Source organism: Apodemus sylvaticus, chromosome 6 (assembly GCF_947179515.1).
Source record: "Apodemus sylvaticus chromosome 6, mApoSyl1.1, whole genome shotgun sequence".
Taxonomy (NCBI): Eukaryota; Metazoa; Chordata; class Mammalia; order Rodentia; family Muridae; genus Apodemus; species Apodemus sylvaticus.
The window spans coordinates 90,901,030-90,973,118 of record NC_067477.1 but is presented as its reverse complement, the minus strand read 5'-3'; the positions used below and the strand labels follow the sequence as shown (position 1 = coordinate 90,973,118).

The following is a 72,089-nucleotide window of genomic DNA, read 5'->3' as shown; positions in this document are numbered from 1 at the left end:
CCTTCTGGCTGCCTTTGGATCAAGATGTAGAACTCTTGGCTCCTCCAGCACCAAGTCCGCCTGCATGGCGACATGATTCCCGCCATGATGATAACGGACTGAACATCTGAAACTGTAAGCCAGCACCAATTAATGTTTGCCTTTGTAAGAGTTGTCTTGGTCATAGTATCTCTTCACAGCAATAAAACCCTAACAAAGACACATGCTAATCAGAAATCAGTCTTCTAAAGTTCTGAAGAAGACTTGACAATACATGTGCTCTTGGAGTAGCGGTATATGCCCTTTGCCACTCCGGGTTGGTCTGAGCTGTGCGTGTCTACCAGGAACTCTCCCACAAAGAAAGCAGGGGCCCCACCTCCTGACAGGTAGCTTGCTCTGAGGCTTGCCCTGAGGCTTGGAGTCCTGGACTCACCATTCTGTTATCAGTGTGACCAATAGTTTCAGCTACTGGTCAGAATCCACCCAAGAGAGGATGCACACACACACACACACACACACACACACACACACTGAACAGGCTGTGTTCCTTTTACCTGCTTCTCAGTTCAAGCCTGTGGTGTCGGTGGACAAGCATCACTTGAACCCTCAGAGCTGCTGACTAGAAAGATGACAGGTTTATGGTTCAAACACGATTGGCACATTATGAATGACAGGTTCAGTGTCTTGAAGGAGTGCCTTTTTATTTCCACAAAGGGATGTAGAGGATTGTAGTATAACCGATGCATACTCTTCTGGGGCAGGGATGTCTTGTGAGTACTGTGTGCTTCGCAGAGGTGGTGGGGTGGGGGTGGCAGGGGAGGGGGCTTGGGGGAATTTTTCAGAGCCGCCGTAAATAAACCATGCTGAGTGATCAGCATAGGCCTCTCAGAGAAAGGGCTGGGAGGTGGCAGTGTGACCTCAGGTACTGAGATGAACAGAAGAAACAGCAGAAAGTATCTTTTCACTCCTGGCTACGGCCTTTCCTAGAGAGGAAATGGGTGGTAAAGCAAGGCAGAACGCTGTGTCTTGACAATTCACACAAAGGCACGCTAGGGTATTTTTGGATACCATTACATTTTAGTCAGGGCCTGGAGAGATGGCTCAATGGTCATGAACATTCCTAACCATTTTTGCTCTGGGTTCAGTTCCTGGTATCCATAGGTGGCTACAGCCATCTACCACTCCACTTATACGGGCCCCACCACCCTTTGATGACCTCTGCGGGTCGGCAATATACATACATACCTGCAGAACACACACATACTCAAGCTCACACAAAAATAATTTTAAAAAAATTTAAGAGCTTGTACTGCTCTTCCAGAGGACACCAGTTTGATCCCCAGAATCCACTCCAGCTGGCTCACAATCACTTGCAAATCCAGTTCCAGGGAATCAGTTAATTCCAGACTCTGCAGGCACCCACACACTGATGCACATGCCCATGCACACATAGAAGTAACTTAAAGAAAAAAATTATCCTCTTAATCCATTTAACTGCTGCTGAAATAGAACAGAGAGAATACTCCTCTCCCAAACAAAAAATAATTCATCTGATATAGCATGTAAACCACGCCATCATCATGGTTTTGACTGACAACACTGGTTCTCCACGGGCCTCCAACCTGACAGCCACTGACTACCCACAAGACGGAACATGCAGTTCCTAATCACGCAGCCATTCCCATATATCTGCTATTTCTTTATGGAATGCTACTGTATCCATTCTCCCTTTTTTCTCATGCCCAGGATTCCGAAGCCTGAGTATGACAAAGAACACTCCAAAACCAGAAGCGCACCCCCCTTCCAGCAGTGGGAGCTACTGCCTTTAGGGACCAACCTCCCACAACCCAGGCCTCCCCTCCTTTCTCCTTCTCAGCCTGTCCTGAGGACATTCTCAGTTTCTGACAGCTTCTTGAATGGCCCTGTGCCCCCTGTCAGTCCACATTTACTTACTACCCTGCTAGCTTCCTCCACAGGAACTTGATCCACAAGCTAGGAGGTGTTGGGGGCTGATGCCTTCAGAAAAGGCACAGAAGGACCTTTCATCCGTTCTGTCACGTGAGGACACCCTCAGGTCTGTGAGAACAGGCTCTCGTTGGATACTGACACCTACATTAGACCTCCTTCCTCCGAGGCTCTGGAGCACATTTTGTTTATAAATTGCCCAGTGAAGAGGATTTTCTTGCAGCACCTGAATGGCCTGAGACTCTCGGGTGCCTCCTCTCTGTGGTCCTGCTCAGTTTGAGGAGATAGCGGGAACGAAGTGAACCAAGTTGCCCTGACCCACAGGGAACTTACCTCTTAAAATGTCACCCCTGCTCGAGTAGATTAACGTTTTGTTTCTTCAAGTAGGGCCTTATAATATATAGCCCAGGCTAGTTTCAGATTCACTATGTAGCCTGGGCTAGCCTCAAATCCTCAACTTCCTGAGAGCTGAGATTACAGGCACATACCCAGCTTCAAGAACCGTAACTCCTATCTAAAGTTCCTTCCTCTTTTTGCCACCAGAGAACTTGACAAATGCTTGTTCTCCCTGCAGCCCTTCTATGATTTTCTTAAACAATCCAGATGCTGATCCCCAGGAGGCACTGGCGGAGAGCCATGGCTCAGGGGACTCTTGACAGTCACTGTTGCGCGGCCACACCAAGGGAAACTCTGGGACCCCCATGAAGGCCTGTGCAAAGTACTTGCTTTAGTGAATGGCTCTACAGAATGTCAACTCAGAAAAGTTCCTCCGTGGGGTACCCCCAGTCTGAGCAGCGCATCATTTGTGCCTCATTGAGACTTGTTTTGTGTTTAACATCCTTCACTGAAGCCTTGTTAATGTCTTCCCAAAGCCCAGAGGATTTATTCTGGGTTAGTCAGGAGTGGTGCGCTGAGGCGCCTCTGAGTGGCCAGGCATGCTTTCTCACCAGGCAGCACAGTTGGCTAACACACTGCCAGGCAGCGTGGTTAACACAAACTATCCTGCAGTAAGCAAGCATGCCATTGGCTTCACTGCAGGGGGTTTCAATGACGATGGCTGGGAATTGTCACAGTTTAGTTTAGCGCTCCTGGCAAACTTTGGAGCCAGTTTGCATAATGCAGTGTCTAAAGAACATGATTCCAGCAGAACAGAGCATGTTTCCGTTAAAAATAGAACACCGGCACAGCGCTGCTCATCTATAAACCATGAGGCTGGGGGGTGGGGAGGATCAAAATTAAATAATAGTCCCTGGGGGTGCATGAACACCTGCCCCTGTCGCTCGAATCCTGCAATAGCTGGGGACTGCCAGCACATTGAAGCAGGCCCTGCCTGCTCTGAGACCAAATGGCAAAAATAAACCAAACTGACCCAGTTAAACCAGGAAACAAGAATGCACCTTTAAGCAGGCCACGGTTCAGGTAGCCTCTCTAGTTCAGGCCTCCTTGGGGAGTTAGCTTTGTGTTAGATCAGTCTAAACTGCCTTAGCTCCCACAGCAAACAAGGTGGGCATACAGCTGGTGGGAAGCCGAGGCAGAGCTGGACGGGAGTCCACGCTCCTGCGTTCTCCCTGGATGTGCACCTGTTATGTTTGGTATGCAAGACCGAAAATACAGTCCTCAGCTGCTTCTAAGCAGTCAGGAGTCGAAATGACCTACTCGACAGACTTGCAAAATGCTAAGAATCAGAAATATTTTGAGTTTCCATACTAGGAAATAATTTTTGACAGGTAGTATAATCTATTTTGTGTCAGTAAAGAAATAGATATTTGCTGTTTGGGTATCTAAAAAGCTAAGCTGTCAAAACAATATTGTAAATATGCTTCCACTAGAATATGGGAAACTAAAGAGAAAGGGAAGCTGCTCGACTGCTTGCTCTCCCGTGCTGTCACTCACCGGCACCCGACTGGCAGACGGCCTCGCTTCTGTGTGACTCACCTCCATTTCCATCCCATCCAAACCGATAGTGGGAAGATGCGCCCGATTCTCCTGTCAATTATTTGTTTCTGACTCTGAAACTCTACAGTAGTAACATTCTCCATGTTTTACAGCCACCTGGCTATATTTTTAAAAGTTGCAGTGCCAGGGCTGGAGAGATGGCTCAGCATTTAAAAACACTGGCTGCTCTTCCAGAGGACCTGATTTGATTCCCACAACTCACAAGGCAGCGTATAACTGTTTGCAACTCCGTTCCCAGAGAATCCAACGCCCTCTTCTGGCCGCAATGAGCACTGCACACATATGCACACACCTGTAGTGAGTCTAGGGTGAGGCCCCCATTAGATGTGAAGAGCTCTCCCACCTGATTCACATGTATACCTAGGATTAAGAATTATGAACCCTGACAGGGGGAAAACCCACCACTGCTTTGTCAGGTGGCGATGATAAGACATGGACAAGGGTTTCCTTCTGTTCTGTTCTGTTCTACTCTGTTCTGGTTCAGAACTCGGTCTTAGTTTCTGGCACAGGCTGGCCTTGAACTTCAGATTTTTGCCTCTGCCCCCCAGGTTTTGAGTTCATGATCATCGGTGGCCTCAATGTATCAACATACCTATGGAGGATTCCCTCTTCTGTCTGTCTGCCTATCTCTCCCTCCCCCTCCTACCCCCCCCATACACACATACACACACACACACACACACACACACACACACACACACACACAGAGAGAGAGAGGGGGGGGCAGAGAAAAAGGTTTTATTATTCCTTTTTAGGACAAACAAACCAAAGCCGTAACTTACAGACATAAGCCAAAGAGGCCACAGATAGTTCACGACAAGTAGGGGTATACTGTGCCCAGAAAGCTCACGCTGGCCACTGGTGTGGCTGGGACACTGGGCTCCCTGGTGTCCTGGGCTGGGTAGGAGCCTTGGGACTGCAGAATTGCAGGTAACGTCTGTAGTTCTAAGTGCTAAGCTGCAGACTGAAGGCAGGGCTGTGTGGGCCTGCCCAGGGCAGGAGCAGCTAGCTTTCTCCCCCAGAACTTGGGCTGCTTTGCAGAGTGTTACTACAGAGAAGGCCCTCTCCCTGCTCCCATTTTCTGAATTGGCGCCTTGGTTCACTTGACAGGACATTCGCTATCAAATTCACAGATGCGGCTGTCCACATCACTGACCAGGATGAAATGAAAACTCAGTCTGTAATCTACCAACACCAGCCCTCGTGGGCCACAGAGGCAGCCCTGGGCTGCCTGATGGCCTCGTTGTTTTCCAAGCACTAGACCAGGGGACACCTTCTCTCTCAGGACTGTTGATCGCCCCTCAAAGCCCAGCTTGTCGTCATTACTGGCTCCCGCTGGCTCAGCCCAAAGAGCCTGACGCTCTGCTTCAGGAGGTAACCTTGAGGCCTCTGTTTTGCTGTTGTTTCCTACAGACATTTCTTTTTTAAAACAAAAATATAAGACTTTAATTTGCATTTAATACATTTCCAATGGGTGAGGGCATCCTTGGCTGGAACCTAATAGGGTAAGAATAGCACGAACCTTCCTAGTTATAGCACCAGGCTCCGCCAATGCCACCAGCCTGAAGCGTATATCAGGATTTGAGAAACTGAGGCCACGAACTTTGGCATATTTGAAGGAGAACAGTACCATGTCACTTGCAAATCATTCCATATTGACCTTGGCAAGGTTTTATGCCCCTCTCCTTTGTGTTCCTATATCTCCTTTGAAAGCCACTAAACCATGTGGCACATACAAACTGTGCCCTCCACAAAGTCCATGACACATGTCCAGGGAAAAGCAATTCCGCATGCCATGGCTATATGCCACACTCCAGCAGCATTGTGGCGTGACACAGCCAGTGGCCACTGCCCTCAGGAGCTGTCTGCAAGATTCTTCTCTCCTTCCAACGGAGTCTATTCACTGGCAGGTAGACGGCCAACACTGGATGAAGCCTCAGATGATTAAATCACTGATGCAGATGACAAGGACAACCGCGACGTCACTGCAAGGATGATATTGGGCAGACAGCACATGCACATCCATCCAGTTCTTCCCGCCCACTCGTCAGCTCACACTAGAAGCCTGTGGTCCTCCTGTTGAATATCCTGTTGGGGTGTGGCCCCCACAAATTGACCTCCCTGCTCTAGACTGAACTGCTGCGCCTGGCCAGGCTCAGCACTAATGTCCCACACCATCAGTCTCAGCTCTTTAGGGATTTTTTTCCCCAAACATTGGCTCTGGTGTAATCTCTGAATGACTTTATGCACAGTCAGGTTTTGAGCAGGTTAGAGGTGTTGGACTGTAGTATCAGCGAGCTGAGCGGCCCAGTTGGGTACATCCGCTCCACCGAGCCTGCGGAGCAGAGCAGACTCATGCTCCACTTCCTTGCTGTGTTGTGTGCCTGCCTCCTGGCTCGGCCCACTCCCCTTCCAGATGCAGCAGTCTCTGAAGTAGTGAGCACTAGTGTTGCCCAGCAGCATTCTCCAGCCATGCCTGTGTCCAGCGCATGCCTGCACCACACCGAGTGGGGCCAGCTGACCTGTTCCAGATCATTCCTGGCAGCCCTGAGCTGGGCAATTCAACGTGATTCAGAGTCACAGAGAAGCAGGATAGGCTGCAAGCACAGGTGATCCAGCCACCGCAGAGCCAGGAAAGGGTGGAAGAGACACAAACAGAACTCCTGGAGATGCCGGACAAGGAAGGAAGGAAGGAAGGAAGGAAGGAAGGAAGGAAGGAAGGAAGGAAGGAAGGAAGGCAGGCAATTGGGAGGCTGGGCAAGTCCTGCAGACACTGTACACACAAGAGAAAGATACTCTTAGTGACTCTGTGCAAGAGGCCAAAGTCCCGCTGCAGAACACCTGTGCAATGCTGGCCTCACCCAGGGAGGCCGTCAGAGCCAAGATCCTGTCTTACCCAACTCCATTAGAACCACAGCCAGGATCACTGCTGTCCCAGCCTGTCCTGGGAGCCAGAGCTGCAGAGTTTGCACCATGCCATTGACATGAAGAATGAGGTAGTTCATGAGCTAGAAAAGCAACTCCTCCTTTGGGAAATTTGGAAAGAGAAAAAAATCTGATCTTATCACTGGAAACCAACACCCTACTGCAGGAGGCTGAGGAGCTACAATTGCAAACGAACGAACAGGTTGGCCGTGCCAAGGCAGGTGTGAAAAGATTCACTCCAGGACCTCACAAAGGAGTCACAGAGCAGCCACTGCTACAGCAACTGAGGAGCCACTGAACCGTCTGAGTTTGGGACCAGCACCTCCTCCGTCTGTCTACCTACCTCCACCGCCACCACCTACCCCGCCCTAGGCCACATCTCAGAGGGCCGTGCAAGAAAACAGAATACAGTAGTACTGGTTTGGGGTAGATGGAGTCTCACATAGCCTAACCTTGAACTAAAACTCACCATGAGTCAGCCTCCTGAGTGCTGGGAACCTGGACAAGTGACATCACACCAACTGGATAAAGGATTACATGTGCTGTAGAGATGAGCACTGGTAATTGTTTGAAGCATATTTACCTAAGGTCTTCATGTGAAAATTAAGACCTCTTGTTAAAAATAAAATAGAACATGTTAATATATATGTATACATAAATTTATAATATATAATATATATAATTATATATGTATATATATACATATGTATGTGTATATATATCTTTTAGAGAGACTCAACAGACCTCCAGCTACTGTCACAAATACAAAGGGTTTGGCATCCAGAGTATATCAGTAGTCCACCTACATATATCCTTCTCCGTAAAAAATTCACTGTGTGGAAGGAAACACCACAGTGCCTCTGAGCTGGTTCTCGAAGGTCTGCAGGTGGACCTCGACTCCAGCTACAGGGCGGGGTGGGGCGGGGCGGGGTGGGGCGGGGCGGGGTGGGGTGGGAGGGCTGCTTTAAAGTACTTACAACCACTTCATGCTCCATTGAAGACTAGGGAAGAACACGGATGCTGGAGGTGGCATAGCAGATTGTGGGATGTGGGCAATAATTTTTTACAGAAACAAGTCTTACATTAACTTTGCAGACTTTGCCCACCTTAGCCAGGCCGTGTTAATCAGCATCACGAGTTTCTAGAAAAATGGCTCAAGTCATTTCAGACTGTTGGTTGCCCAGCCTCTTCCAAAATACCAGTGATATTTTCATAGGACTCAGCTGCAAGTTGTGAAAACTACTTCATTTTCAAAAAACAAAGGTCAAAAACTAATTTTAAAATTAAAGTATATATTTTCTTAAAAAAAAAAAAAACCAAAACACTCCTTGGCCTGGGGTGGCTTCTGTGGCCAGCTTTTCCTGGTCGCAGATGCTCTCTTGGTTTCGCGTCTCACTTCCATGCTGGGCCGCTGGTTTCCAGAGTGGAAACCTCTCCGCCTCAGCAGCCTGCTCCTCCACCTGTTGGCAAGGTTGCCTGCAGCAGCAGCCTGTCCTGCGGCTTCTGGAGGTCTCAGCCTGTGACAGCTACCTTTCTAGATCCGGGTAGTTGCGCACCAGCCCCTGCTTGCTGTGACGGTGAAGACACTCAGTATGGTAACCGCTCATATGGCACAGAGAAGTCCTTTGCTGGAACTCCCCTGCCCATCACAGTGCCCTGCTCTATTCTCTCCACTGGAGCCTGGGTGAGGGTCCACGGAGCACGGACAGGTTAGACTCTTCCAGGTCACAGTGAGGAACTGGTCTTGTCGTAGGGCGACAGGGGCTGGCCTTTGGCGACCATTTCCAGGACGGCTCTGCTACTCATCTTGCTGCTTCTAAGCACAGCTCAGCCCCAAGTAGGGCCAGCAGTGCCACTTGAGCTTAGATGACTGCACCATCTCCACAAACAGACCTGGGATCTGGGTCCGAAAACCCCTGTTGTTATAAATTGAGCCACCACCAGGTGAGGCAATCCTTTCATCCTCTGAGTAGATCTCCTTTCTTGGTGGCAGAAACAAGGAAGCACCAAAGTCATGAGGTTCAGCAGCTATCTGGGAGCTCTGCAGACTGCCCAGAGGTCTTACCTCTTCTGGGGCTGCCGGTGACCCCGTATTATATAGATGGTGCAGTTCAGAGTGGGTTTAGTACATGCCTTTGACTAGTATCACCTATTGCTATAGAAGCAGCAGATCTAAGCAAGCTGCTTAGGCATTAAGATTGGGAGCCAGTACTATATTGAAAAGATATGGAGAGAGAGGAAAGCCTTGTCTAGTCCCTAATTTTAGTGGGATTGCTTCAAGTTTCTCTCCATTTAGTTTGATGTTGGCTACCGGTTTGCTGTATATTGCTTTAACGATGTTTAGGTATGGGCCTTGAATTCCTGTTCTTTCCAATACTTTTAGCATGAAAGGATGCTGGATTTTGTCAAATGCTTTTTCTGCTTCTAATGAGATGATCATATGGTTTTTTTCTTTGAGTTTGTTTATGTAGTGGATAGCATTGATGGATTTCCGTATATTGAACCATCCCTGCATCCCTGGGATGAAGTCTACTTGATCCTGGTGGATGATCGTTTTGATGTGTTCTTGGATTCGGTTGGCAAGAATTTTATTAAGTAATTTTGCATCAATATTCATAAGAGAAATTGGCCTGAAGTTCTCTTTCTTTGTTGGATCTTTGTGTGGTTTTGGTATCAGCGTAATTGTGGCTTCATAGAACGAGTTGGGTAGAGTTCCTTCTGTTTCTATTTTGTGGAATAGTTTGAAGAGTATTGGTGTTAGGTCTTCTATGAAGGTCTGATAGAACTCTGCACTGAAGCCATCTGGTCCCGTGCTTTTTTTGGTTGGGAGACTTTCTATGACCCTTTTTATTTCTTCAGGTGTTATGGGACTGTTTAGTTGATCTATTTGATCCTGATTTAGTTTTGGTGTCGGCTATCTGTCTAGGAAACTGTCCATTTCCTCCAGATTCTCCAGTTGTGTTGAGTATAGGCTTTTGTAGTAGGATCTAATGATTTTTTTGAATTTCCTCAGTTTCTGTTGTTATATCTCCCTTTTCATTTCTAAGTTTGTTAATCTGGATACTGTCTCTGTGCCCTTTGGTTAGTCTGGCTAAGGGTTTATCTATCTTGTTGATTTTCTCGAAGAACCAGCTGGAAAGTATCCTCCTAAGTGAGGTAACCCAATCACAAAAGAATACACATGGAATGCAATCTCTGATAAGTGGATATTAATTAGCCCAGAAGCCCTGAATACCCAAGGCACAAATTGCATAACAAATGACTCCCATGAAGAAGTATGGAGAGGGTCCTGATCCTGGAAAGGATTGATCTAGCATGGGAAGGGAATATAAGGACAGAGAAAAAGGAGGGAGGTGATTGAAGAAGGGATGGAGAGAAGAAGGTTTATGGGACATATGGGCAGGGGGGATCCGGGAAAGGGGAAATCATTTGGAATGTAAACAAAGAATATAGAAAATAAAAATATTAAAAAAAAAAAACTGGGAGCCAGGCAGGGAGGAGGCACTGGGAGGGGGCGGGACAGAGAGGAGGACAGCCTGGCAGAGCAGTGCCTGCTAGGTCTTGTAGTTGTAATTATCTTTCAAAGATGGCTTTTTTTTTAAATAATAAAAATCATTTAATTTATATGACAACTTAAGTAAAATGGTTATTACATAAAAGCTAACTGGTACATGTAATGATTCCATTAAAGACCACTGTTAAAAATATAGAGGGTCTGCACACAATGATCTGATAAAATTAAAGAAATATAGAAAACTGTTAAAATAGGAGAATTTTATGGCAAATAATAATGATAAATTGGTAAACATAAAAATACATATATACTAATTGACCAAACTCATAAAAATTTTTCTGATAAAACTGAAGATTTTCAAGGAAAATAAGTCTGATAAAATCAAAGAAATATATATAGAAAAGTTTAAAAATTGAAGATTTCATGAAAAATAATAAAGATAATAAGGTAGACATAGAAAACATTTCTAAACTAATTGAAGAGGTAAACAGAAATATTTTCTGAAATTGGGAAAAGATCTTCACCAACCCTACATCCAACAGAGGGCTAATATCCAATATATACAAAGAACTTAAGAAGTTAGACCCCAGAAAACCAAATAACCCTATTAAAAAATAGGGTACAGAGCTAAACAAAGAATTTTCACCCGAAGAACTTCGGATGGCTGAGAAGCATCTTTAAAAATGTTCAACATCATTAGTCATTAGGGAAAATGCAAATCAAAACAACCCTGAGATTTCACTTTACACCAGTCAGAATGGCTAAGATTAAAAACTCAGGAGACAGCAGGTGTTGGTGAGGGTGTGGAGAAAGAGGAACACTCTCCTTCACTGCTAGTGGGGTTGCAAATTGGTACAACCACTCTGGAAGTCAGTCTGGTGGTTCCTCAGAAAACTGGGCACGTCACTTCTGAAGGATCCTGCTATACCACTCCTGGGTATATACCCAGAGGATTTCCCAGCATGTAATAAGGATACATGCTCCACTATGTTCATAGCAGCCCTATTTATAATAGCCAGAAGCTGGAAAGAACCCAGGTATCCCTCAATGGAGGAATGGATGCAAAAAATGTGGTATATATACACAATGGAGTACTATTCAGTCATTAGAAACAATGAATTCATGAAATTCTTAGACAAATGGATGGAGCTGGAGAACATCATACTAAGTGAGGTAACCCAGACTCAAAAGATCAGTCATGGTATGCACTCACTGATAAGTGGATATTAGCTTAGAAAATTGGAATACCCAAAACATAATCCATACATCAAATGATGTCCAAGAAGAATGGAGGAGTGGCCCCTGGTTCTGGAAAGGCTCAGTGTAGCAGTATAGGGCAAAACCAGAACAGGGAAGTGGGAAGAGGTGGATGGGGGCGCAGGGGGAGGGAAGAGGGCTTATGGGACTTTCGGGGAGTGGGAAGCCAGAAAAGGGGAAATCATTTGAAATGTAAATAAAAAATATACTGAATAAAAAAAAGAAATCCAGAGTCCAAAAAAAGAAATATTTTCTGATAAAATTGAAGATTTACATAGAAAATATTTCTGATAAAATTGAATAAATACATAGAAAGAGTGTTGAAATTGAAATATTCCATGGAAATTACTACAGATAAAGGGGGAGACATGGAAAACATTTCTAAATTAATTGACAAAGCATGTTGAAAATTTTTCTGATCAAATTGAAGAATTTCATGAAAAATATTTCTGATAAAATTGAAGAAACAGAGAAAAAGTTAAAATTGGGAGAATTTGTTGGAAAATAATAATAGTCAAAAGGTAAACAGAAAATTTATCTTTACAAAATGACCAAGCACATAAAAAATTTCCTCATAAATTTGAAGATTTTGATCAATATATTTCTGATAAAGTTGAAGAAATGTATATAAAATGTGTTAAAAATGAAGATTTTCATGGAAAAATATTAGAGATAAAATGTTAAACAGAAAAAATTTCTAAATTAATTGAAGATTTCAGTAGAAACATTTTCTGATAAAATTGAAGATTTTCATGGAAAATAATACAGAATTGTATTATTAATGCAAATAATAAAAGTGAAGAAACAAGAAAAATGTGGAAATTGAACATTTTCATGGAAAAAATGGTAAAAATGGTAGAGATAGAAAAAATATCTAAACTTATTAAAGAGGTAAGTAGAAATAGTTTCTGATAAATTTGAATATATACACAAAAATATATCTGAAAATATTGAAGAAATTTATAGAAAAATGTGCTAAAATTGAAAGTTTTCCTAGAAAATTGTAGATAAAATGGTAGAAACAGAACATTTCTAAACTAATTGAAGAGCGAAGTAGAAGCATTTTGTGAAAAAAAACGAAGAATTAATGTGAAATATTTCTGAAAAAATTGAATATAAAGAAGTGTCAAAGTTTCAATTTTAAAATTGAAGATTTTCATACAAATAGCTATAATATTGTATAGCTTTAAAAAGTAGTAATAGAGAACATTTCTCAACTAAGTGCAGAGGAAAGTATAAATATTTTGTGAAAAAATCTAAAGAATTACATGGAAAATATTTCTGATGAAATTAAATTAAAATATAGAAAAAGCCTTAAATTTGAAGATTGTCGTGGAAAAATATTACAGATAAAATGGTAGACACAGAAAACATTGCTAAAATAATTGAAGAAGGAAGTGGAAATATTTTCTGATAAAATTACAGATTTTCATGAAAAACATTTCTGATAAAATTAAAGGAATATATAGAAAAAAGTGTTAGAATTGAAGATTTTCATGAAAAATTATAGATAAAACTATAGAAATAGACAATGTTTCTAAACTAATTGATGAGGGAAGTGGAAACATTTCGTGAAAAAACTGAAGTATTACATGTAAAATATTTCTGATAAAATTGAAGAAATATATAAAAAGAAAGTGTTAAAATTAAAAATTCAACAGAAAAGTAATGCAGATAAAATTGTAGGCATGGAAAAAACTTCTGTTGATGAGTATGAAGTGTCCTTCCATGTCTTTTTTGATGACTTTGGTTGAAAGTCAATTTTATCTGATATTAGAATGGCTACTCCAGCTTGTTTACTGGGACCATTTGCTTGGAAAACTGTTTTCCAGCCTTTTAAAAACTCAGAGAAAGTGTTTGTCTTTGACACTGAGGTGCATTTCTTGTATGCAGCAAAATCCTGGGTCCTGTTTATGTATCCAGTCTGTAAGTCTATGACTTTTTATTGGGGAACTGAGTTCATTGATATTAAGAGATATTAAGGAAAAGTGATTGCTGTTTCCTGTTATTTTTGATGTTATTTTTATATTTGTGTAGTTACCTTCTTTGGGGTTTGTTGGAAGAAGATGCTTTCTTGCTTTTCTAGGGTGTAGTTTCCCTCCTTGTGTTGGCATTTTCCATCTATTATCCTTTGTAAGGCTGGATTTGTAAAAAGATGCTGTGTAAATTTGGTTTCATCATGGAATATCTTGATTTCTCCATCTATGGTGATTGAGAGTTTTGCTGGGTATAATAGCTTGAGCTGGCATTTGTGTTCTCTTAGGGTCTGTATGGTATCTGCCCAGGATCTTCTAGCTTTCATTATCTCTGGTGAGAAATCTGGTGTAATTCTGATAGGCCTGCCTTTATAAGTTACTTGACCTTTTCCCCTTACTGCTTTTAATATTCTTTCTTTGTTTTGTGCATTTTGTGTTTTGATAATTATGTGCCAGGAGGACTTTCTGTTCTGGTTCAGTCTTTTTGGAGTTCTGTAGGCTTCTTGTATGTTCATGGGCATCTCTTTCTTTACGTTGGGGAGGTTTTCTTCTATAATTTTGTTGAAGATATTTACTGGTCCTTTAAGTTGTAAATCCTTTCTCTCTCTCTCTCTCTCTCTCTCTCTCTCTCTCTCTCTCTCTCTCTCATTGTTAAGTATATACACTTTATTTGGGGGCAACTCCAATTTTCACTTCTCAGTATTTTTCAGAAGTCCAAATCGTGAAAGAAAATGACAATTATTGGAAATACTAGAAAGAAGAAGCCTATTATGCTCTTCCACCCATGAACCCTGAAAGGAATGACTGAAGACAATAATTCCACAGGAGGGCAACTATTAAAGAAAAAATCAGTACTTTTGTTTTTATATGTTAGAATTTTAAAGATCCCTATAAATTCCTGGAAATAAAATTCCTAGAAATAGCTATTTTGAGAGCTTATTTGGAGGCTTCTAGCAGGGGAGCACAGCTGCTGTATATCCTAGAGTAAACAATGACTTGTCCTCGTCATCTTCAGTCATCCAAGCATAAAGCTTCATGAGGGACAAACATGGCCCAGTGAGAGAGGACTGTCGCCTGCCTAGCGATCTAGATCAGCTAAGTCAACCCCGAGGATCAATGGGATAGCAGACATTACAGTCAGATGGCCCTCATGTCCAAGAAATACCTTTCTGAGGTTTGCCCAAGGGGTCTTAGGATGGGAAGATCTGTGCACGTGAAGATGATTAACTGGGAGGAGGCACTCAGATTTTGGCCAACCAATGGGGATTCTTTTGGACCAAGTCAGAATTCTATAGTTTATGTAAGAAAACAAAACTAAGAAACTCAGATTTTTAGAAAGTGAAATTTCTTCCAGCAAATAATAAAATGCATACAATTTTATTACAATGTATGCTGATAAAGAAATTTAGAATAGCAGTGGAAACCAGCAAGAGTGGGGATAAACTAGCACTTAATATTGCATGAATTTAGAGGCTGGCCATTTTGTACCTGTAAAAAACTAACAGGAATTAATACTTCCTGAGTGTCAGCTGAGTTAGGTTCTGAAATCAAGTGGGAGAAGAACCTAGAAGTTACAGTGAAGAGATGAAAAAGCATCATCTAAGATGTGGGTCCCAATTGTGCTTTAATGTCTAAGTGGAACAAAATTTAGATACAAAGCTTGGGAACCTCTCCTGAGGATCCTGTTATCTATTGCCCCAGGATATGCTGCAGTCAGGAAGTGGAGCAAGGGAGAAGTGGGCCTCTGGTCACTGAGCTGCAGACTTCTGTGTGAATACACCACAGTGACAGGCAGCAGGAGCTAAGCTTATTCAATGCTGTGCTAAGATTTGTTCATGCCATGAGGTAGACACAAGAGGGTAACACACACACTCCAAGATGTACAGCTAGAATTAAGCAGAGCTGGCTTTAACTACAGGACCCCAGATCGATGCCCTAAGAAGAGGCTGACAAAAAAAAAAAAAAAAAAAAAAAAAAAAACAAGAACAAAAACAAACAAAAAACTACTACTGTTTGTAGCAGTGACCAGCCAAGACCCTTATAAGAGAATCCTAGTTCTTTTTTATATATATAATAAAAATCATTTTATTTATATGACAATTTAAGAAAATAATTATTACATAAAAGCTAACTGGTACATGTAATTATTAAAGACCGCTGTTAGAAAATATAGAGGGTCTACACACAATGATCTGGTAAAATTGAAGAAATATATACAAAACAGTGTTAAAATAGGAGAATAATAATGATAAATTGGTAAACATAGAAAATATATCTATACTAATTGACCAAGCTCATAGAAAAATTTTCTGATAAAATTGAAGATTTTCAAGGAAAATAAGTCTGATAAAATAGAATATATATATATATATATATATATATATATATACATATACATATACATATACATATACATAAAAAAGTTTGAAAATTGAAGATTTCATGAAAAATAATACAGATAAAATGGTAGATATAGAAAACATTTCTAAACTAATTGAAGAGGTAAGTAGAAATGTTTTCTGATAAAATTGAAGATTTACATAGAAAATATTTCTGAAAAACCTGAGTAAAGACATAGAAAAATGTGTCAAAATATTTGATGGAAATTACTACAGATAAAAAGGGAGACATGAAAACATTTCTAAACTAATTGACAAAGCATGTTGAATTTTTTTCTGATCAAGTTGAAGAATTTCATGAAAAATAATTCTGATAAAATTGAAGAAACATAGGGGAAAAGTGTTAAAATTGGAGAATTTGTTGGAAAATAATAATAGCCAAAAGGTAAACTTAGAAAATTTATCTTTACAAAATGACCAAACACATAAAAAATTTCCTCATAAATTTGAAGATTTTTAATAAAAATTGAAATTTCTGAGAAAATTGAAGAAATATATAGAAAAATGTGTTAAAATGAAATTTTTCATGGAAAATAACAGATAAAATGGTAGACAGAAAAAAATTTAAACAAATTAAAAAGTTAAGTAGAAACATTTTCTGATAAAATTGAAGATTTTCATGGAAAATTATACAGATAAACATAAAGAAACATATATGAACAAGTGTGAATATTGAACATTTTCTATTTAATTGAAAAAGGAATAGCCGGAAGCTAGAAAGAACCCAGATGTCCCTCAACGGAGGAACGGATGCAAAAAATGTGGTATATATACACAATGGAGTACTATTCAGCCATTAGAAACAATGAATTCATAAAATTCTTAGACAAATGGATGGAGCTGGAGAACATCATCTTAAGTGAGGTAACCCAGTCTCAAAAGAACATTCATGGTATATACTCACTGATAAGCGGATATTACCCTAGAAGCTTGGAATACCCAAGACACAATTCACATATCAAATGATGCCCAAGAAGAAGAAAGGAGTGGCCCCTGGTCCTGGAAAGGTTCAGTGCAGCAATGTAGAAGAATACCAGGACAAGGAAGTGGGAAGGGGTGGATTGGGGAACAGAGGGTGGGAAGAGGGCTTATGGGACTTTCGGGGAGAGGGGATCCAGGAAAGGGGAAATCCCTTGAAATGTAAATAAAGAATATATCAAATAAAAAATATAATAAAAATCAATACAAAAAAGAAAAAATGAAGTAAAAACATTTTATGATAAAATTAAAGATTTACATGGAATATTGTACTGATAAAATTGAAGAAATATATAGAAAAGAACGTTAAAATTGACAATTTTCATGGAAAATTAAAGAATAAAATGGCAGAGATAAAAAACTGCTAAAGTAATTGAAAAAGGAAGTAGAAACATTTTATGATAGAATTGAAGATTTACGTGGAAAATATTTGATAAAATTGTAGAAAAATATAGAGTAACATGTTAAAATTGAAGATTATAATGGAAAATTATACAGATAAAATGGGAGGCATAAAATATTTCTAAGTTGATTGAAAGTGAAATTATAAACACTTTCTACACTTGATCACAGCCAAAAGGCAGAGAAGATATAAACACTTTCTGATAAAATTGAAGATTTACATGAAAAATATTTCTGATATAATTCAAGAAATATATAGAAAAATATGGTTAAATTGACTATTTTATGGAAAATTATACAGATAAAATTATAGGCATAAATATATTTCTAAGTTGATTCAAAGTCGAATTATAGACATTTTCTGACAAAATTGAAGATATACATAGAACATATTTCTGATAAAATTGAATATATAGAAAAATGTTAAAATTGAAGACTGTCATGGAAAATAATACAGATAAAATGGTAGACATAAAGACATTACTAAATTAATTGAAAGAGGAATTATAAACATTTTCTGATAAAAATGAAGATTTACATGAAAAAATATTTCATAATTTATGTCTTTGTATTGGAAAATTGAGTTCATTGATGTTAAGAGATACTAGGGAATAGTGATTATTGTGTCCTGTTATTATTGATGCTATTTTTATGTTTGTGTGGGTTAACTTCTTTTGGGTTTGTTGGAAGATTACTTTTTTGCTTTTTCTAGGGTGTAGTTCCCCTCCTTGTATTGGCATTTTCAATCAATTATCCTTGGTAGGGCTGAATTTGTGGAAAGATATTGTGTAAATTTGGTTTTATCATGGATTTTCTTGGTTTTTCCATCTATGGTTGTTGAGAGTTTAGCTGGGTATAGTAGTCTGGGCTGGCACTTGTGTTCTCTTAGGGTCTGCCCAGGATCTTCTAGCTTTCATTGTCTCTGGTGAGAAGTCTGGTGTAATTCTGATAGGCCTGCCTTTCTAAGTTACTTGACCTTTTTCCCTTACTGCTTTTAATATTCTTTCTTTGTTTAGTGCATTTTGTGTTTTGATAATTATGTGCCGGGAGGACTTTCTGTTCTGGTCCAGTCTGGTTGGAGTTCTGTAGGTTTCTTGTATATTCATGGGCATCTCTTTCTTTAGGTTAGGGAGGTTTTCTTCTATAATTTTGTTGAAGATATTTACTGGCCATTTAAGTTATAAATCTTCACTCTCTTCTATACCTACAATCCTTAGGTTTGGTCTTCTCATTGTGTCCTGGATTTCCTGGATGTTTTGGATTGCATTTTGCATTTTGCATTTTCTTTAACTGTTGAGTCACTGTTTTCTATGGTATCTTCACCATCTGAGATTCTTTCTTCTGTCTCTTGTATTCTGTTCTTGATGCTTGCATCTATGACTCCTGACTCTTTTCCCAAGGTTTTCTATCTCCAGATTTTCTTTCTAATCCAGGTTTTATTTCTTCATTTTTTTTCTCCTTCCATTTTTAGATCCTGGATAGTTTTGTTCAGTTCCTTCACTTGTTTGTGTTTTCCTGTAATTCTTTAAGTGATTTTTGGGATTCCTCTTTAAGGGCTTCTACCTGTTGACTCATATTCTCCTGTATTTCTTTAAGGAAGTGTTGGGTGTCCAGGACTTGTTATAGTGGAAGAACTGGGTTCTGGTTTTGCCAAGTAACCTTGGTTTCTGGTGGTAGGGTTCTTGTGCTTGCCTTTTGCCATCTGGTTGTCTGTGGTGTTAGTTGGTCTTGCTGTCTCTGGCTGGAGCTTGTCCCTCCTGTGGGCCTGTAAGCCTGTGTCAGTACTCCTGGGGGACCAACTCCCTTCTGGCAGGGTCTGTGCACAGAAGGCTGTGGAGCTGCCTGGCTCCCTGGAACAAATGGAGGCTGGAAGACTCTTGTCCCAGTTGTTCTTCCTGTGCTCCTAGTTGTTCCCCTACAGAGAGAAGGTGGAGATCTCACCTCTTTGCTAGCAGTGAAAGCAATGCTGGGAGATCACTCTCTCCTGACAGGCTGAGCACCTGAACATCTTCATGGAAAAATTAACGGTAAAATTGTAGAAATAGAAAAAAAAACTAAATTTATTAAAGAGGTTAAGTAGAAATATTTTCTGATAAAATTGAATATATACATGAAAAATATTTCTGAAACTATTGAAGAAATATATAGAAAAATGTGCTAAATTTGAAAGTTTTCATGGAAAATTATAGATAAAATAGTAGAAACAGAATATTTCTAAACTAATTGAAGAGGGAAATAGAAGCATTTTATGAAAAAACTGAAGAATTAATGTAAAATATTTTTGAAAAATTGAAGACATATAAATAAATGTTAAAATTGAAGATTTTCATACAACATTATAGATAAAAAGACAGTAATAGAGAACATTTTTCAACTAAGTGAAGAGGGAAGTATAAATATTTTGTGAAAAAAACAAAGAATTATATGGAAAATATTTGTGATGAAATTGAGTTAAAATATAGAAAAAAGTCTTAAATTTGAAGATTTTCATGGAAAGTATTACAAATGGTAGATATAGAAATCATTACTAAAATAATTGAAGAAGGAAGTGGAAATATTTTCTGATCAAATTACAGATTTTCATGAAAAATATTTCTGATAAAATTGAAGGAATATATAGAAAAAGTGTTAGAATTGAAGATTTTCATGGAAAATTATAGATAAAACTGTAGAAATAGAGAATGTTTCTAAACTAATTGATGAGGGAAGTGGAAACATTTCATGAGAAAACTGAAGAATTACATGTAAAATATTTCTGATAAAATTGAAGAAATATAAAGAAAAAGTATAAAAATTAAAAATTCGACAGAAAAGTAATGAAGATGAAATTGTAGACATAGAAAAATTTCTATTGATGAGTATGAAGTCTTTTTTGATGACTTTTGGTTGAAAGTTGATTTTATCCAATATTTTAAGTTATTTGACCTTTTTCCCTTATTGCTTTTAATATTCTTTGTTTAGTTCATTTGGTGTTTTGATTATTATGTGCCAGAAGGACTTTCTGTTCTGGTCCAGTCTGTTTGAAGTTCTATAGGCTTCCTGTATGTTCATAGGCATCTCTTTCTTTAGGTTAAGGAAGTTTTCTTCTATAATTTTGTTGAAGATATTTACTGGCCATTTAAGTTGTAAATCTTCACTCTCTTCTATATCTATAATCCTTAGGTTTGGTCTTCTCATTGTGTCCTGGATTTCCTGGATGTTTTGGATTACAATCTTTTTGCATTTTGCATTTTGCATTTTGCATTTTGCATTTTGCATTTTCTTTGACTGTTGAGTCAATGTTTTCTATGGTATCTTCAGCTCCTGAGATTCTTCTATCTCTTGTATACTGTTGTTGATGCTTGCAATTACGGCTCCTGATTTCTGGGTATAGTAGTTTTGGCTGGCAGTTGTGTTCTCTTAGAGTCTACATGAGATCTACCCAGGATCTCTGGTGAGAAGTCTGATGTGATTCTGATAGGTCTTCATTGATATGTTGCTTGGCCTTTTTCTCTTACTGTCTTTAATATTCTTTATTTAGCACATTTGGGGTTTTGATTATTATGTGACAGGAGGTATTTCTGCTCTGGTCAGTCTGTTTGGAGTTCTGTAGGCTTCTTATATATTCATGGGCAACTCTCTCTTTAGGTTAGGGAAGTTTTCTTCCATAATTTTGCTGATGATATTTGATGGCCCTTTAAGTTGTGGATCTTCACTCTCATCTATGCCTATAATCCTTAGGTTTGGCCTTCTCATTGTGTCCTGGATTTCCTGGATGTTTTGGGTTACAAGCTTTTTACATTTTGTATTATCTTTGACTGTTGAGTCCATGGTTTCTACAGTATCTTTGGCATCTGAGATTCTTTCTTCCATCTCTTGTATTCTGCTGTTGATATTTGCATCTATGGCCTCTGATTTCTTCCCAAGGTTTTCTATCTCCAAAGTTGTCTCCCTTTGTGATTTCTTAGTTGTTTCTACTTCTGTTTTTAGATCCTGGATGGTTTTGCTCAGTTGCTTCACTTGCTTGTCTGTATTTTCCTGTAATTCTTTTTTTTCTTTCATTTTTTATTCGATATATTTTTTATTTACATTTCAAATGATTTCCCCTTTTCAGGCTCCCCACTCCCTGAAAGTCCCATAAGTCCTCTTCCCTCCCCCTATTCCCCCATCCACCCCTTCCTGTCACTCCTCCGTTCTTCTTGGACATCATTTAATATGTGGATTATGTCTTGGGTATTCCAAGTTTCTAGGCTAATATCCACTTATTAGTTGAGTGTATACCATGATTGATCTTTTGAGACTGGGTTACCTCACTTAGTATGATGTTCTCCAGCTCCATCCATTTGTCTAAGAATTTCATGAATTCATTGTTTCTAATGGCTGAATAGTACTCCATTGTGTATATATACCACATTTTTTGCATCCATTCCTCCGTTGAGGGACACCTGGGTTCTTTCCAGCTTCTGGCTACTACAAATAGGGCTGCTATTAACATGGTGGAGCATGTGTCCTTATTGCATGCCGGGGAATCCTCTGGGTATATGCCCAGGAGTGGTATAGCAGGGTCCTCCAGAAGTGTCATGCCCATATTTCTGAGGAACCGCCAGACTCATTTCCAAAGTGGTTGTACCATCTTGCAATCCCACCAGCAGTGGAGGAGTGTTCCTCTTTCTCCACATCCTCGCCAACACCTGCTGTCTCCTGAGTTTTTGACCTTAGGCATTCTGACTGGTGTAAGGTGAAATCTCAGGGTTGTTTTGATTTGCATTTCCCTAATGACTAATGATGTTGAACATTTCTTAAGGTGCTTCTCAGCCATTTGAAGTTCTTCATGTGAAAATTCTTTGTTTAGCTCTGTACCCCCACTTTTTAATAGGGTTATTTGGTTCTCTGGGGTCGATTTTCTTGAGTTCTTTGTATATATTAGATATTAGCCTTCTATCGAATTTAGGGTTGGTGAAGATCCTTTCCCAATCTGTTGGTTGATGTTTTGTTCTTTTGACAGTGTCCTTTGCCTTACAGAAACTTTGTAATGTTTTGGGTTACAAGCTTTTTACATTTTGTATTATCTTTGACTGTTGAGTCCATGGTTTCTATAGTATCTTTGGCATCTGAGATTCTTTCTTCTATCTCTTGTATTCTGTTGTTGATATTTGCATCTATGGCCCCTGATTTCTTCCCAAGGTTTTCTATCTCCAAAGTTGTCCCTCTTTGTGATTTCTTAGTTGTTTCTACTTCTGTTTTTAGTTCCTGGATGGTTTTTCTCAGTTCCTTCACTTGCTTGTCTGTATTTTCCTGTAATTCTTCAAGAGATTTTTGAGTTTCCTTTCATGACCTCTGCCTGTTGACCCAAGTTCTCCTGTATTTCTTTAAGTGATTTTTGCATTTCCTCCTTATTGGTTTCTATCTTTTCACTCATATTCTCCTGGATTTCTTTAAATGATTTTTGTGTTTCCCTTGTAAGGTCTTCTAACTTTTTGATCCATTTTCTCCTGTATTTCTTTAAGAGATTTATTTATGTCCTTCTTGTGTTCCTCTAACAGCATCATGACCAGTGATTTAAAATCCAAATCTTGTTTTTCTGGTGTGTTGGGGGTATCCCAGACTTGCTGTTGTTGGAGAACTGGGTTTAGATGCTGCCATATTGTCTTGATTTCTGTTGGTAAGGTTCCTATATTTGCCCTTTGCCATCTGGTTATCTCTGGTGTTAGTTTGTCCTGTTGTCACTGGCTGGTGCTTGAACCTCCTGTGAGCCTGTAAAGCTATTTCCGCAACACTGGATGACTGGGTTTCCCCTGGCACAGATTGCTGATGTGCTGCCCTCCTCTTGGGTGCTGTTGGAGCCCTGGTGTGTCCTGCCCCAAGCAATGTTATACTTGGGTTGTCTCTGTGGACTGAACCTGGTGCTGCCCGTCTGCTCTGTCAGGGAGTGAAGATGGCAGCAGAGATCCCGCAGGGCACAGGACCCACACCTGGCTGGCACACAGAGGAACCGCTGCTCTGCCCAAGTCCTGGGCGTAGATGGTGGGCGTAGATGGCAGCCAGCAGCTCGGCGGTCTGCGTCCCCAGAGGATCTAGACTAGGGATATCTCAGTACCTGGGGTCGCCTGTCCCGTCCAACTGGGGGCCAAGATGGCGGCTGCCAACTTCTCCGTGGGGCACAGGACCTGCACCTGGCTGGCACACAGATGTTCCACAGCTCTGCTCAGGTCCTGGGCGCAAGTGGCAGCCAGCAGCTCGGTGGTCTGCATCCCCAGAGGTCTTAGATTCTGGATATCTCTGTACCTGGGGTCACCTGTCCTGTCCTACTGGTAGCTAGGATGGCCGACTCCTGATTTCTTTCCAATGTTTTCTACCTCCAGAGTTGTCTCCCGTTGTGATTTCTTCATTGTTTCTACTTCCATTTTTAGTTCCTTCACTTGTGTTTTCCTGAAATTCCTTAGAGATTTTTGAGTTTCCTCTTTAAGGGCTTTTACCTGTTGACCCATGTTCTCCTGTATTTCTTTAAGGGAGTTATTTATATCCTTCTTGAAGTTCTCTATCAGCATTATGAGATGTCCCGCGCTACCATCTCGCCAGCAAAAACGACGCAGCACACTCAGGATCCTTCTGCAGAAAGCTTTAATGCATCTTGAGAGGAGATCATAAGCTTACAGAGCGGAGACTCTAACGGTCTGAAAACCCATCCCTTATATAGGCTGGTAGGCCCGCCTAGGACGTGGCACTTCCTAACTGGTTGCAGCTCATCTGCCACGAGGTAGGCAGAGACCGAAGGACGGAAAATCACTTCAGGCATGCGCACTGACTCGTTCGCCGCTCAGCACAAGCCAAATGCGAGCGCCATCTTGTAATGGAGTTTGCAGGAGCAGCGGGCGGCTCCCCACAATGAGATGTGATTTTAAATTCAACTCTTGCTTTTCCAGTGTGTTGTGGTATCTGGGACTTGCTGTGGTGGGAGAACTGGGTTCTGATGTTGCCAAGTAGCCTTGGTTTCTGGTGGTAGGGTTGTTGTGCTTGCCTTTCACCATCTGGTTATCTGTGGTGTTAGTTGGTCTTGCTGTCTCTGGCTGGAGCTTGTCCCTCCTGTGGGCCTATAAGCCTATATCTGTACTCCTGGGAGACCAAATCTCTTCTGGCAGGGTCTGTGCACCGAAGGCTGTGGAGCTGCCTGGCTCCCTGGTGTAAATCATCCTGGAAAGCTCCTGTCCCAGCTGTTCCACTGATCATATGCCCTGTGTACTCCTAGTTGTTCCCCTTCAGAGAGATACTGGAGAGAATGTGGAGATCTCACCTTCATGCTCAGAAGTGGAGAGACTGCTGGGAGATCACTGTCTCCTAGTGGGCTGTGCACAGAAGGCTGTGGAGCTGCCTGGCTCCCTGGTGCAAATGGTGACCGGAAAACTCCTGTCCTGGCTGCTCCACTGATAATATGCCCTGTGTGCTCCATAGATGGCTTTTTTATTTTTTTATTTTTTTGCTTTTTTTTTTAAGTGCCTTTTTTGTTTGGTTGGTTAGTTGGGGGCAGTTTTTGTTTTTGTTTTTGTTTTTCGAAACAGGGTTTTTCTGTGTAGCCCTGGATGTCCTGGTACTCACTCTGTTGCCCAAGCTGGCTTCAAACTCAGAGATTCCTCTGCCTCCCAAGTGCTGGGATTAAAGACTTACCACCACCCCCACCATCACCCAGTTTATTATTATTATTATCATTATTATTACTATTATTATTTTGCTTTTAGTGGAGGCAAAACCCTAAGCAGTACTATGCACATGTGCACAAGGCACATATATGTACTTTGTCTTAGGGTGTCTATTACTGTGAATTGACACTGTGATCACTGCAATACTTACAAAGGAAAACATTTCATTGGGGCTGGCCTACAGTTTAAGAGGTTTCAGTCCATCATCAACTTTGTGGGAAGCATCATAGTGTGTAGGCAGACATGGTGCTGGAGAAAGAGCAGAGAGTTCTGCATCTGGATCAGCTGGTAGCAAGGAGAGAAGAAAGACACTGGATCTGGCTTAAGCATTTGAAACCTCAAAGCCCACCCCTAGTGACAAGCTTGCTCCAAGAAGGCCACACCTACTCCAAAAAAGCCACACATCCAAAGAGTGCCTGGTGACCAAGCATTCAAATCCACGAGCCTGTGGCACCATTCCTATTCAGATCACTGTCATACTGTAGGCCTTTACCTCAGACTTTTATCCTTTAGGTTTCACTTAGTGCAGGAACTTTTGTAAGCAGCCTGAGGAGCTCACCAGTTCTGATCCAGGCTGCTATGGTTAGTACAGACTTCACAGAAGGAAGGCTTCAATAAGGCTTCATCTGAGCAGTGAAGATACTGAGCCATTGCTCTCTGAGTCATTACTAGTTAGGCACACAGTGTTAGTCATCTTTTTTCTCAATCACTACAACAAATACTTGAAATTCTCAACTTAAAAAGGAGAGGACCACTTTGGCTCACAGTATTCTGGCCAGGATTGGCTCCATTGCTTACACCTGAGGTGAAGCAGCACACTCTGGGGGAGGACGTGGCAGAGTCAAGCCGTTCACTTTGTGACCAGCAAGAAAGGAGGAGATCAAGGGTTTGCAATGCCATCATCCCCTCTAAGGACATTCCTCAATGCTGCAAAGATACCTGTAGGTGCAGCCTCTTAAAGATTCCACTCCTCCTTGCCACCCCCAAAGGGGGGACAGGCCTAACACACAAGTCTTTGGAAAGCATTTAGGATACAGACTCTGATATCTTAATGTCTTTGGATTTTACTTGTTCCCCCCCATCTTTAGGCTCTATGTCCCTATTGTAGTAAATATTTAATCTCAATCAGGGGTTTCTACTCCGGCCTTTGATCATTCAGTTACCAGATAAAAGATGCAAAATGTTTGTATTTATAATAAGCCTTAATCAGCATCAGAGTAGGCAGATATCTACTCTCTAAGCTATTAGTATCTACTTCCCTATCAATAACCCCAAGACATGACTTGTCGTGTTCCTCCTGGGCTGCTCTTACTCTAGCTGGCCAACCCTCGTAGCCAGTTCCTATGATCCCTTACCTCATGGCACCTTCCTCTCTCTCCATTCTCTTCTCTTCTCTTCCTCCTCCTCCTCTCCTCAGACACCAAGCCCCAGGAGCTGAAGCCCACCTACCTCTCTTCTGCCCAGCTGTAGACTGTGGGCATCTTTATTCAACCAACAGTTTTAAATTAAGGAGCAAGGTCACATAGCATCACTTGGTGTGCATGAGGATTCTCTCATCCCCGAGGCAACCAGATCTTGGAAACCAATATTCAGCATTACGATCCATAACAAAAGACCAATCAATCCTCAACATGTCCCTTCTGACTAATTCAGGGTTTATGGCAGAGAAAAAAACAGGTTATTTGCTCCTAAGTTTTAAGCTTATGGCCCGTAAAACAAAAGATGGGTGAACAAGGAGGGAGAAACACACTTTATTTAATGTGGATTTTTTTTTTTTTTGAGACAGGTTTTTTCTGTGTAGCCTGGAGCTCTCTGTAGACCAGACTAGCTTTGAATTAGATCCACCGGCCCCTGCCTCTTGAGTAATGGGATTAAAGGTATGCGCTACAACCACCTGTCTGATGCCCATCCATGGTTTGAGAATATTCTGTGTGCTTCTCTGCGTGAATCTCCCATTTGGGAGGAATGAAAACCTTGGGAGAGACACCAAGGGGCCTGCTAAGGTCATGAAGATGGGTATGTTCACATACAGGAGCCACATAGTGGCAGGCTTGAGTATTGACTATGCAACCTTAAACAGCTTAACCTCTCTGAAACTTGGCAAACCTGAGACTCAGTTTACTCAACCACAGATGATGTTCGTTATAAAGTCTGACTCGATAAATGATTGGCAAGAGAGCTGGGTGTATGCCTGGCATCTTGTTAATATGTTATTGGTTGCTGTTAGCATTGTTGTTTGTAGGGGCGTGAGGAGGGTGGTAGGCAGATGTCGCCTCTTCAGGAATGACGGGAACTGTAGAGCAGCAGGATTTCCACAGACCCATTCCCTCTCTGTGTGTGAACTTAGCTAAGTCCCATCATCTCTCTGACTGGTTTCTGCAAGTTTTAAAACTGTGGTTTAAAAAAAAAAGTACAAATAATGCTGCCTTGTGGGTTATGGGGAAGGCTCTGTGCAGGACAGATGCACCATTGCTCTCCAGACTGAAGAGAACCACAGTATATACTCAACATGCAATCCTTGCTAACTTGGTTCTGAACAAATCGAATGGGGATAAATGGATTCTCCAAAACTAGAAAGGGAAGAAAACATGGTTCAACTCTCAGGCCTTTAACCTGCAGCTCAGAAGAAGCCTGGGCTGCCTGAGGGGCCCACAGGGAGTGAGGAGTCTGACTGGAGGAGCCACACAATTACTTGATTTGGAAACTGTTTATTATATCTTCTCACATTCTCTTGGAGATACCTGAACTTGAAAGGCTGACTTTCATAAATGATGACCTTCATGAAGGTAGACTGATGTCACAGGGAAGAACATTTTGTAGGGATTTCTTCTCTTGGGGAGCCCTGATTCTGGGCTCACAGTAGTTTTTAGTACTTAACTGAAATATCAGCTTTTGTGGGATACTTTTCTGGTATTTTATTTTTTGCTGGTGTCTGACCTCTGCTTACTTCCCTGTCATACAGAAACAAACATTGCTAATTTGATTGGAGACCAGCAACTACTTCTACAAGAAAGTAGTGTGGGATTCAATATCAATAATGTCACTAATCACTTGTACAAAGACCCAGGATAACTCCTACCTAGTGAGCACTCTCTCTCTAGGTCCTGGGCCAGAGGCCCACACAATCTCTCAGTTGTCATTACAGCTACTACCGTTTCAAGCTGCTGAACATTTATATTTAAAACATCCATGATGGGGCTGGAGAGATGGCTTGGTGGTGAAGAGCACCTGGTGCCCTGGCAAAGGACTCAGCTTCCCCTCCCAGCACCCACATGGCAGCACACAACCATTTGTAATTCCCATCCCAGGAAATCCAATGCCCTTCTTTTGCTTCCGGGGACACATGGAAGAAAACACTCATACCCTAAAAATTTTTAAACAACTAATAAACTTTAACCCAGACAAAAATCCTATACAACTTAGGACAGTTTAAAATACTGGCCACTGTTCTGCAGGTCCGGAGACAGCTCAATCTGTCAAGTGTTCAAACATAAGGGCCTGGCCTTTATCTAGGGGGCCATTTCCTAGTCCTTGAACCAACAAAGAAAAACAAGTCTGAATTAAAGTAAATCCCACAAGTTAACAGGGTGTCTGGCTGGCCTGGGCTCCCTCTGTGACACTCTAGACACATAAAGAAATGACATGTGAACAGGTGGCCCTGATAGCAAGTCTTAAGGGAGCAAACATATCTTCGAAACAAATTGGAAGCCTGTCATCAAGGCCTTACATTTAACATAAGGGCAAAGGTACATACCTACGTCCTGCGGGCGAGCCCCGCCCCAAGGCAGAATAAATATTTGACAGATACTTGAAGAGCTAAATCACCCGCAGGCTTCTGGTACCTGGCTGCATTTGGAATGTCATTCATACCAACAGCAGAGACAATAGCCTGCTTAGGTTAAGAAGGGAGAACATTTATCTTTCTCTCCTTTGTCCTGTAGCATGAGGTCAGTTTCCTGGGTTTACTCTGGGTGAGGAAAAGAGGGTGAAGGGATGAGAAGAAGAAGGAGTGAGTAGGGCCCTGCTCAACCCACTCTCCAACAATGTCTCAGAGGTCACCATGGCAGGGTGGAGGATGGAGGAGGAGTAAAGGTTTCCTCCCAGAATTTAGTAGGCACCAAAGATTTGCTGGTTGTGTTATGTGATTCTCGCTTTCCTCGGTCTCCAAACAACTTTTTAGTAGTTACTGCTATTTCCATAACTATATGAATCTTGAGAGAAATTAAGGAATTTTTCTGAGTTCACCAGGAATTTAAACCTGGCTCTGCTGTCCCAACCCCTCCTCATAAATGGTGTGTCTTGTCCCTGATGCTATTCTGGCTTGGATGCTCTGCTCAGTGCTGGCTCAGCTGCTGCCACAGTATGAACTAAGTCTGCCTGGGATCAGCAGAGTCTTGCTGGGAAGGCCAAGACTTTTCCCTGCTATAGCTGGGTAATCGGGTAAGACGAAGGCTATGCAGGCCTAACATCTTCCAACAGTTCCAGACTCAGTAGAAACAGAACACACAAACTTTGATTCCTCAGCTGCCGTTCAGGGCAGGCCGACACGCACCCAGAAGCGCCTCTTATGGGACTTTATCTTCCTGTTAGATACAGCCTGACAATTTCCTCCTCTCCCAAAGACTCTCAAACAGCCGGAGAAGTGTCATGTGGCCAGGCAGACACTGCCCACTTAGCAGCCCTATCTCTTTTGTGTTCTCTGTGAAGTAAGCAGCCCTGGACACAGCTTTCTGCCTCCCACCTCACTCTCCATGTCCTTCACTGTCTCTGCTCTGAGTTTTCAGTCCCAATGAAGCATCGGCCTCAGTTTCCCCCAGAATCCAGGCTGTTTATGCTTGAATCTAGGAGTTTTACATAATTATTCTTAATATTTTCTGAGTGCCTATGAGCCTAGCTTACAGAAGCAAAGTTATATTCTTGACATACTCTCCATTATCTACATCTGACCCGACATCTTATTCCCCACCCAAGGAAAACATTCAGAATTCCTTTACTTTAAAAATATATAGTATTGTATTTATATGCATTTCTATAATATGTTTTTATATTCATTGTTTTAAATCTATAAACTCTGTGTATACATTTGGGATAATTACTTTTCCATTTACTGATTATTGCTTAATTGCCAGGCTCAGCCACACTCTTGTGAATTAGTGCAATTCATTTATTTTTATTACCATGTAATATTCAGTTGTAAAAATGTGTCACAATGTATCTATCCTCTCTCCTGCTCACTGGCATTCTCTGTCTTTAGGATTTGTGTCAGGGATGATGGTGTAGCTGTTGCCATTATTTTACACCTCTCCATCTTCACGCCTGTAGTTTCCTTTTGGCCCACCCTCCCCTCCTTGGGTTATGTGTAAAGGAATGCTCAGCTTTAGGAGACTAAGGCTTTGATGGATTAGGTCTCTGTTCCTGGTTTTGCAGGTGCTGGGGCCTGGCTTTAAGGTCAGAATGGTTCCTCTAACATGGTGTTGGTTCTGCTAAGGCCTGGGGACCTGTGTCAGTGTTTTGCCTGCATATCATACATGGGGTATGTACCACATACATGGGGTTACAGATGATTGAGTCACCACGTGGACGCTGGGAACTAAACCCAGATCCTCTGCAAGAACAACAAAGACTCATAACCACTGAGCCAGCTCTCCAGTTCTGATTCCCAATTCTTAAAAATATGTACCTTCTTCCAGGTGAACTAGGCAATGCAGGCTAACATCAGAAAACCTAAGCCGGCTTCAGAGAGAGGGACAGCACACGGCAGTCTTGCGCTCACTCGGGGAAATGAATCTCAGGTCCCAGCAGGTCTTGGCTAGCATCATTCCTATCCCATCGCTGCGAATATCCTGAGGAAGCTCAGCCTCCCCTGACAAGAGCAACTCATTCTTTGGTGAGGCACAGCATATTCACTTCTTCAAAGGCTGATACCCCGCCCTTCTACCCAGTTTCATCCACACAGAGATCTCTTACAATAGGGAGAAGTGTCTATAGGGCCTTTCCTTTCCTCAGTTACCTCACCCTTTCTAGTACTGCTTGCCTCTACTTGGCTTTATCTCCAAGCTGGCTCTCTCTCTCTCTCTCTCTCTCTCTCTCTCTCTCTCTCTCTCTCTCCATTAATTTATCCACTTTACATCCTGATCGAAGCCCCACTTCCTCCTTTCCTCCCTGTCCCATCCTTACACCCTGTCACTCCATTTCCCCTCCTCTTCCCCTTAGAGAAGGGAAGGCCACCAATGGGTATCCACCACCCATCCTGGTACATCAAGTTGCAGCAGGACTAAATACATCCTCTCCTACTAAGGCCAGACAAAGCAGCTTGGTTATGGGAAAGAGATCCAAAGGCCCACAACAACGTGAGAGACCGTTCTCACTCCAATTGTTATGGGACCCACATGAAGAACAAGCTACACATCTACTACTTATGTGTAATGGGCCTAGGTGCAGCCCCTATGTGCTCTTTGGTTGGTGGTTCAGTCTTTCAAAGACCCCCATGGGCATACGTCAGTTGACTCTCTAAATCTTCTTGTGGTGGCCTTGACCCATCTGGCTCCCTCATTTCTTCCTCCCATTCTTCCACAAGATTCCCCAAGCTCTGCCATTGCTTGGCTGTGGGTTTCTACATGTTTCCATCAGCTGCTTATGAAGCCTCTCAGAAGACAGCTATACTAGGCTCCTGTCTGCAAGCATAGCAGAGTTCCATTAATAGTGTCATGGGCTCTTTCCCGTGGGATGGACCTCAAGTTGGGCCAGTTATTGGTTGGCCATTTCCTCAATCTCTGTTCCATCTTTATCCCTGAATTTCTTGTAGGCAGGATAAAGTTTGGTTAGAGGTTTTGTGGGTGGGTTGGTATCTCTCTCCCTCCAATGGAAGTCCTGCCAGATGGTTTCTAGCTTCTTTGCACCTCTAGAGAATAGAGTAGGAACTGACAGAAAGGGGGGTACTTTTCTGAAGAGCTGATAAAATGCCCACTATTTCTGCCTGCTCAACTCGTATTATATGTTCTTCCATAAACCAGTCACTGCTCCCAGTGAAATAAAATGTGCAGATTAACTAGGTCAAGGCCACATACTCAAACCTAAGTCAGATCACAGAAGTAGGAATACTTTGGGATGTGGGAGAGGAAATATGTTGTCCTCAAAGGGATGCTGGACATACATAAAAGCTAAGCTACTAAAAGATGGGAGAATACAATTTTATCTTTTTTTATGTCCCATTTTCACTAGTAGGCAGGTGAGAATAATCCAAAACTTATTTTATATTGATTGTCAGTTTGTCAGTGTTCTGTTAATGCTAGTATAATTATCTTTATATATATAATAAATATATATGTGTGTGTGTGTGTGTGTGTGTGTGTGTGTGTGTATGTATATATGAAGAAATCAAGTGTAGTGTTATTTGCCTGTAATCCTAGTACAAGGGAATCTAAGACAAGAAGATTCAAGGTCATCCTGGGCTATATAAAGAGACAAATAACCAATAATTGGACCCAAATTCCAATAAAACAAGCAAAAAGTTGGCAAGATGTCTACTGACTTTGACGTGCAAGGTTTAGTTAATCATACGCTTTCATAAAGGAATGTCTGGGACTGTGCTTTTAGCCTATCACAGACATTTTACTGGTCCTTAACACTAAGTAGCATCACACCTTAAGGACATGGGTTGCAGTATTGTACTCAAGGTTCCCAAACTGTAGCCATGCTGGCAAGAGAGAATGATTCCAAAGAGATACATTCATGCTATCAAGACTTCAAAGAACTAAACATTTCTAGGAAACTTATCGTAGACTGAAGCCCTTGTACCAGCATGAGGACACACTTGTCTCCCCATATAAGATTTTAGATAGATCTGATAACAAACCAGATGCCACCAGGATAGAAGCAATCAAAGGGGGATCAGTAATGGGAGGAATCATACTGTGACCAGGACCACTTGGGTAGCATAGCTCTTGCCCTTATATAAATCTAAACCTTAGATCAAGTAAGTGTGTAGGGAACACATCAGTGGGGCTCGCTCCTCTTCTCAGTGTGGCCACACCAAATAACCCCTTTCTACGCTCTCCCAAATTACTTGTCTTTTTAATTAGCACATTGAAGACAAGTGGTGGCCAAGTCTCCACAGCCCAGGCGTTGACCTGAAAACCTCAGCTAACAACACTTCACTCTTAGTTCAGGAGTCACTCTGGACTGTTCTCCTCATCTGAGAACCAGCTGATCACCAGCTGAGAAGCTTTCTGAACAGTTTCCTGGTTAATTTTTTCCCCTGGGGACTGGTCTCATCCCTTCTTCCTCTCCCTCCTAGTCGCTAGCTACTCCAAAACCAGCTCCTTTTCTCTTTCTTCTCTTCCTTTGACCTAGAGTCCTTGATACTGAAATGCGGGGAAATGTGGCAGAAGCACAGGCATGGTGCTGGGCTGAAAATGGCAGACTGCAGCTAGGTCTCAAGATCAAGCCACATGGGCAGTGGTGCCATGTGGAGGATGCAGAATCTGTAGAATTTCAAAGGCCTGAGAGACTCCCAGGGTTATTCTGAGAATCTTCCCCAGTCAATAGAATTGGATTACATACGTGGAGAAGTCTTGTTAATTCATCTGTTTCACCACAGATTTTTACGGGCAATTAAATTGTAGGTCAGAAAACAGAAAATAGTGTGTTCTCTGTTCTCCGTTGTGTCTACCACTATTTGACAATGACTCTCTTTTATTGCTATTGGCCTACTCCTACATCCTAAAGGATGTAAACGCTTGTAGAACAAGGACAATATTGTGCTTCTTCTTGTATAATCAGGGCTTATCAAGGTGCCTGGAGTATATGAATGGTTGGCTAATAAATGTTACAAAGGCCAAGTGATGGTGGTGCATGCTTTTAATCTCAGCACTCAGGAGGCTTTGAGGACTGCCTGGTCTACAGTGAGAGCTCTAATAGAACAGCCAGGGCTACACACAGACCCTGTCCCAGAAAGCCAATAATTAATTAAGAAGGCCTGGGGTATGCAGTCTTTCTTTACAGATGGTCAACAACCACTTTGGCTGCCTGTGCTAAGTTTACCATGGTTTTGCTTCTTTCCTTTCCCTCAGCACCTAGCAGACTCTACCATGTTTCTAGACATTCAGTAGCTCTTGTGTCACTCTATGGCAGCCTAAACTTTGCCTTGTAGTGAAACCTCTCTTCCTTGGATTGTATCCCAGACTCCAAGATCATCTCTTTGTACACTCACATGGAAACTTCCATTAGTCTCACTGCCAGAAAAAGAAAATCAGATGATTGCCTGCTAAAGTGTCATTCTGTATTGGACTATTTAATGTAATAATCCTTCAGGGTGTTTGCATTCTAAAACATGGAGCTGCTAGCTTTGTTTTGCATTCTAAAACATGGAGCTGCTAGCCTTGTTTTGCATTCTAAAACATGGAGCTATAGCATTGTAGAAAACATGCTACAATGACATTTCAGGGTTTAAGTGACAATATAGTACAATAATAGATGACAGGTAGGTAGATGGATAGATAGACAGACAGACAGAAGGACAGACAGACAGACAGACATATTTCCACAGGCAGGTGGTGGGTTGCTCCCAACCTCTCCTCATTCTTCTAGACCATATCATAAAGATGCTTACCTGCCTTATCATAAAGTTGAGAAAATGTTAGAATATTGAAAACAACAGGAAGAGAAATGATAACCCAAAGTATCTTAAATACAGAGAATGAAAATCTTTGCTTTCCCTCTAAGGAAAATAACACAAACCAAGCAAACTGCTTGAGAGTAAAGACTAACGTGTTTAGTTTATAAGAAAATTACAAATGATTATCAATTTAAAGAGTTGTGGGTTGGAAACTGCCAAATGCTGTGTCAAATGCACTCAGCAAACTAAAACAGAAGGATCGTGAGTGTGAGGCCAGGTGAGGCTACCCACTGGAACTCTGCCTCAAAACTGTGAGCTGCAGGTGGAGAGCACTTGCCTAGCATGGAGGCAGTCCTGGGTTGTTCACTGAACACCAAAAACCAAAGCAAACAGTCGGAGTGTAAAAGAGACACACCTATGAAACAAAACAATCAGAGCAGGTTATCCTGAGGGATCCTTTAAATGACCATCTCCTAAAGCACATTAGTAATTAGACCAAGATGCATTTATAATTAACTTTGTAGAAACAAGCTAGTATGCGAAGTACTTTCTCCTGCCTAAAGCAACTATGTACAAACTTCCAAGGTATTCTGTGTTGTTGGATTGCTATTTTCCAGCTTGTTTCCACTCTGTCATTTCTGTATTCCCCTCTTCACACGTCTCAAGATGATTCTGTTGCTGCTGCTGTTGCTGAGATTATAGATTTCCGTGTCTAAAGAAGTAATCATGGGAAGTGTTCCTAGTAAATGCTGTGAAACCACTCAGAAGATCATGGTGATTCTGAAAAGCCAGGATCAGGAGGGCAAGCTAACCAGCATTTCTACAGTCCCTTCTCTGTAGACACAGGAAGTTCAGATCCTCACGCCTTCCTATCTGGTAGGCTTAAAACAAAGCACTTTGACCACCCTGTTCACTGTCCTGGAAAATCTATCACACTCCATGTTCTCCTTGGCAGGAGCCCAGTTCTCTGTGAGACAGTAAACAGGAGAAGCAAATCCACTCACAGAACTGCTTCACGCCGTTCTTCTCACCTAATGTCAAGAGAAAACCTTCTACATAATACAGTATTAAACTTGAAAACTCTGTAGAGGCCTTTGGAGGCTCTGCCTTCTAGAGACAATAAAATGTGGATGTCCTCTGAATGATGACTTCTGAGACAAATTGTTCAAAGCTGGTTTGTACAAAGCTCATATCAATACTAGTTACCAGTGCAGGTAGCCTGCTAAACTCACCACCCCTGGGGATGATTTGTCTTCATTCACAAATCCTGGTTTATTATCACAAATACTCAGTGTTAACTGACATATGCAAAATTGGTGCAAAGTAAGCAAAAACAAACAAACAAACAAAAAAAAAACAGTAATGTTCTGGGAAAGCATACACACATGACAAATCCAGTCAGGACCCAGTGGTTTCCTGCTTTTCAACCTCATATTTCTGTTGCATGCAATATTGTGCTGGTTTTGCTAACTGGCTGCCTTTTCTTGGTCATTGTTACCACATTGGGCCTGAGGGCTTCTTACCAACAGGGTTAGAACACCCCAGCTATTGGGCAACACCAGCTAGGGATCTCCCTGTCTGTGTTCTATCCTCCTGCCACAGTGTCTCTTCTAAACTAAGATCTCCCCATGTCACTCAACTTTGCCAGAAACTAACCTTCTGTCAGGCCTTCAGTCCATACTTGTAGGCTCATACATATGGCTGGTCCTCTACAACTGCTCCTGTTCTCCACCTGCCACATATGGAAGAGCTGGCCCCCATAGGACGTTCCTCCCCTCAACCACGGTGCTCTGTCCTAGCCTCCTACCTAAGGAAGCCCTACACATCTCTGTTCAGGCTTTACTGCTACATCACTTCCTCTGTGAGTCCCTTTCCGATATGCTTACTTCCTTTAAGCCTTGATTTCCAGATCATTAAGATATGGACCATAATTCTTATCTTTTTTTTAAACTCAAAGGTCACCTGACACATGACTGAAAGTTCTCCAAAAAGTGTAAAATGCTATACAAAAGCCACCTTATATCATTGCAAAAGTTATTTATGTAATAACCCCTTTTTCTTTAGAAATGTAGTATTTCGATGGGAGTAATAACATCTGCCGGAGCCTGCCTGGCTGGAAAGGGTTGTGGTGGGCACAGCCTGTAGATGTGGGTCAGAAGACCGATAACCTCTGCCTTTTAATTCTCTAACTCTTCTGTGCTTCATTGAGTGCTGAAAACCTTAACTCTTATTTACTTTATAAACTTGCTATAGGATTCTCTGGAAACTAGCACATGCTGTCTAGCAGCAGGAAATTCAGTAGCGAATTTATTACCAGTGTTCCTTTTTCTGGTGAGTCAACCAGAAGCCTCTCACTGGCCAGGGAGCTGGTTAACTCTTTTTGAACCAGAGAGAAAAAGGAAAGATGTCATCCACAGGGACGTATGCACACCAGCTGAAGTGGGAAATGGCTGTACCACCTTCCTTTATTGCTTTCACCATTTTATATCCTTAAAACAAAAAGTTTTCTATGTAAGAATGAATTACCATTCCATAATGGTAATTCCATAAACTCATTCCTAAGTTCAAAGCAACAGATTCTCATGGCCTTGTCATGGCCGTGTCTCTTATCATAGTGCACACCTGTGGCTTTATCCTTGGACCTGAATGTTTTCCCTTGAACACAAATTTGTCCGGAGCCTATTTCTCTTTTTAGTGTAATTATGAAAACTCATTGTATTTTTTATTATGCAGCCTTTATTTACTATTATGAGGAGTGGGCACATTCTATTCTTGGCTCTAATTTTGTTACATCTTTCAAGAAAACAACTCAAACCATCTCTTAAAACTTTCTTCCTAAGATTATTTGACTTAAATCAGGGATTCTATAAAATCACTAATTCATCTAAACAGCATTAATTCATGACTGCTAATCTTTATGTTGATCTGCAGGAAATTTGCTCAATAGAGTGGACTAATACCCAGTAATTGTTATATTAATAATGACAGCTGCAAGAAGCAATCCTGAAATGAAGTCTTTTTGGAACCTTGCCTCACAGAGCTCACCAATCACAGACCATGCAAAAATGGTGGGCCATCTCCAGGATAGCCACCTGCTATCTATCCTAGAGGGCTCCTGACAGACATCTACAAATTAGACCATTTTCCTTGCTTACTTACTGCTTCAGTGCAGTCCAAGCTTGAAGGTGCTGTGAGCTATGATCAATTTCAACACAAACAGATTAAATAAAACTAGATCCATATAGAAAAGATTGGGAGAACTTTGCTCTGTGTGATATTCAGTTATAAAAATTATTTTCTTTGCTTTCTAAAATTCCAGTCTCAAGTTTTATATTTCTTTATCAATAGAAGAATCTTCCTTACAACTCTCTCTGTCCATTAAAGTGTAATCTCCTTAAATAGTTTTTTTGTTGCTGTTGTTCTAACACTAAGTCTTTGTTGCTTTCTGGCTATTTAATTTGTAGATTGATGCAGCTACTCTTTCTGGGACACGGTGACAATAAAAGGTTACATTTATTCAGTTCTTCACACAGTATCAGGAACATTATTATCATCATCATCATCATCATCATCACCATCATCATTTCTCAAGTGCCACAGCCTATGTGTGGAGGCCACACACCAACTATGGGAACTGACTTTCTTCTCCCACCATTTGGGTCCCAGAGCTTGAGCTTGGGTTATCAGGTTGTCTTCCCAGCAACCCTCTCACAAACTCTTAAATGGTCTCTGATTATGAAGTTCAAATCTTTTTACAACTCTCATTTCCTTTTTGCCATACAGGAATGAGGATATGAAAACTCTAAGCCTCCCACTGCAGGCCACAATTTAAAGGCAGAGTTTAGCCACTGAATTGTTCAACAGAACCACAGAAATTTAAAGGACTCTCTATTATTCATAGAGATTACAAACAGAGATTGGGGGAGGGGCCGAAGGAGGCAAGGCTATGAGAGCACATGTCAAACTGTGTCGTGTGTTGAAACAGTTCATAATTACAAAATTGGAACCAAGACACAGGGGCCCAAGAAGGGCAGGAGCTGGAAAGCAGAGGCAGAAAGACCAGCACTTCATTCAGGTCCGCTGGGGTTGAGGTATCCGCCATGCACTGCATTCTTCTGCTGCACTTGGCTCTATTTGCAGCAGGATGGAAAATAATGATTTGTTCGCTTCTCAACACTACGGAACATATTTTAATGATCTAGTAAGACAAAATGTGGTTTTCTGGGTTGGGTCATAGAGCAGTAAAAGAGCATTAATAGACTACTGATGAGTTCAGCTATTTCTGTAGTTCTATCAACAATAGAATGCCAGTATTAAATTTATTTTTAATTAATTTTTTTTGAGATAGAATCTCATGTAGTCCAGGCTGACATTGAACTCCTGATCTTCCTACCTCCCAAGTGGTTGGGTTACAGGCATGCCACATGTTTAGCTAATCAAAAAAAAAAAACATTATTGACAAATGTATGGTGGTTATAGGTATTAACGTTAGAGAAACCTGGGTAAAATGTATATAGCACTGTATTCTGTAAGTTTCCTGAACATCAACCATTACTTCAAAATTGGAAGTCTATGGGTCCAGAAAGATGGCTCTGTGGCTAATAGCACCTATTGCTCTTGCAGAGGGCCTGGGTTTGGTTCCCAGCTTCTACATAGTGGTTCACCACCATCCATTAACTCCAGTTCCACAGGATCTGCCCCTCTTCTGACCTCTAAGGGCACCAGGCATGCACATGGTGCACATACATTCATCCAGGCAAAACACTCATACACATAAAACAGATAAATTAAAAAGAAATAATAAATGTTAAAGACTAAAATATCAATTTAAAAAAATATTGCAAGTTTATGTTTTAAAAGCTTTAATTATTTTGAGACTTACTAAGCTGTCTTGTTTAGGGTTTCTATTACTGAGAGAAAACACCATGATAAAAATCAACTTGGGGGGGAGGTCTATTTTGCTTACAGTTCTACAGTTTAGTATCACAAAGAAGTAAGAGAAAGAACTCAAACATGGAAGAAACCAGGAGGCAGCATTTGATGCAGAGGCCATGGAAGGGTGCTGCTTACTGGCTTACTCCCCATGGCTTGCTCTGCTTGCTTGCTCTTTCTTAGAGTACGCAAGACCACCTGTCCCTGGGGCACTACCTGTACTAATAAGTGCATTAAGACTATATTTTAAATGTTCTTTCTGATGTTCATTTCCTTACAAATTAGCATAGACATTGAGAATGGAGCAATTTGGCTACCTTGAGCAAAATAACTATGTGCTTAATAACGGATAGGACTAGTCTCATGCCAGCGCTGGCCATCCATGAGACAATTATGCAAAGACTGTAGCTGATTGATCTGCTTCTTAAAAGCACAGTGCCATATAGGGCTGTTTGAAAAAGTTTGTATAAGTTTTTTGCTACCTCAAGACTCAGTCTAGGAGGCTCTGGAATCATTCCCACAGTGACCAGATAGGGAGCTCTTTCTTTGGGGGTCTAGTGTTAAGAGACAAATCTGTGATTGGCTCAAAGTGTTGAGTTTGATTTATTTAAAACAAACAGTTGTGCTTGTCCAGTGCGGTGGACACAGTCCTTAGGCTACGAGAGCATGCTCAGGCTTACTCAGTGTGCTGAGTCAGAGATACTCTGGGGTTGTTAACTCCTCTGTTACTGCAGCCTTACGCCCCCACACAACTGCTTTTACGTTGTCTTGCCTGCTTTTAGTAGTATAGGATAAGTTGGAGACACAAAAAAGGAAGCAGCAGAGACAGGAAAGCTGTGGCGGCAAAATGGCCCCCGCAGGAGTAGCAGGTACCGGTGTCTTAGGTGGTGGAGGTGAGCAGTGGAGAGGCAAGACTAACAGACAAAACCTTCTAATCAGCCAGAGAAGAGCAAGGCAGGCTCTGTCACCACAAGAATTCCAGAGAGCTGTTAAGCCTTCAGGGCCAGAGGTCTCATCCTGGGCCAAGAGCTGTGAAGGGTCGAGGAACTTCAGTGTTCTACAAACTGTAACACTATGAAGGCTGCTACACTAGAGGGTGCCACTTGCTGCTGCTTCTGTCTGGATTCAGCCACCACTCACTGCTGTCTAACAGAAATGAAGGCTACAAGAGACCAGTTTCCCCTGCCTGCCCACAATTCCTATCCAACTGTATAGTGAGGCAAAGATCAGCCAGCTGACTGGTGACAGGATTAAAGGAACGAACCATGGGGGTACAAATTATTTCAGACCTCTCAGCTCTAAAAAGTTGCAAGATGAGCATTATCCCATTCTGTTAGCATCTATCACATTTTGAAATTACATTGAATATATTTTTGAATATTTTGAATATTCTACTTTGAATATTTTTTTTTGTTTGAAGCAAAAGCTAAATAATCTATTTGTGGCTTCCTATCCAACAGGCCTCAGCAGAAAAGAATTGAAAAAAAAAGACTTAAAGAAAAATGCTGTGTTGGATACACGGAATTAAGAGTGAAAGGAGGAAGAAGTGTTAGCTTGGTAGCAAATGTCCACTAGTTGTGACCAGTTCTGACGGAATACTCCAATGACAGTAAATATAAAGAAGTACCTGTAAACTGGAACTAGGATGCTCTGTGGCAACGATCCTCCTCCTTTCGCTGTTGGTGTTGGTCATCTATCTCACCATGCATGAACACAGGCCACTATCCTAGCCCTCCAAAAAATGCAAGGTAATAAGGAAGCCAGAGAAGGGATGTCTAGATTGGTCCATTCTGGTGGCAGGAGGGAGTGTTCCCTAAGCCAAATCATGAAAGATGAGTTAACTTGATCCCTTCCCCCCCAAAAAACTGCCTCACCAGACGGGCCTCGCCAGACGGGGATAGAGGTGGCAAGATGAGTTGCCCTGAGAGACCTGTCAAACCACGACATCAAATGAGTGGTCTTTCTCCTACTCTGACTTCAACAACTTGGAAATGTCCGCAAAAATGTTTGGTGACTCATACTTTCTCCAGGCGTCCGTCGTTTTGCAATAACTATTTCTTTAAGGACCCTTAACACGAGCTTTGAAGTGAGGCTTTGTCTATGTTCAAACTTCTTACATCTGTCCAAAAGTTCAGAGCACCGTGAAGAAAACGGAGACAGAAGGGCGTCGTGGGGGCGGGTTGTAACAGCCACAAAAGGGCATAGCAACCAGAACGCCGCCAAGGTGGAGGTCCGCGCTGCGCAGGCGCAGGTGTTCCCCGGACCCCCCCCCCCCCCCCCACCTCCGACCCCGCGCGCTCGCGAAGGCCGGAAAGGAGTCGGGGCCCTAGGGAGCGCGCGTGCGCTGTAGAGAAAGAGATAGGCTTTGGGGAAGGGGGCGCGGCACACACATGGCTTCCAAAGCCTACATGGTTCGCCAGCGGTTCAGCCGGCTGAGTCAGGTGCGGCCGGGGGAAGAGCCCGCCCTTCCCAGCCCTGTCTCAGCCGGGTCTCAGCTCGCCCTCTCCATCTCCTAAACGCGGACTCAACCGCCGCCCGGCCCCGCCCCAAAGGCCTGGCCGTCCCGCCCCAGAGGCCAGGCCGTCCCGCCCTAGAGGACCTTCATCCCCGCCCCGCTGGCCCCGCCCTCAGCCCCGCCCCTAGGCCCGCCGGCCCCGCCTTCCGCTCTCGCCGCGGAGTTGCTCCCGTGTCGCTGCTCCCTCCTCCGCCTCGCGTCCTGACTCTTTTCCCTCCTTTCCCTCAGAGGATGTCCGCCTTCCAGATCAACCTCAACCCGCTCAAGGAGCCGCTTGGCTTCATCAAGATCCTCGAGTGGGTGAGTGCAGCCTGCGACGCCGACCTCGTCCGGTCTAGCGCGGGACGCCTTGCGGGGAGGCGGGGACCCGGTAGTGAAGGAGCCCTCGCGCTCGAAGGCCGCGGGGCGGAGATGGCGGCCGGCGTCGAGTCGCCGGTGTGGGCGGCTTCTCCCGGCCGCCCGTAGCCGCGGAGGCGTGGAAGCTCGCTCGCTTTTCTCTCAGGCTCCAGCGCCAGCCGCAAAGGAAGACAGGACTTCCTGCTGCGGTCCAACCGATACCGACCGCCTGGAGGCCCGCGCCTTCCGCGAGCGAGGCTAGACCTGGGTTGCGTCCTTTGCTGGCCGCGGGTACGGGCTCCTGTTAAAAATAGTGTGTGTCAGAGAAGCGGAGGCAAGGCCCATTTAATGCCTGCCCTGGAGTGGACGTCGAGATTGTTTATAGTTAGTTTTAGCAACATCCTGCTTGGAAAGTCAGCTTTCAGCCCTTTCCTGCCAAACAATCATTAACATCAAAAGAGACTTACTAGTTAGACCTTGTCACGTGCGGCTAGTTTATCAAGCACTGCGATTTTCCTACAAACGGTGCTGATTTTAAGAGTTAAAGTAAGCACTTAGCATTTATTTGCCTAGTGTGCAGTCAGGTTGTCATTTTATAGCTGATAAGGTTTAATTTCTTCACAATTTATTTTGATGGTGAAAAATAAGAACTCCCCAGTTTCGTGCATGTGTTTTAACATAGAACTTCAGGTTCTCCGATGACTGTTCTGATTTTTGTATTTACACTGTATGCTTCCAATTTTATGAAAACTGAAATGCTGCTGGTGCAACACGTGACTTTCTGTGCAAACCTAAGTTTAGAAGAAGGTTGACGTTTTAATTCCAGAAGTCATAGGGGAGAAATCAAAGAAATGTAAAGGTCAAGAAAAGAACTTTACGTTTAGTCTCGTTGAATGTTACAATTCAGTTTAATGATTTAGATTTTCACTTAAAAGGCAGTTTATATCTTTCCTTGAATATTTTAAAGTATGAGTAATTTTGTTGTTTGTTGAAATTATCTGTACGTTTCTTAAGAAAATAATGCGTTCAGTTTGAAAACGTTTTACAGGCAGTAATTTTGTAGTAAGACTATGGAGTGTTAATGGTGTAGTGAATATTTACCCAACAAATATTTGAGTGGGTATCATATACCAGCACCTTGCTAAACACCGGCTTACAGATGTGAATAACACTATCTTTTTTCTCATGTTCATTCAAGGATGTAATGGTGAATATAAAAATGCCATATGGTAAATTCTGTATTAAAGATACTTGTAAAGTGTAGTAGATTAGACAGGAAGGCATCATTGGGGTAGACTTTATAGATGGAAGAACATTTGAAGAATGAGTACTAACGTGGGTGGTGGATAGGGCTTGGCTTTCTAGGTCTATAAGAGTCCTGTTAGTGGGAGGAAACGTTGAGGCAGCATAGCCTATGTAAGTAGGTATTTGGTTGGATGAACATATTGACCAAAGTATGGTTCCAAGTGATTATAACAAGTTCGAAGCCCTTGTTCCTTCTGAGGTTAGTCTTGAAAAACTGGTCCTTTGTGTACAAGTTACAGAATATTAGGTAGTATTTGGGTAGTGTCCAGTTAAACTCAGATTCCAAGTGAATTATTGGATTTGCCTTTTAGAAAATTTTAGTTGTAAACAGTATAAAAATGGCCAAACATGGAGAGATACCTGCTGCTTTAGAAATTATCGTACCTAAAATTAATTGTAGTAAGGATGGAGATGACTAGAAATTAAACTGTGAATTGATGTAGCACTGTTATGATGACGATCATATTTCTGACTTGGGTTGGTGATGGCCTTATTGTCTGTGGTAGAAATCATTAAAAAGAATAGAAAAGTATTTGAATTGTTATTAAGGATATGTTGTTGATGATCCTTTTCACATAGGCCCTGGTATATTTGAATCTAAGAGTTTTAAAATATCAGAATAGACTAGAGATTTAGCCTGCCAGCAAAGACGAAAGGAAGATAGAAATATCTTGACATCACTGTTAGAATTTCAAGTAAAGAATGTTCAGTAATGTCAGGTGCCATGGAGAGCTTCCATGAAGTAAGATCCAAAGTGTGTCCTTGTTTTTAGTATTCAGGAGAGCGCTGACAGCATTAGCAGGAACAGCCTCAGTAAAATCAGAAACTATTAATATAGGCTAGGTGGGTGGATGTCCGGGAAGGTAACAAACTCAGTGAAGGTTGACCATCAGAGAAAGTTGTGGTATTATAAAGAAAAAGGAAAACTAGTTTCACTTTACAGCTCATTTGTTTAAATACTTCGTCTAGAGCCAGCCATTATAATTTGATATGCAACAAAAGCCCTTGTGTTTCCCACTTCAGTTAAACAAACTAATTTTTACTGCTTCATCAAACACTTCTTTTTTTTTTTTTAATTTTTGTTTTTTGAGACAGTTTCTCTGTGTAGTACTGGCTATCCTGGAGCTCACTCTGTAAATTAGGCTGGCCTCCAACTCACCTGCTCCTGTCCCCCAAGTGCTGGGTTCAAAGGTGTGCACCACTATTGCCCAGCTGTCAAACATATTCTTAAATAAATCTTTTAATTTCCAAACTGTTAGTGTGTGGTAATGAATATCCTTTGGTAATACTGCTGATTTTTACTAAAGCCCAAAGCCCATCAATTTTAGACTTTAAGCGAAAGTGTCAATGTACTCAAATAAATAATGCCTTAGTGTTTTTTTTTGTTTGTTTGTTTGTTTGTTTTTTGTTTTTGTTTTTGTTTTTTACAAAAAAGAGTTTTTAACCTTTGTAGGTGCCTGGAAAAGTCTTGAACTCTCAGGGGTCTGCAGGCTGAGATTAATGTTTTACTATAAGAAAAATGTTGTTGGCAATGAAAAGCAGAATAGAGGCCTCAATAAAACCTCTGGGTAAATGCCCTAGTTAGATATGAGTACTTCAAATGGCAAATAGAGAGACTGGGAAAATGACTTGTTGGTAAAGTGCTTGCTGCAGAAACCTTAGGACCCAAGTTTGGATCCCCAGTGGGTACACATCTGTAACCTTAGTACTGTCAGATGGAGATAGGTGGATCCCTGGGCCTCCTGGCCAGCCAGGCGAGCAGAAATGATAAGCTTCAGGTTCGGTCAGAAACCCTGCCTCAGAAAACGAGAGAGCAATATGGCAAGATACCTCAGATTGGATTGGCCTCTGGCTCCATTATGGGTGTGCACAGATTAGTGCAATCTTGTGTGTGTATGTGAGTATGTGTGTGTGTGCGCGTGCGCACGCGCGTGCTCACACTTAAGAAAAGATAGAGCCACCCAACAAGGAAGACCTGAACCAGTCTTCCTTCTGGGGAAGAAACAAATTGAGCCTTCATCAAATATCCTAAAACGTATGGAGAAAACCAATTTTTTTAAATTTAAAAACACATTTTATCAGTGGCAACAATTTTACTAGTACTCCATACTATAAGTAGTACTCTATACTATAACTTATTCATGGCAAGCCAGCCAAATCAGCAACGATGGTGCTTATTTACTCTAAAGATCATGAAAATAATTGAGAAGTCTGAATTTTTTCATTATTATTGTTTATCACGTGGTCAGAGGATAACTTGCTGGGGTTGGTTCTCCTTCTGCCATGTGGGACCTAGTGATCCAATTCAGGTCATGAGACTTAGTGGCCAGCAGCTGAGCCACTGGCCCTTAAAATGATTTTAAGATAAATATTTTTATATTCCTTGGTATATATAGTTCTGTACTCAACCAAACATGTTTTAAGAATAAAGATGACAAACACTTTCAGCATAATGATCTCTTCTTAGTCATTCTTAATCAGAAAAGACTTCTCGTTATTTCAGCTATGTCTCAGGAATCTAAATCCTGAAGGGTTATGGAACTGTTAGCAGAAGTTTGTGTGGTTGTACTGTAGAGTGCAGAGAGTTTAAATAAGCATTTGGAGTCTGGTATCATTACTCATTTCATGAGAGTAACTTGGAGTGTCAGTGTTATCAATGTTTAACTTAGTAAAAACAATAAATGTGGTTTTTATAGGAACATTCACTTACAGTATATTTTCAGGCCTATTTCTAAATATTTTGGTTGGTTACTTTCAAAATGAAATATTAGACATAAATTTATATAAATAATTTTGTTTTAATGATGACACTAAATAACAGTGAAAATTGTACAACTAGAAGTGCTTTGTTTTGGCACTCATAAATTAGATTAATTCCAGTATTTTCCAGTAGAATTCTGAGGAATAAGGTGTATAAATAGGAAATAGTATTGTGGCTCTGGCTATAGGATAGGTAATTTACTAAAAACACTGGATATCCCCAATTTTTTTCTGCATGAACTTTCATCCATGTAAAAATTTTGCACAAAGCTCCTCTGCATCTATAATTTGTGTGTACATTTTAATGTTAGTGCCTTAAGACATACTGTACATTTAGAACAAATTTACATTTATATATTTTGTTTTCTTTAGCTTGATTTTTGAGATAAGGTCTCATACAGCCCAAGCTGGCCTGGAGCTGAAGCTGACTTTAAATTCCTGATCTTCCTGCTTCTAACTCCTGTGTACTGGAATTATACACATGTGCCACACACCCAGCTTATATGTTTAGTCTGCATTTAAATGGTACTGCAATAATGTCTTTCCCACCTAACTTCTAATTTGATTAAGTAGAATTTGTTTCTATCTTCCAATGTGGCCTCTAGACCTCTTTTCGTACATGAATGCATTATCAGTCTATATCTCTCAGCAGACATTTTCAAACCACATTATGTAAACATTAGTTTGGTTACAGCTATTTTATTCCATAAACTTGTCTAGACAGGGACACTCACATTGGGATATATGAACACTAAAAAATGAGAAAATAAGTGAAGTTATTGTTTTGTCCTTCTAAGTATGGGATTCAGAAGAGCTAGCTTACTACATTCACATGCGACCTTAATATCCAGGCTCAGCAATAAGGTTTTAGTTTGTCTAAAACTATATAAATAGAAGTTTAAATGTTTAAGCTGATGCTCAGCTGAAGAATGAATTCCATGTCTGTGGTGTCATTATTCTTGGGTAACTGGGGATGGGAAAAATAAATTACAGAAATGGAAAGGAATGGACTGGTGTCACTTATTTATTAATATAGTGTTAATAGTATAGATTAACAGACTCATAGGGCTAACCAGATAAAGTAAATGAACTGTTTGAAAGGGGGGGAAATGTGATAACCAGCTTTAAAATGCCTTCTGCAATAGAGAGAGAGCCAATCTGCAAAGTTCCTGCCCCGTTTTTAATGTTACTTCTGTCCATCTGATTGCTTCTCTGTAAGAATGTGAGTCTGATGTTGCATTATCAAGAAACCCAGCTTTTATGTGAGGTGCCCTGGGTTTAATGATAAATTTACATTTTAAAAATAAATACTGAAAGATTTATACAAATCTTAGATATAGGTCAGGTTTTACTGATGGGCATCCAGTATATAAGTTACTGTTTTGGTAGGGAGTTGTTTTGTTTTGTTGTGGTTAGTTGAAGCAGAGACTCATTACATAGCCCCAGTTGGTCTGGAACTTGATATGCAGATCAGAGTGATCTCAGCCTCAGAAATCTGCCTGCTTTTGCACCCCAAGTGCTAGAATTAAAGATATATGCCAACACTTCCAGCTAGTATATAACTTCTAATCTTGACCAGACATTCTGTAGAATTAAAAAAAGAAAAAAAAAGATGGCTGTATAGTTTTACTCTAAAATGATTTTGGGTGTTTCAGTTATAAATGTGTGCATTGTGCTTTTTTCTGGGTAAGGTGAATACAAGAATTGCTAGTGTGAACACAGCACTTGATGCGGCAGTACAATGCTGTCTAATTCCTAAATTAAAAAACTAAGGTGGCTTTGTGTTTGTTTTTGTTTTTATATATAGCACGATATGCAAGAAAAATACTATTGGTAGATTTAATACAGAATGGGTAAATGTTTGTAGCAATTTAGAAGAATTATCAGTTTTATCACAGTGAATTAAGTAGAAGCTTTTTTAAAAAATTGGGGAATGGAGGCATTCTCAGAAGAATATGTATACAAACTAAGACTAAATAGTGGTGTGTTTCAGAAACAGTGCAGTGTGCAGTAATAACAGTACCTGACTGAGAACATAATTCAGCCAAATCTAGAAAAGTTAGCCATGCCATTTATGCCATATTTGGAAAATATTTGTTTTTTTTTTCCTTAAATATAGACCTGAAAAGTATTGGAGGAGTCCCTTTAAACTAGGGTTACATGATCAGATTGCTATTTCAGACTGGTGTGACATCATTCTAAAATAACTCTGTTCAACAAATAAAACAAAGCAAACAAAAACATACAAGTTACAGAGCAATGTTGTGTTAACAAAGGTTTGTGTGTAGCCAAGACTGACCTTGACCTTGTGACCCCCCTTTATCCCCCCCCCCACCCCCAGAATGCTAGAATTACAGGCATGCGCCACTACTTCCAGTTTGCATGGTACCAGGGAATAAACACAAGACTTAGTACACACTGAGCAAGGTCCCTCAATAACTGACCACATCCCCAGCCCCAGATTGTGTGTTTTTATTTTAAACCTTTGAAATCCATGGCATAGTTTAGATGGCAACACTCTCTGTTCAGCAGCCGTCAGTAGCTGATGGCTATTTTATGGGATTTGGTTCTGTAGAGCCCACACAAGCTGTGTGATGATTGGAATGAGATTAGAAACAGGAAAAGTTTGTTTAGCAACTTCCAGTGAAATCTGGTTAAGTGCCAAAACAAAGAGTTGTGGATGTGATACAAGCAGCTTTTAAAAAATGGCTCTAGACTAGGTATGCTGGTGCGATCCAAAACATAGAAGTGGAGACAGCACGTTACACAGTTATGTGAGTTGAAGGCCAGTCTCATCTACAAAGTGAGGCTTTATCTTCAAAACAAAAACCTTTTAAAAGTTTTCATATTCTGTATAATCTTAATGCAACATGATTTTTTTTTTTAACTCAGCATTAGGTTTCTACAGCTCATCTATATTAATGTGATAAGCTATAGTTCCCATATCTTTTTTGTCTTTCTCCTCCTCCTCTTCCCCTTCCTCCTCCTTTTCTAAGAATGAGGTGCTGGAGAGATGGCTTAGATATTAAGATTACTTGTTCTTGCAAAGGACCTGGGTTTTATTCCCAACACCCATGTGGCAGCTCACAACCATCCATAATTCTAGTTCCTGGTGCTGTGTTGCCTTCTTCAGCCCTTTAACAACAGGGCTCCAGTGGATCACAGACATATGGGAAGAAAACTCTGACTAATGCACATACATCTTCTTTAGAAGATGGTTTGAATACAGTGCAAGAAGGCAGGGAGCCAGGATAGTAACTAGACTAAAGCTGTATCTTGTTTGATCTATAACTCTGAGTTGTAAGAATATACCACCACAATCTGTTTTCCTATTGCTTTTCCCTCCCTCCTTCTTTGATATTAACAGTGTTACTGTAAATATTCATATGTAAGTCTCAGTACTTGAGAAAGGGTCTCCTTGGCCCTTTGGACTAGTGAGACCTTTGTGACCTTTTTTCTTACAAGTATTTCATCTACTTTGTAACTTGCTTTATATTTAAAAGTTGGCTTTTTATTTTAATTTATTTTATCTGTAGTTGAAATTAACTATCTTTTATGGTAGTGCTTTCTTTAAGAAGAATCTTAAATTCTTCTACATGGTCACATATTTTCTTTTTGTAAAGCTTTCTCATTTAAGTTCACAACTCACTTGAACCATTAATGAATAGCCCTTTGCTAGTTATCAACTACTGTATAATAAATTGCTCCAGCTTAGCAACTTAAAACAACAGATATTTATTATCTCATAGGTTCTTTGTGGAAGGGATCTGGGAGTTTGAGTTCAGGGCTTCTCCCTATTGGCCAGGGCTGTACTAATCTCCTAGCCTTAAGCTCAGTCATGTGGTTATAGGCAGTCCTTGGTTTCATGTCCTTAGAACCTCTAAAATTTGCCTGAAGGGGGTTAAGGGTATAGGGGAGAGCACATGGCATAGCATGCTTCAGTCCTTGGGTTCAGCCCCTAGCATGTGGCATGGAGCACAGGGGAGACCTACATGCCGGATGTGGTGGCTCATGCCTGTGCTTTTAGCACATCACCATGAGCTCTAGGCTAACTTGGGCTAGAGTAGTGAGACCTTTTCTCAAAAACAAAACCCACAAATGCCTGAATAGTCTGAATCTCCTGCCAACATGACAGTGAGCTTTGAGAAAGTTCAAGAGAAGACAAGAGACATAAATCGGCTATGGTAGGGCGGTTTGTTTGTTTTAGGCAGTCATATGTATCCCTGCTGGTGAAGACCTCACTATAGCCCAAGGTGCCCTTGAATTTATGGTCCTCTTTACCTCTACCTACTAATTATAGGCATTACAGATATGCTTGTTTTATTCAGTGTTGGGATCAATCCCAGGGTTTCCTGCATGGTAGGCAAACAAGCCACCAATTGAGCTATAATCAAAGGCCAGAAATAGCAGTCTTATTATAATGTAATATTAGAAGGAACCTGTTTCTTCTGCTATATTCAGTACTCTGTATAGGTAAAACTTAAGGGAAATTAAGCTTTTCCTCTCGATGGCTTGTGGCAACGGATCTAGACATACCTTGCTCAGTGATGTGCAGTGACAAACTGTCAGGTAAAAATGTTCAAGATTCCAATCTATTTCCGGCTTCTTTAATTTGATCTCTTGGTTCAGTTTGTTTATATTATTTTTATTTTTAATAACCTTAAATGTGAGTTTATTCGTAAGACTCAATTCTTGGTTTTTTCCTACTCTATATATTCATGTATATTTATTTTGAGAGAATATCCATATCTATCGGTACATATGAAATCTTAATAGAGTATCTCAAACTGTATGTAGACATTACCTCAGGCTCTTTATAAGTGTTACCAGATTCTTTTTTTGTGTGTATTTCTTTTTTTGGCAGAACCTCTGATTATTACAATACTGATTGTAATATTTAATACCCTACAATATTTAATACCCTGGAATGATTCACGAGAAGCCATTTCTAGCTTTCCATTATTGTAACAAAATACTTGAGGGTAACCTACCTAGAAAGAAACCAGGTTTTAGATTCACAGTTCCATCGTTGGCAGGCTCAGTCACTTTAGGTCTGTGCTAAGTAGTGCTTGGTTTAGCAGCTCTGCTTCAAGACAACCCAGAAGCAGAAAGAGACAGATAAGGTCAGGTTTCCAATATTTCTTTGAAAAGAATGACCTTTCTTTTAGCAAGGCTTCACTTCCTGAAGGTTTCCCACTCCCCCAGCATGCTGTTGGTCGATAGTATGTACTGGCATCTAGGAAACACTCATCCAAAGTACAGCATCACATAGTTAGCACTATAGGCTTTGATAGGAATTATATATAAAAATGTTTCTAGTGTTTGAAGTGTATAACTTTTAGCAAAGAGACCCCAAAGCTCTTTCGTTCTCTATTCTGAGGACAAACAGTAAGTATAGTACATAGGCAATCTTAAACATGATGAAGAAGAAATAGAACCGTGTACATAGAATATTAGAGAAGGATGGTAGGGGAGAACCCTCTCTGCTAAGATTCCATTGGCATAGTGAGCTGAGGAGGTGAGGAAGTGAGCGTGTGTTACAGTTAGAGGGAATAGCCAATGAAGACCCTGAAAGCGTTGTTTAGTGACTGGCTTGCAGATATGTAATGTGTGAAACGATAATAAAAAGGAAAAGGTAACGTAGTGTATGAGTTAAAGATATTAGGGAACTGAAAGACATTTAAGAATGCAGGAGCTGTTTAAGTACTTTTAGAAGAGGGTGCCTATTCTGCCTTGAATGTGTGTTTAAACTGCACAGGCTATCTTATTAGTAGTGCACTGACATTGTTGCAAAGAGGGAATCAGGAATACTACCATTAAGGCTATTAGTGCAGAATCTAGCTAAGAGGTTGATATGCTGGTCATTTAGATTAGGAAGTGGTGATAAATAGATTCCATGTGTATTTTGAAAACAAGAACCATTAACATTTACTGAAATATTGAAATTTCAGATACTATAGCACCCAAAACAAAATATTTTAGTTGTGGAAAACAATTTATAAGACAAAAATTTGTTAAATCTTGTATCTTGTGTTGTACTGAGAAATAACCAGTATTAAAATTTTCATGTATAACTCTTCTGGATTTTACCCTCTTTATATATAGGTGTGCGTAGATATACTTGTAGTATATTGTATGAACAAATTCTCTATGTAATGAGAATGTTTCATTAATAATCAATACTATAGTAATTGAAAGTTTATTCTGTTGTATAAATGAATTCTAGTTTATGCGACTTTCTAGCAATACTTAGGATGCATCTGGGTCTTTCTGTTACAGGTAGAATTTAAGGAAGCTTTGTAATATTTTTAAGCATAAACATAATCAAGAAGCGTTTTTCAACTGCTTTTTCAAACCCTGAAATCTGTGAACGTGATGATTCACGAGTTCATGAAGTGGGATCTCTTTCTCTACAATCTCTTGTTTCCAACAGGTCACTGAGTACTTGCACTCAAACAAAAACCAAAACACCTTCAATTTACTTGCATTTAAATTTTTGATAGGGAAAAATGGGTCTTATTTTAATTTTGTTTTTTGTTTTGTTTTTGTTTGCTTGTTTTGAGACAGGAGCTCTCTTATTTCTTGCTGACTTGAAACTCTGACTTTATGTACACCAAGTTGGTGTTGAACTTAAAAGTAATCCACCTGCCTCTGCCACCATGCTCAGCAAGTCTTCTCTGAATTTCTCTGAATATTGTATGGGCTAGTATATTATACTTGGGAAAATAAAATCTCATCTGTTGACATTTGCACATTTTTATAAAGTTTTTTAGTATATGGTTAGTAGTTTCTAGAATACTTACGAACTTGAACTTGTTTTTAATGATCACATATTTATATTTTAATGACTTTTGTCATTCTGGTTGTAGTAATGTTTTCTATTTTTTGGTCTCATTTTATGTAGTTTGCTTCCATCTTTGCTTTTGCCACCTGCGGTGGATTTAAGGGCAAAACAGAAATTCAAGTGGGCTGTCCTTCTAAACCTGGTGACAATAAGACAGTTACAGCTACTTTTGGTTATCCATTCAGGTGAGTTATCTTTTACTTGTTTAACAGCTGTTCTAACTTCATACTTAGTCATAGGATCTTTAACAATTCTGGATTTAGACAGAGGCCTGATCCCATCAGTCTCAGCTCTTGGGAAGCTAAGGTAGGAGGAGAGTTCCAAAACAATCTGGTTCCAAGACCCTGCCTCAGCTGCAACATGGACTTAGGAATGTTTTCAACTTTTATTTTCTGAAGGTGGTAAAATATTTTAGATTTGCATGTTTATTAGTGGTCTTTATTCAGACATTGGTACAGACCAGTGCCTGTCTGCACATTTTCCTGGTCTCTGGAAGGAACTATACAAAGGGGAGTATGTTCATTACTTTCTAGTTGCTGAGACCAAATATCTGACAGAAGAAGGAAGAATTGTTTTGGCCCACAGTTCCAGAGGCTGTACCATGCTAAGTTGACTTCATGCACGTGGGCAGTAAATCATTGTAGTGAGAATGTTGTGGCAAAAGCAATTCTTCATCTCACGGTAAAGCAAGCATGCCCCTAATGTCCTACTTCCTCTAGGAAAGCCCCTTGATGAAGCTCCAGAACCTTCCATAATGGTGCCATTAGAAAAACATTTCTTATGTGAACCTATGTGAGAAATTTCATATAGGCCCTAGTGATGGCACGTGTCTTTGATCCCAGCACCCTGGAGGCAGAAACGGGATCTCAGTGAGTTTCTTCTACAAAAGAAGTTCCAGTTCCAGGACACCAAGGGCTACATAGAGAGACCCTGTCTCCAAAAACAAACAATCATAGCACAGTAGATCAGAGATGGGAAAAATGGGGACTATTCTGTTTGTGAGCCCGTTTGCTACCAACACTCAAGTTTATGAAGATAGACACTTCTCATGTTCCTGCAGTTACCAAAGTAATAGTGATTTATGTCATTTTAAGACACACTTGGTAGGCAGAGGCAGGTAGATTTCTGAGTTCAAGGCCAGTCTGTTCAACAGAGTGAGTTCCAGGACATCCAGGGCTACACAGAGAAACCCTGTCTTGAAAAATAAGCAAACAAAAAAGACATACATGAACAATACATGTTTCTCAAGAATAAAACCATGTTTATTTTACTTTTAAAGGAAAACAAACAGTAACAAGTATCTCTGTGACTTCAGTATTTCACTGAAAAGTTATTGTAAATATTGTGCCTAGGATATGAATCTTCTGCTTAACTTGCTTTGCTTGACCTCTCAAAGATTCAATTTTCTGCCCAATAAATTGGAAATATAATGTTTTAAGAATGTTTTGAGAATTAAGTAAAGTTTCAGGGTTTCACTATGTAGCCCTAGTTGGTCAGGAACTTGCTCTGTAGATCAGCTGACCCAGAAATTCATAGAGATATGCTTCCTGCTTCTTGAGTGCTAGGCCTAAAGGCCTGTACACCTATGCTCTCTGCAAATAAAATATTACATTAGAGATCTGTATATACTGAGGGCTTACTAATCATCAAAAGTTTTTCATCTCTTATTTTGTTACAGTAGCCATCTTTAATGACATTGGTTTTAAAATTTATAAATGGGGAAAATGGAAGGCAGTGTGAGTTTTCATTTAGCTAGTTAATCAAGAGTTAAAATATGAACCATGGGGTTGGAGAGATGGCTCAGCAGTTAAGGGCACTCTTGGAGGACCTAGGTTTCAATTCTCAGCACCCACATATGGCTCACAATTGTCTGAATTTTAGTTCCAGGGAATCTGATGTACTCCTCTGCCATGAGGCACACAGGTGGTACACAGACATACATGCAGGCAAAATATCCACACTCATAAAGTAAAAAATAAAACCGAGTCTTCAGGTTGGTTGAAAATATCTCTTTTAAAAAAAGAAGAAGAATTCATCTCCTAGAATTAGTGACACAGACCTCTGCCTCTTAAAATAGAAATGTAAGTTGTAAAGTATTTTTATAATTCCTTCTAATATGATAAATTTTTATTATAAGAAGAGAGTATCTAAATGTCAAAATGTTTAATTTCATTTATATTCAATCCGTCATAAACCTATTACTGAATAAATTTTTGGATATATGTAGTATGAGATTTTTGGTTTAGTTAAATATGTAAATCTTTCTTTTTCAAAAAGAAAATGTTTTTAGTGTACTTGGGAATTATATTTTGAAATGTCAATGTTCTGCTTAAGTATTTCAGTATTAGGAGAACCTAGTCATTCATGTATTTATTTGAGTCTTTTTTTTAATAGGTTGAATCAGGCATCATTTCATGCCCCTCCAAATGTCAATGTGTGTGCCGTGAACTGGGAAAAGCATGTTCTCATCGGTGATTACTCCTCTTCTGCACAGTTCTACGTTACGTTTGCAGTCTTTGTGTTCCTGTACTGCATTGCTGCCCTTCTGCTCTATGTTGGTTACACGAACCTCTACCGGGATAGTCGCAAGCTGCCCATGATTGTGAGTAACTGTTTTGTCTCTATACAAAAATAGTATGCACGTATAAATAAGTTACAGTTCAAGGTAACTACAGATGTTTTCTCTACTAGAAATATAAATTATTGACATACATGTTTGACATGAGGAAAGCTTTAGTTATTAAGTTTAATTCAATTTTCAGTCTGTTTATATATACTTCAGGGATTTATTTTTTAAGCCTAGAAAACCTTCAAATATTTGATAAGTTGTTAAGTTTTAACTAGCAAACATTTAAGAACTTTGTGTCTTTAATTTGACAACTTACAGGACAGGAATCCTATTTCTACTTGTCACCCTTTTCTCCAAATTCCCTGTGTGCCACTTCTGTTTCTCGGGGAGTTTCGTGGTCTTCAGCCGTGAACTGGGGCCCGAAGCTCACATCTGACCCTTTGACATAGAATGTTCTTTAGAACATGGCTTTACCTGACCCTTTATGTTATACATTGTGTATGGCTGCTTTTATTCTAAACACTGACCCAGATTATTCTTATAGTCATTATCACTGGTATCAGTAAGTTACATTTGAACCTTTGAATGTCAGCAAAGGATTTGAATTTGAAGTCCTGTTGACTTTCTAAGGGCTTCAGAGTCTACTGAGCTAGAAATAAAAATTATCTTTGATATTAAGGGAATAGTCTGTCCTGGATTATCAGTGTCAACTCTAGCGATCAGCTGTGGTTTATGTTAGACCTCCACTATAAAGGAATGGCTTTAAGGTCAGTGGTAGTGTGGAGGCTTTTGTGATACTAGGCATTCGTATCTATGAAAAAAGTACTGAAGTCTTTAAAGAAGTAGTGAATTGACCTTAAATAGAAGGCTGTTTTAATATGTAGGAATTATTCAGATAAATTTTATTTACCAACTTATTTTTAATTTTTGCTGCTTGGATCATAAGAATGTAAATGGTAAGTAAAGAAGAAAAACATTTTTTATCATGCAGATTTTCTATTTATGTCTGGATAAGTATAAGAAAGCTAGATGGTTTCATTAAAATACTTCTTGGCTATTAATTACCTTTTTAAAATGTTTATTCATTACAAACTAGGAATCTAGCTTTGAACATTTTAGGCTTTGCTTTAAAAAGTGACTAGATCACAGATAATTTTTTTTAAACTCTATATTATTAACAGATTTTTTTGCATTTTGTCACTATACCAACAAATTCCTTTTTTACTAAGTAAAAAAATATTATACTTAACATTAAGAAGTAGGTTGTAGAAAGCTTTCTATATGATTAAAACAATCTAGTTGTATGTGATTCAAAGAGTCAGAAGTAAGCATCTATATTAGAGTGACATTATTGATCATACAGATACTCCAGAGGTAGTCTCATCAATGGTTTTTGCTATTTATTTTTTGTTTTCTTTTGTTTTTGTGATACAAGGCCTCATATAGCACAGGCTGGTTTGCTAAGTAATTAAAATGGCATTGAACCTCCTAATCCTTCTGCTTCTTCTGCTTTTAGGTGCTGGGAATGCAGGTGCACACTACCATGCCCAGCAAAATGGGTGCTTCTTCTTTATAAAAGTAAAATTCAGGATCTCGTGTGGTGGCTCAGCAGTTAAGAGCACACATTGTTATTCTAGTGGAAGTTCTTCCTGAGTTCAGTTCCCAGCACCTATGTTAGGCTCATAACTGTCTGTAACTCCGTATCCAGGGGAATCCAGTACCCTCTAATGGGCTCCCCTCACTCCCTAGACACACACATTCATATAAAATTTAAAATAATAAAAGTAAATTTTTAAAGTAAAGTTACATTTTGAATTATTTAAATTTAATCATAAGTATAACAAAAAGGAATTGTATATTTTAAATGTAACATTGACTTTTCGGTACTATTGATTAATTAGCGTATGTTATTGATTTTTAGAATTCTCAATTCTGTACTAAGGTATTTTAATTTAAATTTTTTCTAGATTTTCTTTTTTAATATAGGACTTTTTCAAATTAAGTAGAAGATGGCATAAGTGGTGCACCAAGTCAGGAATATCAAAATTGAAACATGGCAAAGGGGATTTTCACATTCTACAATCTTTTGCAAATTATGTTTTAACTTGTTGCTAGGTAGCTGCATCACAGGGCTCTAGGTAGAACCATTCATTCACTTAAACTGCTGTGTGGCTAGAGTCGAGGAGGACATGATGTTCAGGGACCACAGTAAGCCCTCAACTTTTTATCCGCACATGAACACATGTGTGCTGTGTTCAGAAACGTTCCTACTTTTGTAATATGTAGATGCCTTAGTATAAATATCAGCAAATTAGAGTTAAAGAGCAGAACCAGTGGACTGGAGTGATGCCACAGTTGGTAAAGTTCTTGCTCTGTAAGCATTGCAGATCTGAGTTCACAAGGAAGACAAATTATAACCCCAGCACTGTAGGGGGTGTGGAGACAGGAGGGACCCTGGCCTCACTGACCGGCGAGTTAGCCAAATCCATGAGCTCCAGGCCCAGTGAGAAAGAAAATAGAGACAAGCTGTGAAAGACACCTGACATTTGATTCCTGCCTCCACACACAAGGCTATACACCAGGTTTATATACACATACAGGTTTATATACACATACACAAAAATAAGCATAACCAGAAAAAAACATGCCTTAGCCAAGAATTCAAAAATAAGTAAATACCTGAAAATTAAGAAGTTTGACAAATTTTGGTCAAAGCTATAAATTTAGCATTGGGGAATTTTCCTTACTATGATATTTTATTGAGTTTCCAAAAGAAAAGATATACTTAGAAAATATCTGTTTGGAATGAAAGGGAGCACAATATAGGAGTACAGTGGATAGTGTTCCCACAATTCAGAGAATGCTGCCTATGATACTTGTTTCTGTGATCTGTGCATTTTAAAAGGACCAGAGTTAGTGAAAGCTTAAGCGCAAATATCCGTGTTTGTCTAATTTTAGTCCTTGGTTTTGTCCTCTAAGCACAAATATTTATTTACTGTGTGACTAAAAGGTGGCTGATGAGATAATTGAAATCTTTTTAATCTTTTTAACATTTATTTCAGTGTGTGTGCACATGCAGTGGTGCACATGTGGAGGCTGGAGGATGACTTGCAAGAGTTTGTTCTCGCCTTCCACCTTGTGGGTTTCTGGGATCTAACTCAGGTTGTCCGCCCTGGTGACAAGTGCCTTTATCTGTTGAGGCATCTCACTGGTCCAAGATAATTAAAATTTTATTTTATTTTTTAAAGAAGTCTTTGGTGATAAGCCCTAGAACTCATTTCTGGAGTTAACTTTGCTGTTAACAAACAGTAGCTCATACAGTATGCCCCATATGCTTAGAGGAATATCAAAAGCTATAAACTTTAGATCCTTTCTATTAATTCACAGGACATGCAGACAGGGTAGGCTTCAACTTCATGGTACAGAATCCTAGTCCAAGTAGTTAGGTCTTTGTAACCAGTCTAGGGAACAATATTTCAGTTCCCCAGCTGAAAAGATTGGATAAGGAGAAGTTGGTTGCTTTGTTAGGTTTTTCTTTCTTTGTCTTGTTATTCTAAAAAAAGTATCCAGTATTTAATATTAAAACCTTCATTTATATTTTTGGGAATGTAATAAATAACAGGATTCAAAAGAAAGCAATTGAAATTCAAAACAAACTATTTCATCTTTTTGTTAGTATAATGAACATTCCTTTTTTAAATTTTTATAGTAATTTTTTATTTTTTGAAATTATAATTACATTATTTCCCCTCTTCCCTTTTCTACCGCCAACCTTTCCCATGTATCCCCCCACCCCCTTTCTCTCTAAAATTCGTGGTGTCCTTTTCTATGATTTTTCCTAATTATATAAATAGAGCCTGCACGGTTCATATATTGTTGCTTGTATGTAGATGATTTCAGCTGACCACTGGGTATTGGATAACCAGTCAGGGCCTCTTCACTGGGGAAGACTGTTTCTCCTCCTCTGGCCGTTCCTATTTGCCTGTTGTTCTCTGTCTAGTGCTGAGATCGCCTGAGCTTTGCCTCCTTCCTTACTAACACGTCTATTAGTGTCATCCTTGTTCAAATCTCTAGGCAGCCATGTTGATAGACTTCATAAGTGTAGTTTCTCTGACAGTTCTAGAAGACACAATCTCACAGCAGACTTCCTGTTTCTTTGTCTCTTACAGTCTTTCTGCCTCCTCTTCTCTTGTTCTCTACATTTTGATTGGTTGTGGTTTTCTGTAATGGTCTCTGCCTATTGCAAAAAGGTTTCTTTGATGAGAAGTGGGAACTACACTTGTCTATGGGTATAGAAGTAGATATTTAGAATGCAGTTAGGGATTATGCTGGTTTATTTAGTAAAGTGGCAGTTAATAGGTTTTCCTCCAGGATCCATGATTTCTCTACCTCTGGGTAGTTGGCTAGGTTTCCAGTCAGGCTTGATTTCCTTATTTGAGGAGACCTTACATTCAATTACATAACTATTGGTTTTGACCAGTGTATACATGCCATGTTAGTCATTGTGATTCATAGCTATTATAGCTGAAAAGGGCTATTGGGTGCTTCTTTCCCTTAGAATTTTTACAAGGTACCCTCTGATATTATGAAAGCTAAGTCCTCAAGTAGGAGGCTTTCATTCAGGTCAGATCCAGCTCAGGTCACCCTCTGGGTTCTGTATCAGAAATGCATAGTCTCTTCAGCAGTAGAACTTGCATCTCTGGGGGACAGCCAAAGGCAACAGCAATGTCTATAATGTTTGGGAAGTCTCTTGGACAACCCTGATCACAAATCTTATGCCTGGTATTGGAGTTTCTGTTAGCAAGTGTATTATGGCTCTTAAGGGAACATTGTTGGCCTAAATGGGGAGATTGTCATTTAAACTATATGTGTACTTATGTAACTTTAGGCAGTTAGATAATAAGATGATTCCTATGACTTCAGACATCCTTTATTTTTACCCTGCTTCTTCTATATTTAGCTTCTTCTTCCTCCCTAATTAAAACCCCATAATTTTTAAAAATTTTATATGTATAGGTATTTTGCCCACATGTATGTCTGTGTACCACATGCCTGCTGGACCCACAAGTCCAGAAGAGGGTGTCAAATCCCCAGAAACTGGAATTAAAGACAGTTAAGAACCACCACATGGGTTCTGGGAATTGAAGTTGAGTCCTCTGGGAGTATAGGCATTGCTTTTAAATATTTGAGCCATTTTTATAGCTCCTAATACAGTAAACATTCTTAAAATTCATAGTCATGAAACTTAAAAGACTTGGTTGTATTTTTGTTCACTACTTCATTAATTAATTTCTTAGAGAATTATTTTTGACAAGACTTAGAATTGTATCTGAATACAGGAGGATAAAAGAGCTTATTTATGTATTCAAGGGCTTGTAACAGACCATAATTAAAGGACGTAATGATGTGAGTAAAGTTGAGTGACAGTTAAAAAAAAAAAAGAAAGACTGGTAGTGTCGGTTTATAGGTCTTAGCAGGGTCAGCAACTTGCAATAATGATGATCAACAAAGATTATGGAATGAAGAAACGCCTGGTCTGATGGTGCATGCCTTTAATTCCCTGGAAGCAGAGGCAAGTGAATTTCTGTGAGCTGGAGGCCAGCCTAGCCTATATATTCAATTCCAGGCCAGCCAATGCTACATTGTAAGACTGTGTCTGAAAAGAGCAAAACAAAAAAGATAGAGAAATGCACTTAATTGTTGACAGTAGAATAAAGGTTGACTCTAGGAGTAGATGGCCAAGATTATGATGATAACTTACAAAACTTTGTCCTTTTACTTTAAAAAAGTGGACCTAAGGGCTAGAGAGATGGTTCAGTGGATAAAGAGCACTTGTGAAAGCGAGAGGACCAGAGTTTAAGTCTCCAGCACCCATGCCATGTGGACCTCCAGTTTCAGTGTGGAGTGCAGAGATGGGTGGGTCCTGGAGGCTTGCTGTCTAGACTACCTGATTCAAACGAGGAATGTCAGGTCAGGAGAAGGCCCTGTCTCAGACACATAAGACACTGACTTCCTCCTGTTCTCCATGTGTACACATGTAAGTGTGCACACTCACCAAAATTAGAAATAATTATAGAAAATAAAAAGTAAAGGAATACCCAGCCATTCTTGAAAGGAGGCAAGAAGATTGCTCTTGAGTTCAGGGCTAACAAAACCCTGCCTCAAATATAAATAAAGTTTAAGTTTCTGACTTCTAAAGAAATGATTAAGTCTTACTGTATTTCTGGCATGGTGCTAGAGACAGACAGTAAATAGCAATGGGGATTAGACCCAATGTGACCTTTTATACAAAGCAAATCATGAAGACCAACTATTTCTTGGTACCATGGAATTAAATGGAATCCCGATTTCTTTATTGCTGATATGAAATGTGCTACTTTTAAGTTGATTGTGCACTAACTGCGTATTTTTCTCTAGGACTTTATTGTTACTCTTGTTGCTACTTTTTTGTGGTTGGTGAGTTCCTCAGCCTGGGCTAAAGCTCTTACAGATATTAAAATAGCTACTGGACACAGAATTGTTGAGGAACTTGATCCCTGCAAGTCAGCAGTGTCGTGTCACTTTGTCTCTGTGACCAGTATGGGATCCCTGAATGTATCCGTGGTGAGTGTCTGATACTTTCACGGCTTGTTTCATTTACTAGAACAACATTTAAGAAAGCAGTAACTTTCAATAACCTGAATAAATTGATTCTTATTCAGCTATTTGGATTCTAATTAGGATATTATGTATATATACAAATCTCCTATTTGTATTTGTATATGTGTATATATGTATATGTGTATATATATATATATCCTATATGTATATGTATATATATATATGTATATCCTATGTGTGTATGTGTGTATATACACACACATACATACATATACACACACACATACACTTATGGAAAATATGACCTTGTAACCAAGATATAAAGACTAGAAGATACAAATAATTGACGTGCCACCCATTGTGGTATAGTATCTTAAGTTACTCAGCCATTTTGAGAGGAATATGAAACACTGTATTGTTAGCTTCATTGTACAGCTGAGAGAATGTATGTAGCTCATGCATTATATTCCTCTTAGGAGACACAACTCTTAAACCAGATCTCTTAAGTCTGATTTACTAAGAATACATAAAACTCTTAAAGTTTTAAAGTTTCTTAAATCCATAAAACTTAATATTTGTAATTCATTGAATATTTTTCTATTCATCAAACTGAAGTTTATTATCAGTAATGTTGAGCATATTTTGGAAGGCTTTTTCAAGAATATACTTTTATATAAGTTGAAGCCAGTACTGCCTTATAAAGCAATTTACCCACATTTGTGTTTATAACTTAGTAGTGTAAAAGTCAGGACTTGGAGCTTATGTTACTCCATAGAACAAGTTCAGAAGAATTTTGTGTGCACTTACACAAAGACATGTAAAGCATTTGTCATCGATTACATAGTCCTGCAAGCTTCTTACTTCATAAGTCACATCATAGAGTGATGGAAGGACTTTGTCACATGACATAGGTGCATTCAATTTGTTCTTCTCTGACATCTCATCTAGTCCTATGAGTATATGAAAATTCTTGTATGTTGATCAGTGCAGGATATATAGCAAAATTTTGGCTCCAACTGTTGGGATAGCAGTGATCAGTCAGGGAGGGAAGGAAATAAGAGATTCAATGGAAGAAAGGTAAAAACTTAAAAGACGCAAACTTGGCTTCCCATTGACCCTCTTCACCCTGGATACCAAAGTCTGAATTCAAAGTAATAAAGGGAAGATTTCACTTTTCTCATATGTAATCAGAAGTTCTACATGTAGAAATAAAAGGTTTTCAATTTTGTTGTTTATGTTAGATATAGAGGTTTAACATGTTGTGTATAAGTCATTATACATTCATAATTTGTACAGTGGACTTATTTTTATTCTACTTTGTATGTATTCTAAAGCAAACATTAGATTTTTATATGTGTTTTCCTCTTTCATAGATCTTTGGCTTTCTGAATATGATCCTTTGGGGAGGAAATGCTTGGTTTGTGTACAAGGAGACCAGCTTACATAGTCCATCAAATACGTCAGCTTCCCACAGCCAAGGAGGTGGCCCACCCACTTCTGGAATGTAATTAAAGGGAGAAATACACTGTATGAAATGTGTGCTGTACTATGCCTTGTTGCCAACATCTTGAGAAGCATTATTGTTTCTAATAAAAAGTATTGGCTTTTTCAGTAAATTGGTGGGTTTAAAAATTTGCTGCTTTTCTACATAAAACGTGCCTTTTCTAGAAATTTAAGATGTAAATGTATTTTTACATGTAAGTTTGAAAATTCAGGAGCCTGTTATGAGATGATGTTACTTTTAACTGAACAATAATTTAACTAAGTTGCTTCTAAAGTGTTTACACCTTAAACTTTAACATAAACCTTCATTCAGAAAACAGTTATGTTGTATCATAATATAGGAAGAATGTGTTTGGAATATACACTACTGTTAGTTTGTACACATCATATCCTTAAGGCTTGGCTTGTTTAAGAAAACCTTGATTGCATAAATCATATTTAGAAAAAAATTAGTGCAATTTTATATTTGAATTCATGTTAAAAAATTTTTTGAATTGCAAAGACTGGGTATGTATTTTGTTTCTGTTTTTTTTTTTTTAAATGACCTGCTGTACTTATTAGGTGTACTAAAATTGTCTTAGAAGCAAGAGCTTGAAAATTATAACAGATGTGTAGAGTTAACTTTGCACTTGCATTGCATGGGTATATTCATTATTTCCGGTGGTTTCTTAGGCTTGCAAAGAGCATGGCTCCCCAAGATGGTTTTATAATGAAGGCATTCTTGATAAATATTTGTTTACTATCCATTATTCATACCAAGAGAAAAAATCTGCTTTTTTTTCCAGACCCTGTTTAGAGGGTTACTAAAAATTAAGGTTGCCTTTTACTTTTGAAACATTTAACATTTAGTCGATGAAGTTGCTTCTCCTGAGTTTAACATTGATATTGTGAAAATAAATGCAGTTCAGATTTCTTATTTCTTAAGATTCATTCTTCACAAAAGGGTTATTAAGGAATTATGCTGGTAAAGGAACCTAAGTTAGCTGCATTGTGTGTGTGCTGTCTTTACACACACACACACACACACACACACACACACACACGTTTGTGTATGGTCAGAATACGATGCTTTGTGTTCCCGTTTTTTTGTTGTTGTTGTACAGGGATTCAGACTTCCTATTCTTAACAAGATGATGTTTATATGTAAAGCACATCTTACGATATTGCCTTATTTTTGTTGCTTTACTCATGGTAAAGTATCAGTTTGAGAATGTATGTTTAATAAGCAAACAATAAAGAAGTTAAAATAAAGAATGCCTGGTTGTTATATTACAATGAACTCTTCATCCTGAAGGTATAATCATTGTAAAATGGAACCTCTTTTCAAAGCAGGACATAGAATTACAATAGTATTTTTAAGTGCCAATAGAACAGACTAAAATGCTTCAGACATTTCATTCTTGTTTGAAAAATATCTATAACTCTTAGATTGTTTTCCTGGTAAATATTTTCTAATTGGTCACTCAAATAGGAAAGACTACTGACTGAGAAGTCACAACTTGTGGGCCTGTCTCCATAGTTCACCTGGTAGGCTGCTTGTCTAGCATGCACGAGGCCCTGGTTTCATCCTCTGCACTACTGCATAAAGAAGCCAGCTATGGCAGCTCAAGCCTCAAATCTCAGCACTCCCGGTTTAACGTCATCCTTGCCTACCTGGGGAGTGTGATGCTGGCCTGGGATAAAGCAGTCAGGTCTACTCTTTTCCTGCTCTCTTCCCCTTTCCTTACACCGTCTTGCCCCCACTCCTTCCTCCTCTGCCTTTTTCTTCTTCACCTCCCCATCCTGGAGCCAAACTGCTGGGATTTGAACCTGTCCTCGGGCAGCTCACAAGCTAACAAGGTGAAGTCTACATTTGTATCTGAGAACATGGAAATAAGAATACTAACCTTGGGCTGGAGAGGTGGCTCAGGGGTTGGAGCACTGGCTGCTCCTCCAGAGGACCCACATGACAGCAATAACCACCTAATACTCCAAGGAGGATCCAGTGCCCTCCTCTGGCTTCTACAGACACTACATACATTCACAGTATGCATGCAGGTGAAACACTCACAGAAATCTTTTTTTTTTTCTTAAACTGGCTTCAAAAAATATGAAAAACAAATGGGTATAGAGGTTATGAAATGTCTTGAGCACATAGGTTCTACATTTAAGTTAGCTGTGTCTAAGACTGTTAGCCTGTGGTCCAAGGGGCAGAGGACACAGGCTGAGAAGCAGGAAGAGCTTCAAGCATCTAAGTTTCTCCCTTTGTAGTGTTTACAATTTGGTTTTCTTTAACCAATCCTAAGTGTTTGGGTGTGTTTGTTTTTCTGTTGGTGCAGATATTGGTAAGGCTAATGAAATAAAAAGGTGGTAGTCCATTGAAATGGGAGTAACCTCAGAAAGGGCTTCTGTTACCCCAACACACGCACTGCTTTCTAGGGAACATTAGAGACATTTTCTAGGACAAAAACAATAAAAGCTTTAACTTCCCAGAAGATAGGCTGCAGAAAGCTATTTAGAAACAGACTAATTACTAATTTTTTTAAAATGTTCACCTAGATAAAGTTCTAGATTTAAAACATCTGTAAAAGGTAGGGGTGGCATTACATGATATTTTATCTTTGGGGCATAATTATAATTTTTATGTAATTTTTCCAGAAATGGGTGAATGTATAAAATCATACAAAAGAACTTTTTAAGTACCGGATTTTTTTAAAGAAATAAAATATTGCTAGAACAACTTTTTCCCCATGGAGATAGAGATGGCACAGATAGCTCAGAAATGAATATTCTCATCAATACTGGATGCTGTGGGCTATTCACTGCTCTGAGTTTGAGGGGCCATCTTGGTTTTAAAACCTGTTTGTGATTGCTGCTGAGGCTGGCCTCCCTTTCCTGTAGTTACCAGTCCCTCTGCTTCACTTGCATTCCCTTCTCAAAGGCTTGGCTGAGTTCTCTTCTGCAAGACTTCCTGTGGATGTAAGCAGGTTCCCTGCATCACCTTGGTAGTAACCCCTTGGCGTTTACATGGCTGTAGTGCTCTCCCTGTCTATGGCTTGTGTTTTCACTGGATTTTGTCATATGAATTTGTTCATTTCAATGGTATGTAACTATCTTCCTCATGGGTTTTAGTTTTCTGCGATGGTTTTGGCTCTGGTGAAGTCATATATTCTTGTATACATTTTAGAATCCTCTTATCAAGTTCCTAAAGACCCTTTGTGAGGGTTCATTTGTGAGGAATTGCACTGAATTTATACATCAATTAATTTGTGAGGAATTGTCAAATTTATAATGCCACAGTTTTATATTTATAAACATGGTATATTGCTGCATTTATATTTTATGCTTTCCAATAAAGTTTTATAATTTTCTACATAAAGAATTAAGATTATACTTAGTCTCAAGAGTTTTCATACTATTTACAGTTACATTATATTTTGAATTGAGTTGTAATTGTTTATTGCTGTTCTATATAAACAGCATGTATAGATTTTTACCTACTGATAATTATAGAATCTGAAAAAAAATTGCTTCCCTTTAGAACTGGAAAAGTTTGCTGATAAGGGGAAGAAAGGACAGATGATGACAGGGCCAGAGACAGGAGGAAACCTATTTTAGGCAAGGATCCAGTACCAGAAAGAAAAGAAAGACTATTTGGTGAAAGCACACACAATCCAATGCTTTAGGAGAGAACTGTGTGTCTGTGCACATGTGTGTGCTGGTGTGTGTGTGTGTGTGTGTGTGTGTGTGAGTGCATGTGTGTGAATGTCTTCAGACATATTTGATGTCTCATGTGTCTTCCTCAGTCACCACACTTAAACTGAATGTCTTAGGGTTTTAATGCTGTGAACAGACACAATGACCAAGGCAACATATATTTGGGGCTGGCCTCCAGGTTCAGAGGATCAGTCCATTATCAAGGTGAGGACATGGCAACCTCTAGGCAGGCCTGGGTGCAGACAGAGCTTCATCTTCACCTGAAGGCTGCTAGTGGAAGATGGGCTCCCAGGCAGCTAGGACAATGGTATTAAAGCCCACACCTACAAGGCCACACCTACTCCAGCCACACCCTCCAACAGTGCCACTCCCTGGCCCAAGCAGATACAAACCATCTCACTGAAGTTCACTGATTCTTTTAGGCAGACAGCCCCAAAGACCCAGCTCTGCTTCCCTCACGTTGGCATGGCAACCATACTCTACTGCACCCAGCTTTCGCATGCATATTGGGGACTGAACCAAGATCCTCATGCCTAGTGAGCCATCTCCCCGCCCTGCCTAAAACAAGTTTTAGAGAAGTTGCTTAGATTTAGTGGGCAAAGAGCATTCTCTTTAATTGCATCTGTGTTCTGAAAATAAGCAAAATCATCACCTAAGAATGTATAGGAAGGTAATATACAGTCTTGGTGAGCAAGAGGTCAAGAGAAGCAGAATATTTGCATTAAAAGGTATTGCTAGGCATGGTGGGCACTTGTAATCCCAACATGTGGGAAGTGAAGGAGAGACAATCTGAAGTCCATAGCCAGTAGACTAGAGAGATGTCCCATCACAAAACAACTATGACTAGGCCTTGCTTAGATCCACAGTACTGAAAATGTTTTAAGAAGATTGTACTAGGGATTGTAGCCTATGCAAAAGGACAAGAAAAATAAAACTATCCAAAAGGAGAAACTAAGCTATTACTATTAGTAGATAGTAAGTGTCCAGGTCCTGGAGACCCAAGATGAGCTTCAGGCACCAGAGGTAACTTTGAGAGCTAGTGGGATAAAAGACAAATATACCAAACCACACAAACAATTATTAGAAGAGACTCTAAATAAGGTTGTGGACTAGAAGCTCCCACTGTGTTAGCAAAGAAATCAGAATGAGAAAGCACAAATACTCCAAGGGGAGAAAGAAAGGAAGAGCTTTAGAAATTGGAAGTCAGTAATAGAAGAGCTGAAGTGTAGAACTATACTAGACACTAAAAAGTAAGCGGAGCTAACCCAGCCCAACCGTGCCGCTCCCTGGCAGGGGGAGAGGAAGCAAAGCCTCCAGAAGTTGCAGGTTTTGGTGAGATTGTAATTCCTTCAGCCAGGAGTGACGAAGGATCCCATGTTACATGTTCTCCCCCATGTAACTCAGAGAACAGTGACCAAGCACCATTTTAAAAGTGAAGCCTATGTAAAAGTGAGCTACCCTGGGGACCAGATATTAGGAACAACCACAAGTCAGGGAAGCTGAAGTTACTGTGCCAGAGCCCCAGGCTGAGAGGCATGGGACAGTTGTGCAGAGTGGGGTGGGGTGGGGGTTTGCAGATGCTGAGAAGCTGAAAAATGTAGGCAGTAGGAAGCTCTGTCTAGGCAGTGATGTGCGCAGGGAAAGGTAGCAGACTCCTCAGCAGGGAATAACGAGTCTGACAGTGCTGAGCCTGAGGTCAGTGGGTAGAATAAATGGACTATCAGTTCACTGCTATGGAGTCTAAGCTCCGAGGCTCCAGTGCAATGACTCTCATAACTGCATCTCTGTAGCAAGGGTTCACCACTCAGGTGGCTTTGGAAATTACAGAGGCAGGTCTTCCACCTACACAGATTCTAGTGCTCTGGTTGCTTCCCCATGTCCTGTGCACTAGGAAGACACTTCCCTCAATATGGCACATTAGCCACAAAGGTATGATCTGGGGAGTCTCAGAAGGGTGAGTATCTTAATCACTGCTCAGCTGCTGGAAGAGGCACCATGACCCTGGCAATTCTTGTAAAAGAAAGCACTTTAATTGGCTTGCTTGCAGTTTCAGAAGTTTGGCCTATTATTGTCATAGCAGGGAACATGGTGGCAAGCGGACAGACATGGTGCTGGAGAAGTAGCTGAGAGCTACACCCTGACCCACAGGCAACAGGAAGAGAGAACCACTGGGCCTGGCTTGGCCCGGGATGAAATCTCAAAGCTCGTCCTGAATGACATACTTCCTTCAATGAGGTTATACCTACTTCAACAAGGCCACACCTCCTAATCCTTCTCAAGTAGTGCCACTCCCTGATGACTAACATTCAAAAATGTGAGGCTAGTGGGTCATTCTTACTCAAACCACCGCAGCAGGATAACCTACTTAACCCACAGACCACAAAACTAGGTGTGGCCAGGAGGTACTCTGATACACAATGAGACAGTTTACAGAGAGGGAAGAACATCTGTGTCAACCAAACAGAGATTAATTTCTACATCTTATAAAACTCAAATAAATAAATAAATAAATAAATACTGCCCACAAAGCAAACCATCCAATCTGAATGAGCTAACAAACCGAACAGATCTCAAAGGAAGAAATACAAAAGGCCAATAAATACTTGGAAAAAAAGATGGCATCTTTAGCCATCATTGACATGTGAATTTAAAACTGCTTTGACAGTACACCTCACTCTAGTCAGAACCGATGTGGTGATGACAACAGATGTTGGTGCAGAAGTAAAGAGAAGGACCTGCGTCTGCTTCTGATGGAACCGTTCACAGGTGCAGGGAAATCAGTGTGGATGCTCTGGGGGAAATGTTGAACCTAGGTCCCCACACACAGGAACTAATGCTCCTCTGTGAAGCCCTAGATGGCCAATTAAAAAGCCTGGTGCTAGGTATGGTACAGCTATACTTGACTCGTTGGTCAGAGGTATCCTGGAGACCCCAAAACAATGCAGACTATGATGGTAAACCCCTGTTGCTGAATACACCACTTACTTTGCTTGGTTATAGAATACAGAGAAATCAAGTTGGTGCTGATCTGGAAGCATCCTCCCTGATAACCAAATTTTATAGGACCAGACAGCATTATATAAGCTGCTGTGAGGGAAATATCACCAACAGTCGTACCCAGCTGTGAGCCCCGTGAGCTACAATGACAGGCACGACGATATATGCCCATGGGTGCAATGGTGCTAAACAACTGTTTTCTGGCTGGATTTAAGGACTGAGGAAACTCCTGCCTTCAAGGGTGCAGGACTGGGGAGTTCAAAGAACCCCCAGAGTGAACCTAATACTCTTATTTTCACTAAACATAATATCAATATTTTCCTCTAAATTTGTATCTCTCTACCCATAGATGAGTTCAACACTCAGACCTCATCACAGAAGTCTCTTTGTGTGGTGGACAATGGATAATGCAGAAACTCATAACTGACCGAAGCACATGTCGGCACAGTGCTCAGCCACAGATGGGGTGTCTGCACCCCCTCTCCCATAGTCAGGGACTGTCTCTGAAGAAGGGTGCAAAGATCTGAAGAGCCAGAAGTCAGGGAGGACCAGAAACAGCGTCTTCTGAACATGACAGAGCCACTACCATCATGAACTCATTGCCACTGCATATGATGCTGTGCACAGGTGTCTGCATGGGACCCACAGAAAAGGTTGAGCATCCCTTATTCAAAATGTCTGGAACCAAGTGCTTTGGAGTTCAAATATTTTGATTAAGTGGTCTTTGAAAAGGTGAGCACTTGAAGAGAAAGCCAGGGTGTTTAGTCAGGCATTTATAAAAGGGGAGCATCTGGGCAGAGGGAAAGGCAAGGCTAAGGTGCAGAGGTGAGAGCGTGCGCATCAGAGATCACTCAGGGGGAAGTGGCATATGAGTGTTAGGGAACATGGCATTTATTTAGAAGAGTAGATCTGAATCCATGGTGGGTGTGGTGGCTTAAATATGCTTTCCCCATGGGAAGTGACACTATTAGGAGGGGGGGGCCTTAGTGGAGGTGTAGCCTTGTTTGAGGAAGTGCCACTGTGGAGGCAGGAGTTTGAGGGACCATATATATACTCAAGTCTCACCAGTGTGATCCAGGCCATCCTCCTGGATGCATGTGTAAGACAGTCTCCTTCTGGTTGCCTTTGGATCAATGCATAGAACATGCAGCTCCTTTTCCAGCACCACATCTGCCTGCAAGCTGTTGTGCTTCCTACCATGATGATAATGGACTGAACCTCTGAAACCAGCAGACCCAGCAGTCTGGGAGCAAAGCTAAATATGCAGCAGGGAAACTAAAAAGTAGAGAAAAGACAGGACTCTGTGAAGAGCCCTCAAGAACCTAGATGGACACCTTAGAACCGGCTCAGTCTCTGTGCTTCCCCTCAATCACACCGGAGGACTGCAGGTGC

General features: G+C 40.4%; 1 protein-coding gene and 1 long non-coding RNA gene across 2 annotated transcripts; one reads left to right on the top strand and one right to left on the bottom strand.

Annotated features, from left to right (window-relative positions):
• Nucleotides 1–4,623: 4,623 nt before the first annotated feature.
• Nucleotides 4,624–7,442, bottom strand: LOC127686697 (uncharacterized). The gene is made up of 2 exons (XR_007978227.1): nucleotides 7,295–7,442; nucleotides 4,624–5,885 (listed from the first exon to the last, which is right to left on the bottom strand). It is a non-coding gene; the product is annotated as an uncharacterized LOC127686697 (long non-coding RNA).
• A 34,770-nt stretch (nucleotides 7,443–42,212) lies between these two features.
• Nucleotides 42,213–65,130, top strand: Sypl1 (synaptophysin like 1). Its single transcript, XM_052185973.1, has 5 exons — nucleotides 42,213–42,387; nucleotides 53,393–53,517; nucleotides 55,727–55,934; nucleotides 62,319–62,504; nucleotides 63,875–65,130. Exons 1-5 carry the CDS (start codon nucleotides 42,319–42,321, stop codon nucleotides 64,007–64,009), a joined length of 723 nt encoding a protein of 240 aa, XP_052041933.1. The 5' UTR covers nucleotides 42,213–42,318; the 3' UTR covers nucleotides 64,010–65,130.
• The last annotated feature ends 6,959 nt before the right edge of the window (nucleotides 65,131–72,089 follow it).

What these genes read in the sequence shown, in the direction of transcription:
- Sypl1 (XM_052185973.1), top strand. Translation starts at nt 42,319, where the DNA reads ATGTCCGCCTTCCAGATCAACCTCAACCCGCTCAAGGAGCCGCTTGGC. An exon ending in ACTTTTGGTTATCCATTCAG is followed by an intron (nt 53,518 to 55,726) that starts GTGAGTTATCTT and finishes TTTTTTTAATAG; the next exon opens with GTTGAATCAGGCATCATTTC. An exon ending in GTCGCAAGCTGCCCATGATT is followed by an intron (nt 55,935 to 62,318) that starts GTGAGTAACTGT and finishes ATTTTTCTCTAG; the next exon opens with GACTTTATTGTTACTCTTGT.